Below are 72,089 nucleotides of genomic sequence, written 5' to 3' on the forward strand. Positions count from 1 at the left end.
TGCCAACTGCCAAGAACAGAAGTGGGGAACTACCAGCTATTACATACTGCTCTTATACCACTTTGTCACGGGATGGGAGTTCTAGCCCCGTACGGTGCCTAGTGTAAGAGGGACAGCCCGTTACCCCGTGAGGATTGGCCAAACCTAGCCAAGCCGTAGGCCTATGAAATGGTGTAAGGGCACAATTGAGAAGAATGAGAAGTTTGGCGGACACATTTATAAATATGGAGAAGTGCAGGGGGGTGTGACCACTGAGACATACTGATGTCTCCTCCTGCCAGAGGTCACTATGTTCCTAATGCTCTTTAGGGGGGTGTGACTAGTTGGCCACTGGTGAGCACGGACGGGCCCAACTAGTTGCCGAAGTTGGTGTCAAGCTCTCCACCATCCCGGTCACTGGCACAAGACCGTGACTCTAATTGAGCTCTCTACATATTAATTGTACTAGGCGGCGGGCATTGTGATCTCGAGAGATAGGAGCTCGGTGTCTCCATGAAGAAGGAGCTTCATGGACACTACAAGGCTGAGGAGCTTGTAGTACGTGTCTCTCCTAGGCCTGAGATTTCCATATAAGGCCGACGATGCTGCTCGGTATAAGGGCCAATGATGCTGCTCAGTATAGGGGAACAAATATTATAGATTGGCTTTGGGTTTAGCCATACTGTCGGATGTTGCTTATTGCCTTGCTTTCGGATGATGCTTGCGGATGTACACGATGAAGGGCGACATCGTGCTACAAGGAATATCAATGCTCAATTACTGGGCTAGATACGTGAAAGACCCTCGATAAGAACATTTGAGATCCTCTATAAAGGGAAAGACCCTTGAATACGAGTAGGCTGGCCTAGATTGGGTGGAAGTCTAGGCGCCGCACGGGACTACTGTCCGAGCTAGGAAGTGGCCCCGTGACAGTTGGTATCAGAGCAAGGTCAGTGCTCGTGATGGATAATAATCCATACCTCCCTTGAGAAACCTTCGATTGTGTGATGCACACGAGATACAAAAATAATGAGAAACGATGGAAAGCGATGGAAGCTAACCGTGTGTTCACCTTGAGAAAGGGTGAGCGGAGTATACAACCCCGAAATGGGGGAAGGGCATGATGTCCTTATTAGAAACATATTGTGGCATGCACAACGTATAAGTGATATGTTGGGCAAATGAGTATTCTTGATGTTGTTGAGTCCTTAAGAGGTGGTATGCGAGTGCAGTACACCAATTGGGGATCATCAATACAAAGGATGCTAACGTGGGCAAAATGGGGTGCGAAATTGGCAAATGACATTTGCCAAGCAAGTAACATCATTTGAGACTTTGGTCGGACAAAAATGAGACGATCGATATTGAGAAAACATTAGAAAATATGGGGCAAATGGTAGCCCTAAAGCCATTGAGATGGTGAATGACCCTTGTCGGGTGATGAGATATAATACTCGGGATTGCTTAAAAGACTGTGAAAGTCTTCGAGATGTGTGGGGACGAGTAAGCCCCAAGGATTGATAAGACGATTGCGAAGTGTTAATAGACTGTGGAAGTCTTTCGAGATATGGGGTGTGCTATCCCCAAGAGATTAAGAAACCGATGGCTTATCTCTCCGAGATGGTGTCGTACCCTAGTTGGGTAAAGAGATGGGAAATTCGAGATAGCTTCATGGTTATGAGAACCTTCGGAATTATGGGTTGGTATACCTTTAATTGATATTGAGACGGTTGTTTTCTCCCCTGGAGAATAACCATTGAGGTTGGCTGCTATAACCTTCAAATGAAGGATGAGAAATATATTGAGTCCCTTGAAATAAGAATGTTGCTATTCTATGGATAACATAGAAAGTGGAATTGTTGCTAGAGTGCAACTTGAGACGAGACTGTCGTTGCATGCCATTGATGGCAAGTTCGGATTATGCATGGATTCTATTGAATCCCATTTAACTACGAGGTGATAGATGCTAAGAGCTGTTGAAGTAAAATCAGCTACAACATAAATTTGAAAAAGGGACAGGTGGATCCCAAATCATGTTGCGTAGAAATTGATATGGCTTACGATAAGCTTAGAAAGGATATAGAACCCAAGATCCAATTTCAGAGGTAACGAGTTGGCTTGTGGTAACACGAGAAAGGGCGAACGCCCAATTGTGCGTGTAAGCACTATAAAGTTGCATTGGCAAACGGTAGCCCGAATATTCATATAAAACTCAAAGTTTCGGATGCCTAGTACTGGTAACTAGGTCATAATGCGGATGTGGTAGCTTATATGAGAAAAAGCTTGTCAAAACAATCTTAAAATATGAGATGGTGGTGATGAGAGCCACATTAAGATAAAAGTGCTGATACCACGTGTGGGAGGGCTGCACGCCTTATTAGATATAATCTTTTGAGGAGAGGGTAATGACTCCACGATGAATTGGGTGTGCCAATAGAGCTTGAGGCCACCTTGAATACCTATGAAGTGAGAATACATAGAGATGATGAAACACTTGTCAAGTGACATTGAGTTATGGGCAAACGAATGATCTTGGGATCACAATTGTGAGGATAGTGGTGTCACTTAGAGTTCTAAGACATTTGTGGGAAATCTAAGCAATTGTGATGGCCAAGCATTTAGATTGCGATAACGAAATGAGCTTGACGACTGTGACAGTCGTGCATGGAGATCACCACCACCCACTTCAATTTTCTTGATGAAATTCGAAGAGTACAGAATCAACCCAAATCGCATTGGAAAGTTGTTCTCATACAATGATATAATCCTTTTGATGGACTGCAGGCTTACAAGAACAAAAATTATAAAAATTTTGACAGAAGTAACATGGTCGAGTGGTAGTTATTGATGGCAGGGAATGGAAGGGGGAAGGGAGTGAAAGAAAATCACTTGCCTCAAGACCATAACTGGTGGCTGGATCAACAACATAAACTGCATGGAACAAGTTCTTGCGGATGTAGCGTAGTTGCCCAGGGAAGACAGGCATCAAAATCTGTACAAAGAATTACAGGAGGCAAATTTTCAAGGAATTTGGACTAACTAAACCACCAGCCTCAAGGGGGCAAATTTTGCGGAGAAAAGAAACCTACCTCATTTATATTGCTCCACCATTGCTTATACATAGCATCCTCCTCCAAGTTATTGAGATAGTGAACATGAAGTGATCGAAAATCAACAGGGAACATATCTGACTCAAGAGGAGACACCGTTGACAAAAGTTTCCTAATTGCACTATGAGGAACCTAAAAGATTAGCAGCACAGCACCAAATCTTCAATATAATTCAGGACAATATTGAAGTTAACTATAAGAAACCAAAGTCCATTTTGACATATTAATCCATCCTAGAATATTACAAGGTAAGCATCAATAATTATTTGCTTGAAGTCTTCAGCTTCTTTTTTTTCACATAAATGAGTACAATGAGTAAGATTTGGTTGTTTCATTAGATGTCATCATCTACAGTTTCCATGCCAAACAACCCCAGCACTTGATGCAAAAGTTGGAGACTTTTTTGGCCATCATTATTTGGAAGGATAAGTAATTAAGTAGAAGCATACAGCATCCTCACACTTAATGCTTTACTTATTTTTGCAGCAATTTGAAGGACATTATGTGAGATATTTTATTGACACAAAAAATTTAGGCCAATTTCAAGCACAATTACATTGCTAAACTTCTTTTCCAACTATCTCGTTTCTTTTTTCCCCTTCTTGTACAGAATTGTTCCTATATAGTACAACATGTGTGTATATATACATATAAAATAAATAAATTTATATTTCATCTAGGTGCTCATTATCTCACATTTTAATTATTGGATTAAGATTTCTTATTTTGGGAAACTAGATATGTTTGGAGATTTCCTAGTTAATTAAGATGCCATATTAATCAACATATTTGGCAGAAGATGACAAGGGCTAGACCTTGAATGATGTGAAGTGGAATAATGAATAAGAATTATGCAGCATTAGACCTTTCTAAAGATGGAAGAAAAAGGTCCATAAAGCAGATTCAAATTAAATTGGGACTAGGGCTTAATTGACTTAAATTTAGTATCATTGGCAAAATAATTTTTACTAATTAGGAGGTTTCATATTCCAATTATACATTTTCTTTCCCTATTTTGTAATGGGCTGGTGCTGAGATAAGGTTATCCTAGTATGTTACTGAGGAGACTGAATTTGAATTGAGATTTGATGGACTTTGTGTTTTCTTTTTCCTTTTTTCCTCCTACTCCAACAGTTGTCATTGCCTTCTTTACTCACTCTATATAACTGCTCCAACTAACAAGAGATTTAGTAACGTTCACCTTCAGTTTTGAAAACTGATTGGCCAATAACAGCTCCTGCTGGACTATGTCTATCAACCTAAAAAGGAATAACATGAAAGCAAATAGTTACAAAGTACTGAAGTAATGTTGCTGAAGAAATCCAAATGACAGAACAAAGAAGTGTTAATGCCAGACAATAAAATGGTGGTTGAATTTATATACAAGTGAAACAGAACATCTGGCACATAGAAAGGGCAAAGTGCAAACAGCCCTTAGGATCATTTATGTTGCCCTTATCTATTAACCATATGGTATATCTATATAACAATTAACAACTGATGATACATAGCAAACTAAGCATGAGGATCGAGGATGCACTTTTAGGGGCCAAGAAATTCAACTCAGTAAAGTTGACATGAATCTCTAAGCCAACTGAGCTAAAGATTTTGTCTCTCAGAATTCATCTTTCTAAACTTTTGAAACGGGTTTAAGCTAGTTATCAACCTCTGCTCCGGGTTGAAAGACGAAACTCTTACAGTGATACATATTAAATCTGAATAATTGCTAAAACAAAAACAAAAGATAGTGATGATGACTAATCAACTAAAAGTATGGAATCAATCAATTAACTTGAAATTCCTAAGTCATGTCAGCCTCAATTTTTAATAAAAGAGTGCCAGAAAAATACTATTCAGCAGCATTACTTAGAAATGGCATTTATTTCTTATTTCACTTTCTCCCTTCCCTTGCAGTTATGAAAAGTAATCACACAAAAACGAAATTACCCTACATCATGGATAGTGAAGTGCAGCACATACACAAACAACTATTTTGTTGAAAATTACAGATGCATATTTGTCAAGGAACCACTCAGCCTAAAAGCTTAAGCTTGTAGGTGAGGACTCCGAGAATAGTTTTATATCTCTATCACACCCCCCGCACACGAAAGCCTACTTGGCTTGAAGCGTAAACAAGCACAGGCCTATTTTTACCTTATGCTGAAATATCAGCTAATAAATAGGGGTGACCAAGATTCAAATTCTAAACTTTTTGGTTTGAGAGGCTTTGATACCATGTCAAGGAACCATTCAACCTAAAAGCTTAAGCTTGTAGGTGATGGCTCCAAGAATAGTTTTATATCTCCATCAATATTAAACTATCGACTAAGAAAAACAATCAGATATCAAAAGCATGAGCCTTAAGGCTAGAGAAGAGTATGCTATTAATTGGCATTAAACAAGAATAAAGCATACTCACTAACTGTGTAACTAATATTATAGAATCTGATTTAGAGAGGTGAAGAAAACAGAGAGGGAAAATAAAATCAAATAGCTCATGTTTCATTAACATAAGAAGCCAAGTCCTCAAGTTTGAAAGTTGCAGTAGTTCAAAAGTATTCAAGTTTGATATTGAGCAATAGCTGTCAGAACTTAAGATTTAGATGGAAAAAAGATAAAGAATTCAAGAATTCATAATGGCAAGATCTTCATGAAAAAAGGAGGGCAACTCTAATACGGGCTGAAGCATTACAGATAAAGGTCAATATCCTCAATATTGATTAAAGCACCATTCAGAGCCATTAAGGACTTTCCAGGAGGAATCATTCACTGGTTTGCTGTTATTTCATCTTTAACCGAATCGCTGAGCTGCAAAAAGTCAATATTCAAGCAGTTTCATCAGAACAACCAAAAGTAATTTTCTTTAAAGTATAAATTCAATATTATCAACGGTTATTTTATATTTATTAAAAGCAAGTCCATGCAAAATGATATATACCTTCATGCGAGACAAAGAAGAAACTACACTAGGAAAATTCTGATTGATTTCCTGCATTGACTGCAAAGGATCAGAGGCATGTACTATTCTTTGTGCCATTTGATGTCCTAAATCTGTTCAAAAGGAAAACATTTGAGACATGCATTTGTTTACCTTTTAGTTGCCAAACATCAAGCGTATCAGATATTGTTGACGAAAGTAAATAGTCTCGGAAAGCCATTATCTCAGAGGTAAGCTCAGGTTTACGTTCCTGCATGTGGGTCATTGAATATGAAACATTAGCCACTTTGACAAAGAGCTTTCACAAGTAACAACATATCTTTAGGCATAAACACAGCATTGATTTTTGACCAAAAGAAAAATAATATATATATATATATTTTAAGAAGGATAATAGAGGAACTTTTTAGGAAAAATATAGTCTTCTTGCAAAGTAACTCATGTCAAACTCACTCTAATATCTAATTTTAAGATAAGCAAAACAAAAATAAAACAAAATAAGAGATCATATGGATAAAGACATGGCAGTCATGGTGACCTAGTGCAACAAACCACAAACTAAGGGAATAAGTCCATGAAAAACATCATCTCACTCACTCTTCTAACAAACATTTTAAAAGAATTCCCCAATACGTAAAATCATCTCATGTTTTTTATTCCATAATAACATTTTCATTATTATAAAAAGTCCCCACAGTTTGGTCCCCTCAAATCACAAATTTTCCCTTTTCTGTGGCTAAAAGTTTCAAGTAAACTTGCAGGGAAAATAATCACCTAATATTGAGCAATAAATAAATAAATGAGCTATATACTCCAAAGCACAAAGGAATTTCACACAAAAATGAGCAACCGGCCTTTTCAAAACCAATTAAAAGACCAAGAATATCAACAATAATAATTTTTAATAACTTTTTTATGCTACATTCAATCTCAAATACTTCTATAATTTCCATTAAATGACTAACTACAAATAAAAAAAAAAAGGTACCTTCAAAATGAAATGTGGGACCAAATTGTTGCATTTGCTTTTGGTATCCATATTTCACTAATACTATCCTGTTCCTTTTTGCCCCTTTTTTGGGAAAGTTCACCTAGAATTTGGCAAAACCTCACACCAAGATTTCAAAGAACAGTAAATATTTTGAATACCTCGACACCATTATAGCCTATGTACAATAGGCAGAAACTTTTGCATGGGTAATGACCATTACCAATATCAAAGGGGCCCTTGTTAAGGCTTCCCTTTCCAGCTTTCTTTTTCTACAACCCCTACTTCTCCAGTCACCATTCTCATGTTTTTTTAGTATTCTTCAACTCTAATCCCTCAAAACTTTACCACATAGAAGGGCTCAGTTTTCTTAGCTTGATTTCAACTTAAATTTCATGTTGTGTGCTAGTTATTTAAGTTAATTCATAGTGACAAATGTAAACTATGATTCAATGTCTTTATTTGATTTATTTATGCTTATGTTAGTTGAATTTTTAAATTTTAGTCAACTTCTTGAACATCTATTCCTTTATTTCATTTTGCAAACTTACAATTAATAAATAAAAATTGCATGGTATTAGTAACTTTTAACAAATGAGTTTGCAAACTTACAATAAATATCTATTCTGCAAAGCTGCAAGACTTGTAACAAATGAGTAAAAAAACATATAAAACATGGTACAAGCAACTTTTAAGGATAACAAACCAGTATTTTGGAAAAAATGAACCCTCTAACTTCTTGGCCAAGATCTTCAGTCCATGGATCTTCCAAAGTGACACCTGCAAGTCAAACCTGATTTTTAAGAAAACTATCTTTCAATAACAGAGTGCTAAAACACGAAAACCAAGTAGAATGTTTGTACCAAAAACGCAAAGGGCAATGAAAACTTTAATAATATTCAACCATACCAGAATGAATAGCTGATGAATATGCCACAAAGGTAAGCTATCCATCATCACCAACTCAGGTACTTGGATTTATAAATTAAAATGGAAATAGCCAGAGGCATCCATCTAACATCAGCAAACTTGGAAAATGCAAATTCAGAATATTTAATTAGGTTAGATAAGTGGCCACTTGAAGGTGTCCAGCAGAAAATGAAAGTTTTTGAAAGGTAATGAGTGTAGAAAAAGGTAAATGGATGGAAGGTCTTAGTCAACGTCTGGAGAAGCAATGTGCCACTTCATAGACAGGTGTGTGGAGTAGGTATCGTGTAGGAACACTCTATAGCAATGTGCCTTAAAAGATAGGCAATGAAGTGAAATTTATTATAGAAAGAAAAATTAAGAAAGATTTCCATACTCGCACTTAATAGTAACCAACAGTGGTACTGTGGCAACTATAGAACTGCCAATCAAAGAATAAGCTAGAAGTTGAAAAAAATATTCACCACTAACTTTTTTAGAACATTTTGATGAGAGAATTTTTTTGTCACAGTTAATGGTGCTCAAATTTAACTCCAAGGAAGCTCTGCTTCTCTGAAAAGCTGCTTCCAGATAGGCGTCTCAGTTCTCACAAATGACACTTGATGAATAAGAACTCTTCTATGTTAGTATTTTATTTGTTAAAATATCATTTTCTTTATATGGATAGATGTTAAAGAATTCTTTATTGCAGCTACAAACTTAGAAAAAAGAAGAATAAATTGTGGTTAGTATGTATTTATGTGCAAACAGGAAGCAGACATTTATGGATCATTTACTGTACAATTGCTGTAACCATGAAATGCAATCTCTTTTTTGTTGTCCACTGTCTTGTGTAACAGTTTTTCCCTGTTTATAGTTGATCTTCTATCTAGCACTAGCAGGAACTTAGTTACAGATTTACGGACCAGTAGGTAGTCTAGGGAGCAGTCTATGCATGTTTAGTGAAAGCATGCAACAAATATTGTCATGGCAGAACTTTACAGAAATTCAAGGAGAAAAAATGTACTGCAACAGATCAATTAAAATTTTTTATGATGATTTCTTAGCTTTTGCCATCTTCAGTCTTTCTCTTTCTTAGGACTAAGTTTGATGCACGCTCTTTTTTGTTGTTCCTGTTTACATATAGGAAATTGTTGTGCCCTTTCTCTTACCTACTTTACTTTTAAATACACTCACACACCAATAGAATAGTGACAATAATAGTTACAGACAGATATTGCAAAATTGCTGTTACCAATGAAATCAATGAAGAAAGCTAACAAGGTTTTTATGATGAAATGCTTACTAGGGTGCAACCCAAGCACGCATCACGCCTAAAAGGAGATAACAACAATATTGGCTTGGCTTGAAAAGAATGACACTTCTATTCCAGAGTTGGACCAGGATACAAATTACAGTACACACAATATAAGTCGGTATTCTTACCTTTCTTAATTGAGCTGTCATCCATAGCCTTATATTCCATATTCTTCAATGCAAGTTCAACACCATAACCGCCCAAATTTAAGGAGTCTTTGGCACCAATAGCACCACAATTGCCAGCTTTTTCTTCACAGCCAGAGGGTAAAGCAGGTCTAACTACATATTTTACCCTCCCCTGGAAATTTTGATAGAAATTATCAGCAAATAATAAAAGAAAAACAGATGCACACGTCGTGAAAAATGGCAGGAGATAAATGCCATAAATATGGAGACAAGCTGCACAAAATAGTATTTATCATGATGTTCATGATTTTTCAGAATAAAATTTCAACTACTAGCAGCATTTTATATTTCAGAAGCTCAAAACTTCAGAGTTAACCGTTGATTGCATTAGAAATATTAAGGATTTTAGCTAAAAACTGTAGGAAGAACAGATGCTCAAAGCCTCAAAACCCAAAAATACCAGAAACTACAACAGATATTGATAAGTAACTTGTCAATAATTTAAGCAGAGAGAAAGGTAAAGTAAATATGCTCCTAACCATTTCAGAGAAACTGTGAGCTACTAAGCACAAGCAAGCTATTTGCAGGAAGAATATGCACCCTGCAAAGCAAACCTATCTTTTACTGTTCTCTGCAACTATGCCCAGACTTTATGTATTCCAAATTTTAAGGAATTATACATTGATCAACAACACGAGCCATGATTTTCCATGCAAAACTAAATATTAATGAAAACACAGCAACATGATTATTTATAGCATTCAAAGAAAAATAATTTATGAGTAATCATGGGATTGCAAAATAAATAATTCACTGAAAGCAGAAACTGCCAAATCTTTTTTGTAGCACTCATGCACAAGGGCAGTCCTGGATATTTGACGCAGTGTAAAGTTCAAATAGAAACACACTCCATGCACAAGAGTGAAAAATAGAGAAAATTCTTTGTAGTATTTTTATTGATACTTGAAAATATTTGGGAAAATTTGCCCATGGATTTTGTGTTGGGATTGCCAAGAACACAAAGGGAAGAGGATTCGGTGTTTGTGGTTGTTGATAGATTTTTCAAGATGGCACATTTTATTCCTTATAAAAAGACTTTCGATGCAATTCATGTTGCTAAGTTGTTCTTCAAGGAAGTGGTTCGTTTGTATGGGTGCCTAAGTCAATCACTTCAGATCGAGATAGTAAGTTCTTGAGACACTTTTGGAGGACCTTGTGGAAACTTTTTAATTCATTTTTTAATTTCAATAGTACACCACATCCTCAAAGTAATGGCCAAACTGAAGTGGTCAATCGCACATTGGAAAATCTAATTCGAAGCATTTGTGGAGATAAACCCAAGCGATAGGATGTGGCTTTGTCCCAAGCTGAATTTTCCTACAATAGTGCCATTCGTAGCGCTATTTGAAGGTCTCCATTTTTAGTGGTATACACAAAAGTGCCTCAACATGCTCTTGATTTGGTCAAATTGCCTAAAGAAGATGGAAAGTGTAGCACCAAGCACATGGCGGAACAAGTAGTTGAGGTGCACAAAGAGATAAAATTGAAGCTGGAAGAGGCTAACAAGAAGTACAAAGAAGCTGTTGATAAACACAAGCAAAAGCAAGTGTTTGAGGTGGGTGACAAGGCGATGGTGTTCCTAAGGCATGAAAGGTTTCCCGTGGATTCTTATAGCAAGCTCCAACCGAAGAAATATGGACCTTATGAAATTGTCAAACGAATTAATGATAATGCATATGTTGTTGATTAACGGGATAGCTTGGGAATTTTGCTAACTTTCAATGTAGTTAATTTGTATCCATACCACTCCATGGATGAGCCTTTGTATCCTCCTAATGATTCAACCTCGAGGTCGAGTTTTTCCCAAGTGGAGGAGACAGATGGTTATCAATAAAAATACTACAGAGAATTTTCTCTATTTTTCACTCTTGTGCTTGGAATGTGTTTCTATTTGAGCTTTACACTGCGTCAATATTCCCCCCAGTTTAATGGCAAAAGTTCAATGTTGGCTCACAAATGGCTAACATAATATTTGCTTTATAAAATTTTATATGGACTATATTTGTTGCATTTCAAATTGTGAAAGATTACGCCATTAGATAAATGGGAAATAGTCCACTGAGATTTGAGAGCGTCCAAGTTCTCCAGTAATCGGTAATACAAACCCTTCCCACATCACTCTCCTCCAAATCAAAGGACCAACACTATTCTCTTTTGTAGTGAAATCACGTACAAAGAAATCATTCCAATTATATAAGTATCAATTTAACAGCATCAGATCAGTTATAACCAAGCCCAATGAAAATGGAATATGTAAATATAAAAAGATATTAGAGATATTCTATAACACAGGTAATACAAAAAGATATTAAAAATATTCTATAACAGAGGCAATAGACCTGTCTGGCAGCTTCAACCAGTGTGACATGAAATTTTCTAAAACAATCAGAGCTCCATACAGTATAGCAACTGGGCTTCTAGTATGAGAATCAAAATGGATGTGATCAAAATCAAATAGTTCTGGCTGATGAAATGAGTCTCCTGCACTGCCAACCAAGAAATAAATAAATATAATCAAGAGAACTTGAGACTACAGTAAGTATTATCAAATTCAAAAAAGATGGTTAAAGCCTGGAAAAAGATGACAGAGTAATACTTACAGTTTAGGAGGGTTGTGAAGCCACAATAGCAACTCTGCAACATCAAAGAACAATGCTCCACCAGTATCCACCCAGCAACATTTTCCACCAGGGCTCTTAGGATTTACACCAACAAGCAAAGGATCTGACCTTTTACTTTCATTTTTCTCAGTTATTTCTGCAATTCCTCCACTACCATTGTTTGAAATACTATCATCAGAAAGTGGGAAAGAAGAAAGAGACTCCTCTGCTAATCGTCGGTAAAGCACCAATCTTGGGGATGCTGATCTCAGAATAAGAAAGAACTCAAATAGTGAGGCCAATGGATCACTTAAAAGTGACCTTCCATGTTTAATGATTCTTTTGAGGCAATCTCTTGCTGTATGAGAGTCAGATTCATCCTCCTCTGACCGGAGCCAGACCTCAATGAACTCCCAATAAAGGTCTTTCCATTCCTTTGATAGTAATTCACTGTACCGAGAGATAAAATAAAATAATATTAGGGCGTGGGAAGAGCACTCTACAAACTTTGGGTAGAGAAGATTTCTTTATTGGAAAATTAACAGTATTAGCAAACAGTATATAGAAGTTAATAGTAATCGACTACACCAAGAAATTAGATAAATTTTAATGTATGAGAAGAACAGTTTACAAATTTAGCAAAATGGATTTAATAGAATTAAAAAGTTAACTAAAATAAACTTTAAAACAAAATTGAAAGGCTCAAGAACACACGATATATTCAAGCAACCCTACCACTTATCAGATAAAGAATCTAAAATGTCAGAGAAATTACCTTGGACAAGATAATTATTCTAAATTAAAGGAAAACAATGCTCCTCATAATTCAGATATAACTAGAGACTCAGGTACTTCATGCCAATCAAACTACTCATTGAATCATGTGAGCTAAAAGGAGTCAAAGAACTTGAACCTTGCAGTACAGATTCAACAGCTAAAGTTGATTCCTTTCCGTTGCGTTCAATCATAAAGAAAATTCATGGTGTTGAAATCCTATAGTTCTATTATTTATTTTCATTTTAACCATTCTTCTTATAAGGCAAACAACAGCTCATTCATTCCACTTCTGCCTCAATGAAATGAAGCTACTACAAACGTAGATTTTACAACTTGTAAAGAATAAAACAAGGAAAATTGGGATTGCAAATTCCTACACAACACATTAAATGAAATACTCACGAAAACAACCAATTCAACACTAAAATAGCCAACAGACAACAACCCAATTCCAAATTCATCAAATACTGACAGATATCAACTCAACTCAACTCAACTCAACTAAGCCTTTATTCCAAAAATTTAGGGTCGGCTATATGGATTCGCTTTTTCCACTCTGAACGATTTTGGGTTAAATCCTCAGAAATGTGTAATGCTTCTAAGTCATGTTGTACTACTCTCCTCCATGTTAATTTAGGTCTACCCCTTTTTTTCTTTCTATCCTCTAACCTAATGTGCTCTACTTGTCTAACTGGAGCCTCCGTATGTCTACGCTTCACATGACCAAACCACCTCAATCTCCCTTCTCTCAACTTATCTCCTACCTTTTCTCTGATACTCTCATTACGGACTTTATCTAGTCTAGTATGGCCACTCATCCACCTTAACATTCTCATCTCTGCAACTCTTATCTTAGATGCATCAACTCTTTCAAACTCTCAACATGTTACCATATTGAACTGTATGGTGTGCATGCAGTAAAATTTTCCTTTTAATTTATTGGGAATCTTACGATCACATAAAACTCGTTTGCATCTCCACTTCAACCATCCCGCTTTAATCCTATGACTAACATCCTCCTCCACATCCCCATGAAAGAGTGAAGATCGAAAAGATATTTAAAGTATTTAGACCACCCATTCAAACTAACTCCTTCCCTATCACCGCCAGGTTCACCGAACTTTACAATGCACGTATTGCACGTTCTACTTAACTTAAAACTCTTTACTTAAAAGTTCTACTCAAGAAAACTCCAGTCTTCCTTCTATATTCCTATTCTCCCTCATCTATCAGAACAATATCATCCGCAAACACCATGCACCAAGGAATACTCCAATAACAAATTATCCAGAAGAATAAAAAATAAGTCAAAAACCATAAATAAACATAAGGGCTACCTAAGACTTTTATAAAAACAATGGAGCATACCCAGCTTCCAATAGAACAGAAGTACTCTCCCACTTAGCACGAACAGCAACCTGCACGTTTTTGGGTCTTCTACTCTCTCCACAAACGGAAACAATCCCAGAAAAGCACACACAAAGCAGAATGATCAAAACACAAGAACAGGATCTAAAACGGGCCCCCATTGGTTAGATAGGAACGGGTAAAATATCTTCAAGATCCAGCATTGATACAAAAGATTATCGGGAGGCAAATTGGCAATTGAAGGAGGAGTTATTTGAGCTAGTGAGTGAAAGAGAGATCAGTGGAGGAGGAGACTTCAAGCGAGAGGGAAGACTAACTAATAAAGGCTTTTTGGTCTTTTTGTTGGAAGATTAGGGCATTTTAGTAAATTGAGTTCTGTAGTCCCGCGGCCACTTAATGGAGAAGGTTTTAACGTAAGAAAAAATTTTGACCCGGCCATGGGCGGATCAGAATAGAAACTGAATCATTTTTAAATCAGATTGAAATTGGTTAAATTGGTATTTAATTTAAATCATAAATGAATTAGAGCGAAATTATATTGAAACTATTCGGTTTGATTGTATGTAAAATCAGTTTTTTCATTTAAAATTAAAAGAAAAACCGAACCATTGAATTTAAACCAAATTGAATTGAATCAAAATCAAAATTAAACCCTTGAGATTTAAGGGCCAATTCAGCTTTAACCTTTTGATTGACGCTAACCCAGCGATTCCAAGCTAACTGTGGTTGGTTGAGTCTAAGAGTCTATGCACATTCTGGCATTTTGTAAAATTCTAGTATTCGGGTAATTATTTATATCGAGTATATAAATTTTCATAAATCTTGAAAAATTAATTTAATATTTATGTAAATGAATAAATATTAATTTAATAAGCCAGCCAAATTCAAATAATTTTTCATTACAATTAAAACATTAAAACCTTATCCAGCCCATCATACTGAATGGTACAAAGCTTTTCATTATTGTCAAGTCTTATTGTTCCTATTTTGATAAATTGAAGAATCAAATTTCAAATAGGTTTTCTATGTATAAATCCATTATATTTTATTATTTTATATTTTATTCCAAAATGATAATTTTATTTGTGGGATTTTATTAAGCTTTAAAATTTAACGTAAATAAATGAAAAAAATTGGTAAAATTTTTTTATTGATTTTTAATTATTTATTTGTGTTTTTTATAATTATATGTGTGTGGAATTGTAAATTTACAAAATTTGTAATGAAATTCTATACCCTTAACTTAAATTTATGATTAATTTTTATGGAAATATAGTTTTAATTAATATTTCAAAAATATAAAAAAAAAATCTATGAAGGCCTACAATATTTATAAACCCATTATAGTTCTAAATAATTGGAAAATTTGTGTATATAAAGTTTATGATTTTTTTTTAATCATTAAACCTTAATTATATCTAGCAAACATAATTTCTTGTGATGCCATGATTCCATTAAAAAAAAAATCATGTTGACTCATTTTATAAACAATATTCATAACATTATTAACTTAATTTTATTTTTTTAATTTAAATTTATGCAATGAATAAGCATATATCAGCTTAATTATTAAACACAAAATACCTACAAAAAATAATAAATTAATCATAATAAATTTATGCAGTGAAAAAGTATATATCGGCTTAAAACAACATGATGTATATTTTAAGGGATAAATTTTTTTTCAGGAAAAAAATATTAGTTTAAATATTGTTAGAAAAAATAATTTGAAAAAAAAATATTTTGTTATTTTAATATTTTTAGAAGGTGTTTTGTTTGACCATTTATTTTTAACTTTTAATTTAAAATGTATTTTATAATTTATAATTTAATTTAAAAATAAGTAATTAATTATTTTATAAAATTATTTAAAATTAACTTTTAAACAGTTTAACTCTTTAATTAAAAGATGGTTAAAAGTAATTTAATTTATCAAAATGATTAAAAAGAATACATGTTATGATTATTAAAATGAGAATAGTATTGATATTTTAAAAATTATTAAGATAATATAATTTTTTACCTGATCAAAATATAATTTTGAGATAAACAAATAAGTTATAAATAAAGATATTTTATTTATAATTTTTTTATTTTTTAAAATATTTTTTAATTTATAAATTAAATTAAATATTTATTTATCTATAATTTTTTTTTTATAAATAAAGTTTATCAATTTATAAGTTAAACCAAAGCATAAGGGCACAATAGGAAAAATATTGTTTCTAAAAACTACATAAAGTTGATCTTGCAACGCTTGGTGAAGCAAAAATATACTCAAATTTTATAGTATTTAATGAAAGATCTTTAAGAATTGTAGAGAGTAAAAAGAAGGAATTTTTTTTTTCAGCAACCATAAATTTATTATAAAATATCGATAATCATGATTTTATAATAATAATTTATATATTATTATTATAAATATATAAAAATAAATTTTATATAATTAACAGTAAAAATCATTACGGTTAAATTTAATATTTTTTATTTTGTATATTATGGAGTTGAAATATTATTAAATTAAAGAAATAAATCAAGTCTAAAGAAAATTTTTCATTAAGGAAAATATTATTCACAAACTCATTAAAGCTGATGATGCAAATCATTTATACTTGGTAAAACAAAAATCTACTCAAATCTCAAGGCTTTTTTCAAAAAGGGGATTTGGAAAACTAAAAGAAATTTATAAAAATTTATTGGGGTAATTTTATGAAAATAAAAATTATATACGAAAATTTTATATGAAAAAGTGAGGGTGATAAAATTTCTTAAAATAAAAAATTATTCAAAATTTACAAAGAAAGCATAGGGCCAATGAGGGCAATTACCTCACTGTCCCACTCTTAAAATTATTGGTCCTGTCCTTATATACAATCAAAACTTCATACAACCTGACCACAACTATTTGGGCGGGGGGCTCGTGAGATACAGAGATTCTCTGACGTGCGCAGCTTTACACAGACAAGCCACGCCATGCAGAGCCTTGTATATTTTTTTCTTCAGAAATTGTAAAGAGTAAAAGAAGGCAAAGAAATAAAATGGCAAAACATAAGGCATAATCTCATAGTGTTTAATACATATACACATTGAGATTCACCTATTTAATTTGAATCTCTCGTATTTATATCAACCGCAAATACCTCAAGCTCTTCACAATCACCCTCATCTTCTATACTAAAAAGCAAAATTAAAAATTTTCAATACTAAAATGAAGAAAGCTCAGCTGGTGTTCATCCCCTGTCCCGACATTGGCCACCTTGTCTCAGAGGTGGAGGTAGCAAAGCTTCTTCTTACCCACCATCAACAGCTCTCCATCACGGTACTTATCCTCAACCATTCTTCTGTCAACCCCAAAGTTCATAATTACATCCAATCGCAGCAAGCTTCCTTGTCTACTATTACTAAACCTACAAGAAAGGAAGTAGGTTATTTTGAAAAGGAATTCCTCCTGTAGCCTTGGAAAATAGGGTGAACAAGAGTGAGCATTTGACTCATAGAGTAAGATATTGATTTTATATACAATTTATATAATTATCTAAGTCTAGTGCATCCCTAAAAATAAAATGCAACATCTTCACATAATTTAAACAAGTCAAGTCATAATCACGAAATGCAATCAAGAGCACTCACACACCCGTGTGTTAAATCCATACTCACATATATATGTATATGGGAGCTGATCCCCTATACAGCTCTCTTAGTTCTAACCTCTGCCAGCAAGATCAACTCGAAACCAAACTTTCTCTTAATATCAAAATACGGGGGCTAGCGAAATCAACTCGAGCCGTGCCTACCCCAACTTATCTATAATAAATATCGGGTCTCAGCGAGTTAAACTCCAGCCGCGTTTACCCATCCTATCTATATCCATATACACACACCAAATTCACGCACACAACTCTAAATTGCCATAAAATAACATATACAACAAGTCATCAATTACATATGCAACACAAGATGTGCATAATAATTAACTATGTGTATATATTTATAAGTGATATATGAGCATGCCTTGAGTATATAATAATATTAAAATTATAAATAAAATCAATATCTACTCACAGTACTCTAAAAGTTACTGTGGTGGCTGGGTAGATTAGGAAGGTTAACCTGACTCACCTGGCTCACTTAAATAATTATATTACAACTTCATCAGTATTAGATTTAAAACAAAGCTTTAAAGAGATAAAAGATGCCCTAATTTATGTCAGAAATCTAGTAGGATTTTCCTTGTATTTAGGACCTACTTAACCTGCAAAGGAGTTCAAATAACACTTCTAAGACCACACATCATCTCAACAATAACACATGGCCTCTCTTGAGTTCTCTAAACCAGACTAAACTCACACAATCAGACAATTTGATTATAAAGCTTAAAACTGATATTTTCCAAAAATATCTAAACTAGCTTTAAAAATTCTATAAACTCACTCTACGGTCCTTAACAATATTATAAAGCCATTGCAAAAGGAATCACAATTTTCTGATTACCCACGAATATTTAATAAATTTTATTCTAAACTCGGTATTAGGCAAAAATTGAACAACTTGGAGTTCGAGTTTACCTATGCCAAATTTGACACCTGGGACATGTCCATAACATCTAAAAACACTAGGATCAACCACGTTCTGGGATTGGCCGCGGGGCAGCCAATCTAGCTGAAAACGCGGTCTCAAGCGCCAGTGAACTATCATCCATCCGATCGTACCTAAATAAAGCCCAAAAATTATTAATAATTATCATAAAATTATTTTTAATTTTTAGGAATTGAAATAGTCCGAAAATCTCACCAAGCTATCTAGACCATTTGATGATTGCCTTTTTTAAACACTATCCAATCGGAGTGGGGTCTGTCCCATCTCAAAGGTTTTATCACCCTATGTCTATCGGTGGTCTCAGATTTCTAATTCAACAGTCGGATCGTTGAAAAAGTGGTCAAAAAGCCTGAAACCCATGTGTTTTTCTTCTAACTTTTCCTCGCTAGTTCTCCTTCCTCCGACCACCAAACGGAGTGCTATTGGTCCCATCTGAAAGTTGGTCATCCCAGGAATTAGTGGTACTTGGAACCACCGGAAATGGTCGGAATGGTGTAGGGAATTTGAGTCCCCGAGTCGCACGATCGCTCTCTCTCTCCTCTTTCTTCTTGCGCTACATGTTGTTGATCTACACCATCCTGCCGCCATGTGCCTGTTAGTAGTATGCCCTAGAGCATATCATTTAGTATGTATCTTGTATATATTTTATTAATAAAAGGCAAATATATATATTTGAAACATTTTTATTTATAATAAATCTAATTTATTATTTTAATTACTGTATTGTAATCATTTACTCGAATGTTTTAATTTTTTTTTAATTTTTTCATTTTATTACTACAAATAAATACTTTCTGATATATTTTAAATTTTTTTAACATATTATACTACTTTTTTCTTCTTTTCAGTTATATATATATATATATATACAATTAATTTTACCATCAATTTTAAAAATAAATTTAATATTAAAGTTAAAAATTAAATTTTGAAACATAAAAATTTGTATTTATTTATTTTATAAATCTAATTTTGAAACATAAAAATTTATATTTATTTATTTTATTCTTATAGAGTCAAAATTTTAATTTTTTTATTATATTAATTATAAAATATTTTTTTGAAGCACTAATTAATGGCTATTCCGATGGCAAGCCTTAACCATTACTTTTTCTTCCCTAATTGTCATAAGTATGGCGTGTCATCTAAGGGAAGGGTCTGTTTGGTATTGTTATCGAAACTATTATCTAAAAAATAATTTTTTTAAATATATTATTTAGTGATTTTATATACAATTTATATAATTATCTAAGTATAGTGCATCCCTAAAAATAAAATGCAACATCTTCACATAATTCAAACAAGTTAAGTCATAATCACGAAATGCAATCGAGAGTATTCACACACCCGTGTGTCAAATCCATACTCACATATATATGTATATGGGAGCTGATCCCCTATACAGCTCTCTTAGTTCTAACCTCTGCCAGCAAGATCAACTCGAAATCGAACTTTCTCTTAATATCAAAATATGGGGGCTAGCGAAATCAACTCGAGCCGTGTCTACCCCAACTTATCTATAATAAATATCGGGTCTTAGCGAGTTAAACTCTAGCCGCGTTAACCCATCCTACCTATATCCATATACACACACCAAACTCACGCACACAACTCTAAATTGCCATAAAATAACATATACAATAAGTCATCAATTACATATGCAACACAAGACGTGCATAATAATTAACTATGTGTATATATTTATAAGTGATGTATGAGCATGTCTTGAGTATATAATAATATTAAAATTATAAATAAAATTAATATCTACTCACAGTACTCTAAAAGTTACTGTGGTGGCTGGGTAGATTAGGAAGGTTAACCTGGCTCACTTGAATAATTATATTACAACTTCATCAGTATTAGATTTAAAACAAAGCTTTAAAGAGATAAAAGATGCCCTAATTTATGTCAGAAATTTGGCAAGATTTTCCTTGTATTTAGGACCTACTTAACCTGCAAAGGAGTTTAAATAACACTTCTAAAACCACACATCATCTCAACAATAACACATGGCCCCTCTTGAGCCCTCTAAACCAGACTAAACTCACACAATCAGACAATTTAATTATAAGGCTTAAAACTGATATTTTCCAAAAACATCTAAACTAGCTTTAAAAATTCTATAAACTCACTCTACGGTCCTTAACAATATTATAAAGCTATTGCAAAAGGAATCACAATTTTCTGATTACCCACGAATATTTAATAAATTTTATTCTAAACTCGGTATTAGGCAAAAATTGAGCAACTTGGAGTTCGAGTTTACCTATGCCAAATTTGACACCTGGGACATGTCCATAACATCTAAAAACACTAGGATCAACCACGTTCTGGGATTGGCCGCGAGGCGGCCAATCTGGCTGAAAACGCGGTCTCAAGCGCCAGTGAACTATCATCCATCCGATCGTACCTAAATAAAGCCCAAAAATTATTAATAATTATCATAAAATTATTTTTAATTTTTAGGAATTGAAATAGTCTGAAAATCTCACCAAGCTATCTAGACCATTTGATAATTGCCTTTTTCAAACACTATCCAATCGGAGTGGGGTCTGTCCCATCTCGAAGGTTTTTATCACCCTATGTCCATCAGTGGTCTCAGATTTCTAATCCAACAGTCGAATCGTTGAAAAAGTGGTCAAAAAGCCTGAAACCCATGTGTTTTTCTTCTAACTTTTCCTCGCTAGTTCTCCTTCCTCCAACCACCAAACGGAGTGCTATTGGTCCCATCTGAAAGTTGGTCATCCCAGGAATTAGTGGCACTTGGAACCACCGGAAATGGTCGGAATGGTGTAGGGAATTCGAGTCCCCGAGTCGCACGATCGCTCTCTCTCTCCTCTTTCTTCTTGCGCTACATGTTGTTGATCTACACCATCCTGCCGCCATGTGCTCATAGTAGTATGCCTGCAAAGATATCATTTAGTATGTATCTTGTATATATTTTATTAATAAAAGGTAAATATATATATTTGAAACATTTTTATTTATAATAAATCTAATTCATTATTTTAATTACTGTATTGTAATCATTTACTCGAATGTTTTAATTTTTTTTTAATTTTTTCATTTTATTACTACAAATAAATACTTTCTGATATATTTTAAATTTTTTTAACATATTATACTACTTTTTTCTTCTTTTCAGTTATATGTATATATTTACAATTAATTTTACCATCAATTTTAAAAATAAATTTAATATTAAAGTTAAAAATTCAATTTTGAAACATAAAAATTTGTATTTATTTATTTTATAAATCTAATTTTGAAACATAAAAATTTATATTTATTTATTTTATTCTTATAGAGTCAAAATTTTAATTTTTTTATTATATTAATTATAAAATATTTTTTTGAAGCACTAATTAATGGCTATTCCGATGGCAAGCCTTGACCATTACTTTTACTTTCCTAATTGTCATAAGTATGGCGTGTCATCTAAGGAAGAGTCTGTTTGGTATTGTTATCGAAACTATTATTTAAAAAATAAGTTTTTTAAATATATTATTTAGTGAAGTGTTAAAAAATAATTAATAATTAAATTTGATTAATTTTATTTTTTTTTTTTCCTTTTGACTTGAAAAAAAAGGCAAATTAATTTTTTTATTGAATAGGAAAAGTGTGCTCTAAAATCACATTCAACATTCATGATTGATTAGATATTTTTAAAGATAATTTTAATAATATTCAATTAAAATTCATATCATGTCGGTGAATAAATAATGTTTCAATAAATAAATGTTTTTGATGCATAGAGACATGACCACCCAGCAAAGCCATGACGTCACTTTTATTATTGGCTTCCATGATTCTCTTTCCATACAGCGACTTCCAGCACTAAGCACAAGTAGCTAGTGCAGCTACAAATGTTATCTTATATCCTCGGCAGCAAAACGACACAATAACTTTCGCAAAATGGAGAAAGCACAGTTGTTTTTTTTTTTTTTTTCTATTTATGCAATTTCTCTTTTTTTTAACTCACCAAAGATTGAGTGATGTAAATTTGAATATTTTTATGGGTTTTATGGGTACAAATACTGTATTTTTTGTGAAGCAAAAACCACTCAAATCTCACAGTATTTTATGCATATTTTTCAAAGATAGGATAGAATAAAAAAAATAAATTATATAGTTAAATTTATTTATTAAATATATAAATTTTATATATTTATATTTTAAAATTATAATAAATCAAGTCTAAAAAAAATTTTTCGTTAATGAAAATATTGTTAACAAACTCATTAAAGACTGTGTGATGCAAAAATCTTCTAAATCTCAAGGCTTTTTTCAAAAAGGGGGTTAGGAAAACTAAAAAAATTTATGAAATTTTATTGGGGTAATTTATAAAGAAGGCATAGGGCCAATGAGACCAATTACCTCACTGTCCCACTCTTAAAATTATTGTTTCTGTCCATATATACAATCAAAACTTCATACGACCAGACCACAATTATTTCAGCGTGGGGCTCGCCAGCTACAGAGATTCTCTGACTTGCGCAGCTTTACACAGACAAGCCCCGCCATGCAGAGCCTTGCATATTTTTTTCTTCAGAAATTGTAAAGAGTCAAAGAAGGCTAAGAAATAAAATGGCAAAACATGAGGCATAATCTCATAGTATTTAATACGTATATACATAGAGATTCACCTATTTAATGTGAATATCACGTATTTATATCAACCGCAAATACCTCAAGCTCATCACAATCACCCTCATCTTCTCTACTTGGCCGCAAAATTAAAAATTTTCAATACTAAAATGAAGAAAGCTCAGCTTGTGTTCATCCCCTGGCCCGACATTGGCCACCTTGTCTCAGAGGTGGAGGCAGCAAAGCTTCTTCTTACCCACCATCAACAGCTCTCCATCACAGTACTTATCCTCAACCATTCTTCTGTCAACCCCAAAGTTCATAACTACATCGAATCGCAGCAAGCTTCCTTGTCTACTATATCCAATCGTCTCCGAATCATTGATCTACCCAAAGGCGAGACTGACTTTTCTTTCGTTGAGAGACAGAAACCTCATGTCAAAGAAGCTGTGTTGAAGATTACTCAGTCTGAGTCAAACATCGAATCGCCCCAGTTGGCGGGTTTTGTTGTCGATATGTTATGCACGCCCATAATAGATGTGGCCAATGAATTTGGTGTTCCATCTTACATTTTCTTTCCTTCAAGTGCAGCTTCTCTTGGTTTATTGCTTTATGTTCAGAAGATTCATGATGAAGAGAAATTTGACCCCAATGAGTTTAAAGACTCAGATGCTACGTTACCGGTGCCGAGTTTGGTAAACCCATTTCCTGCTAAGGTTATGCCTTTTGCGATATTAAGCAGAGAGTTTCCTTTTCTACTTAACAATGCGAGGAGGTTCAGAGAAACAAAGGGTATTATGGTAAATACATTTTTGGAGCTCGAATACCATGCGATCGAGTCTTTCAAAATGCTTCCCGTTTACCCTGTGGGACCTATTTTGCATTTGGGGTCGGATGGAACCAACGCTCACCAAGAAATCATGCAGTGGCTAGATGATCAGCCTCCATCATCAGTAGTGTTCTTGTGCTTCGGGAGCATGGGAAGTTTTGGTGAGGATCAAGTGAAAGAGATTGCATGTGCGTTAGAGCATAGTGGTCATCGATTCTTGTGGTCCTTACGGCGGTCACCATGTCCAGGTATCGTAGCATCTACTTGTGACTATGAGGATCCACAGGAAGTCTTGCCGGAAGGATTCTTGGATCGAATGGCTGGAGTTGGAAAGGTAACGGGATGGTCTCCACAAGCGGCTGTCTTGGCCCATCCAGCTATAGGAGGATTTGTTTCACATTGTGGATGGAATTCTGTGCTTGAAAGCATATGGTTTGGTGTCCCAATTGCTGCGTGGCCAATGTATGGAGAGCAACAATTTAATGCCTTTGAAATGGTAATGGAGTTGGGATTGGCAGTGGAAATTAAAATGGATTATAGGAATGACAGTGGAATAATTGTGAATTGTGATGAAATAGAGAGAGGAATAAGGGGTTTAATGGAGCATGATAGTGAGAAAAGAAAGAAAGTAAAGGAGATGAGTGAGAAGAGTAGAATGGCCTTAGTGGATGGTGGATCTTCATACTTTTGTTTAGATGGTCTCATAAAAGAAGTGATAGATAATTTAACATAAAATAATTGTATTAAAGTTTTTATTTTTATATATAGTTAGATAGTATTTCCATCAACTTATATGTATCTCATCGTTTAAATGAATTTATAATTATATTTTGAAGTTTTATTTATGTTGTATTAAAAAATTAGTATTGAGTTTTAAACTATGCAAATTAAAAATGAGCGTAAAATGTAAATATATAAAATTAATTTATTATTTGATATATATATATAATGTCGTAAATACATATTGAAGTAAATTTAAATAAGAAAAATATGTGAATCAAATTATATTATGACTATAGGTGGCAAAAAATTTTGTGGTAAAATATACAAAAATCATCAATAAAATCTAAAAAAAAGCAACAAATATGGGTTTGTTTTTTCATCGTTAAAAATCTATTAAATGCAATGAAAAATATTTTGGTCCTCTTAAAATTAATACTTAAATATTATCTTTTAATTTCTGCCGTTAAATATTTGCAAATTCATTTTTTAAATGTTATCTTTCAATTAAAATTCATATCATGTTGGTGAATAAATAATGTTTTAATAAATAAATGTTTTTGATGCATGGAGATAAGACCACCCAGCGAAGCCATGACGTCACTTTTATTATTGGCTTCCATGATTCTCTTTCCTTGCAGCGACTTCCAGCACGAAGCACAAGTAGCTAGTGCAGCTACAAAGACAAGTACCACAAGTTCAATCTTTCTTCGATCCTTGGCAGCAAAACGATACAATAACTTTAGTAAAATGGAGAAAGCACAGCTGGTGTTCGTCCCCTGGCCTGGTATGGGCCATCTTGTATCCGCAGTGGAGCTAGCAAAGCATATTCTCACCCGCGACCACCGACTCTCCGTCACTGTCCTTATCCTCCAGCTATCTTTCATCAACTCCAAGCAGGTTCATAACTACATTGAATCGCTTCAAGCTTCCTCCTCCACTATATCCAATTCTCTCCGATTCATTGTTTTGCCGAAAGATGAGCCTGAATTATTTAATTTCACTTCTTTTATCGAGAGACAGAAACCCCATGTTAAAGAAGCTGTGTTAAAGATCATTCAATCAGAGTCGACCACTGACTCGCCTTCACCTCGACTGGGAGGTTTTGTTTTAGATCTGTTTTGCGCGCCGATGATTGATGTGGCTAACGACTTTGATGTTCCGTCTTACATTTACTTTACTTCAAGTGCAGCTTTTCTTGGTCTGATGCTTTATTTACAGAAGATTCATGATGAAGAGAAATTTGACCCCATTGAGTTCAAGAACTCGGATGCTGAGTTACCAGTACCGAGCTTAGTAAACCCATTTCCTGCAAGGGTTATGCCTTATGCGATGTTAAGAAGAGAGTTGCTTTCTCCTACATTAGAGAATGCAAGAAGATATAGAGAAGTTAAGGGTATCATCGTAAATACATTTTTGGAGTTCGAATCCTATGCGATTCAGTCTTTAAAAATGCCTCCTGTGTATCCTGTGGGACCCATTTTGGATATTGGGTCGGTCGGAAGCAACGCACCCCAGGAAATAATGCAATGGCTTGACAACCAACCTCTTTCATCAGTAGTGTTCTTGTGTTTTGGAAGCATGGGAAGTTTTAGCGAGGATCAAGTAAAAGAGATTGCATGTGCGCTAGAACACAGTGGGTATCGATTCTTGTGGGCCCTCCGCCGACCACCACTTCCGGGAAAACTAGCATCTCCGAGTAACTATGAGGATCCACAAGAGGTTTTGCCTGAAGGATTCTTGGATCGAACAGCTGGAATTGGAAAGGTGATAGGGTGGGCTCCACAAGTTGCCATCTTGGCCCATCAAGCTGTGGGAGGTTTTGTATCGCATTGCGGGTGGAATTCTGTGCTGGAGAGCATATGGTTTGGGGTTCCAATCGCCGCGTGGCCAATATATTCAGAGCAACAACTTAATGCATTCGAGATGGTGTTTGAGTTAGGATTAGCAGTGGAGATTAAAATAGATTATAGTAAGGACAGTGAAATAATTGTGAAGTGTGATGAAATAGAGAGAGGGATAAGGTGTTTGATGGAGCACGATACTGAAAAAAGGAAGAAAGTTAAGGAAATAAGTGAAAAAAGTAGAAAGGCCTTAATGGAGGGTGGATCTTCACACTTTTGGTTAGGTCATTTCATAAGAAATGTTATGGGTAATTAAGAGTTAGCATTTGGTTCAAATCGAATCAAATTGAATCGAATTGAATTAAATCGTGAAAATTGAATTATAAATTTTAGAAATCGAATCGAACTGAAATGAATGAAAAATTGAATCGAATCGAATTATTTTATTTCGGTTTGGTTCAGTTCAAAGTGATCGATTTTAATTTTTGATTATTTTTTAATGTAAATTTGATTTTTGTGTTATTTGGTCTGATTTTGATATTGTTTTGAACCTAATAATCATTAATCAATAAAATTAAACAATTTACATATATAAAATTACATATAATTCATAAATATCTCATAAAAATAAATAAATTCAAAAATCAATAAAAACTATTCAGTTTGGTTATGTTTAATTGATTTTTTTTCTCTTTAAAATGAAATCGAACTAAAATAATTAAAATTTTTATAATATAAAATCAAATCAAATTTAATCGAATTATCTTAAAAATTAAATTGAATTATAAAATTAAAATGATTCAATTCAGTTTAAATCGAATAATACTCATTCATTTTGACAATTTGGCATAAAATAATAAAAAAAAATTGCAATGAAAATTTTATTTTAAAATTTATATCATTTTAATTTTTATTGATATATTTAATTTTTGTAAAAAAAAGATATTAATTATCTATATGGGTGAATAAAAAATATAATATTTTAATAAATAAATATTTATCTATAAAAGCCAGACTACAATTAAAGTGTATTGAGTTATATAAAAATAAGAGTCTTATTGAACTTACCATAATTTTAATAATGATCTCTTTCTGCAAAGACTACCCAGCGAAGCCATGACGTCATTTTTATATTATTGGCTTCCATGATTAAGATTACACGTTCACGGCTCTTTACTTATAGCGACGTCCAACACTGAACGCAATTAGCTAGTGCGCTGCTACACATAATACCACAAACTCATTCTTATCTTCTGCACTTCGGCAGCAAAACAATACAGTGTCTTTTGTAAAATGGAGAAAGCACAGCTGGTGTTCATTCCCTTGCCTGTTATGGGCCATATTGTATCCTCAGTTGAGGTTGCAAAGCTACTTCTGACCCGCGATCACCGACTCTCCATCACGGTCCTTATCCTCAACCTCTCTTTTGTCAACTCCAACCAGGTTCATAACTACATTGAATCGTTTGAAGCTTCCTCTTCCACTATATCTAATCGTCTCCAATTCATTGTTCTACCTGAAGAAGAGACTGAATTGTTTAATTTCACTTCTTCTATTGAGATACAGAAACCCCATGTTAAAGAAGCTGTGTTGAAGATCACCCAGTCAAAGTTAATCGCCGACTCACCGTCACCTCGACTAGCAGGTTTTGTTATAGATATGTTTTGCACAACGATGATTGATGTGGCCAATGACTTTGGTGTTCCATCATACATTTTTTTTACTTCAGGTGCCTCTGTTCTTGGTCTCCTGCTTTATGTGCAGAAGATTCATGATGAAGAGAAAGTTGACCCTATTGAGTTCAAGAACTCAGATGCTGAGTTATCAGTACCAAGTTTAGTAAACCCATTTCCTGCTAAGGCTATGCCTTCTTCGTTGTTGAGTAGACAGTGGCTTCCTGTTTTACTTGACAATGCTAGAAGGTTCGGAGAAGCTAGGGGTATTATAGTAAATACATTCGTGGAGCTGGAATCCTATGCGGTTGAGTCTTTGAAAATGAGTATTTACCCTGTGGGACCCATTTTGAATGTGGGGTTGGATGGAAGAAACACTCACCAAGAAATCATGCAATGGCTTGACGATCAGCCGCCATCATCGGTAGTATTCTTGTGCTTTGGGAGCCAAGGAAGCTTTGGTGAGGATCAAGTGAAAGAGATTGCCTATGCGCTAGAGCGCAGTAGGTATCGATTCTTATGGTCCCTGCGACGACCATCCCCTCCGGGTCTCTTACCATCTCCAAGTGACTATGAGGATCCACAGGAGGTCTTGCCTGAAGGATTCTTAAATCGAGTGACAGGACTTGGAAAGGTGATAGGATGGGCTCCACAAGTGACCATCTTGGCCCATCCAGCCGTAGGAGGATTTGTTTCACATTGTGGATGGAATTCTGTGCTTGAAAGCATATGGTTTGGTGTCCCAATTGCGACATGGCCAATGTATGCAGAGCAACAATTTAATGCCTTTGAAATGGTGACAGAGTTGGAATTAGCAGTGGAAATTAAAATGGATTATAGGAATGACAGTGGAGTAATTGTGAATTGTAATGAAATAGAGAGAGGAATAAGAAGTTTGATGGAACATGATAGTAAGAAAATGAAGAAAGTAAAGGAGATGAGTGAGAAGAGCAGAAGGGCCTTAATGGATGGTGGATCTTCATACTGTTGTTTAGGTCGTTTAATAAAAAATTTTATGGACGATTTAACTTAAAATATTAGATTTGGAACTTTCTCTTTGCTTCATAATAACAAAAATAAAATTCCTTGATTGCTTATCCAAAAATTATAAATGTATTACTTTTAATTTTTAATATGCATAACCACATAGTTTATCCATTATTATTCCATCCACTAAAATTTTTATTAAATAAAAAATAATATATAAATTGCTGATACATGCCATTCTGTCACCGCTCAATTATAAAAATATATTGATTTATCATAAATCTAAGATATAATACATATAATATGATTCACCTATTAAATATATATGAGACATAGAGACTAGAGAGAGAAGAGCAAAGATAGATTTATTGGAGTTATGAAAAGGCACAAGGATAAATTTGATAGAGATTAAAATCTCAATATATATAAGGCTATACAATATAATAAATAGCAAAAAGTATATTATATAATAAATTGCATATTAACCATTAACTTTAAAGTAATTAATAAATTTTAATTAATAATTTAAGTGTAATTTTTATATAATAATTACATTAAATTATTTTTAAAATTAAAATTAAAATCCAAATCAAAGTATGTGATCATTTATTTTTTGAGAGAATTTTTATAAAATTATGATCATTAAGTGAGTGTTATGGTAATATAGAATTATTGTTATAAAATTTGGACTAATTCGATGGTTGATCCCGTGAACAACACAAAAAATCGAGTTGGTTCTCTCATTGAACTAGATAAGGAATTGATAAGAAAAAAACAATTAATTCAGTGGTTGAACTGGTTATCCGTTGACCCAATGACTCGTTAAGCTGATTGATTTAAAAATTTTAAAATTAAAAATCTTAAAAATATCAATGATATGATATTTTAATATTTAAATTTATATTTAGTCAATGAATAAGATATTATTTAGCTAATATATTTTTATTATAGTAATACAAGAAATTTTATAAAATGATATTTATTTTTTATATTTATTTATTTCGTTTCATTCCAAGTGCTTTTTAAGTTTTTTCATAAGGAAAAAAGAAATAACAAATAAATAACCTTATTTTTATATAAAAAATAATTGATTAAAGTATCCTTATATTTAATTAAGACAGAAAAATGTAATAAGGAAGAGATAAATATATTGGAATGGCAACTGTAAAGGATAAAATTAAAAAAAAAATAATTAATATTTACTTTTTTTTAAAAAAGTAAATAAAGTAGTATAAATTTTTTTTTAAACATCACTTAAGATGGGATGGAAAGAGTAATATATAATTAATATTTTATAAAAAAATATTTTTATTTAATATATTAATTAAAAATTTTGAGAATAAAAAATATTTAAATTCTAAATATTTTAATATTTTCTTATAAAATTTAAAAATATTATTGAGATATATGTAAATATGACTTAATAATTTGTGAAATATTAATTTTAAAAATAAAATTTAATTGATTAAATTTATTTAGATATTAATAAGTGTAATATTTATAGTTAATATATATTTAATTAATTTGTAAAAATTTATTAGTTGAAACAGTGATCTTTTAACTCATTCTTCACGTAAGTTCTGAATCGAATTTAATATCCATAGAAAAATGTAATGCAATGTTAAGTAATCGTTGATGTATATTGCGAAATTAAAAAAATATCACTGAATATATTCTCTTTTCATGGGCTCAATCAGGTTTCGGAAGGTGGCGTAAAGGATAAGGTAGCCTAAAACGACAGAAACTCGCACAGAAGGACTCCGACCAGCAAAGCCAAGACGTCACTTGCATTATTGGCTCTAATAAATATATATTAATTAAAAATTAATTTTAAAATTAAATTTAATATATTTTTCAATAATTTTTTCCCCAACAAATAGCCACCCTCAGGTACTACTGCAGTCACATTTACCTCAGCCTTATCGCGATCGCCCTTATTCCTCATCTTCTACACTCTGCAGCAAAACTAAGAATACTCTATCAGTAAAAAATGGAGAAAGCCCAGCTTGTTTTCGTCCCCGCCCCTGGTATGGGCCATATTGTATCGGCGGTGGAAGTAGCAAAGCTTCTCCTTACCCGCTGCCATCAGCTCTCCGTCACTGTCCTTATCCTCAATCATTCTTCTATCAACTCCAAAGTTCATAGCTACATTGAATCTCAGCGAGCTTCCTCCTCTATTGTATCTACTCGTCTCCGATTCATTGATCTGCCCAAAGATGAGACTGAATTATTTAGTTTCTTTTCTTTCGTTAACAGTCAGAAATCCCATGTCAAAGAAGCTGTTTTGAAGATCACTCAGTCTGACTTTGTGTCAAGCGTTGACTCGCCTCAGCTGGTAGGTTTTGTTGTTGATACATTCTGCGCGTTGATGATAGATGTGGCTAATGAATTTGGGGTTCCGACTTACATTTTCTTTACGTCGGGTGCAGCTTTTCTTGGCTTCATGCTTTATGTGCAAAAGATTTATGATGAAGAGAAATTTGACCCCACTGAGCTCAAGGACTCAGATGCTGAGTTGCAAGTGTTAAGTTTGATAAACCCATTTCCTGGTAGGGTTATGCCTTCTGCAATGTTGATCAAAGATTGGTTTCCTTCTATACTTGACAACACAAGAAGGTTCAGAGAAGCTAAGGGTATTATAGTGAATAGGGGTGAGCAATCGGTTCAAATCGAATCGAACCGAACCGAATTAAATTATCAAAATCGAACCGTTAATTTTAGAAACTGAACCAAATTAAAATTAGTGAAAAACCGAATCAAACCGAACCGTTTTAATTCGGTTCGGTTCGATTTAAATCGATCAGTTTGATTTTTGATTGATTTTTTAATTTAGACTTGATTTTCAAGTTATTTGGTCTAATTTTAACTTTGGTTTGAACCTAATAACCATTAATCAATGAAATTAAATAATTAATATATATAAAATTAAATATAATTCATAAATTTTTCATAAAAATAAATTAATTCAAAAATCAATTCGGTTCGATTTAATTTGATTTGACTATATAAATTACTATTCAGTTCGGTTCGGTTTTTTCTCTTTAAAACCGAACCGAACCGAAATAATCGAAATTTTTATAAATTAAAACCGAACCGAACCGATTAACTTTTAAAACCGAATCGATTGAATCGAATTGAATCGGTTCGGTTCGATTTTTCGGTTTGAACCGTATCATGCTCAGCCCTAATAGTGAATACATTCTTGGATTTGGAATCCTATGCGATTGAGTCTTTAAAAATGCCTCCTGTTTACCCTGTGGGACCTATTTTAGATATGGGGTCAGATGAAAGAAACACTCGTAAGGAAATCATGCGATGGCTTGATGATCAGCCTCCATCGACAGTAGTATTCCTGTGCTTTGGGAGCAAGGGAAGTTTTAGTCAGAATCAAGTGAAAGAGATTGCTTGTGCCCTAGAGCATAGTGGTCATCGATTCTTGTGGTCACTACGCCGACCGGCACGTCCGGGTCTCCTAGCATCTCCTAGTGATTATGAGGATCCACAAGAAGTCTTGCCCGAAGGATTCTTGGATCGAACAACTGGGATTGGAAAGGTCATAGGATGGGCTCCACAAGTGGCTGTATTGGCCCATCCAGCAGTAAGAGGATTTGTTTCACATTGTGGATGGAATTCTATACTGGAAAGCATATGGTTTGTTGTCACAATTGCCACTTGGCCACTGTTTGCAGAGCAACAATTTAATGCATTTGAAATGGTGGTAGTAGAGTTGGGATTGGCGGTAGAAATTAAAATGGATTATAGGAATGACAGTGGAGTAATTGTAAACTGTGATGAGATAGAGAGAGGAATTAGGTGTTTGATGAAGCATGATAGCGAGAAAAGGAGGAAGGTGAAGGAGATTAGTGAGAAAAGTAGAAGGGCCTTAATGGAAGGTGGATCGTCGTACTCTTGTTTAGGCAGTCTAATAAAAGATGTAATGGATAATTTATCATAAAATAATTATAATAAAGTTTAATTTTTATTTATAGTTAAATATTATTCATCAACTTATAAATTATATATATCAAAATTTTTATTTTTAAAAAATATTTCATTTAAAAATTACTATCAAGTATTTAATTATGAGAATCGAAATTTCAATAATAAATTATAGATTACCTACGCCTAGAGATTGAAGGAGCGGAAGTATGGTGATTGGTTCATTAGAGCATTGAATTTCAAAAATTTTCTTATAGGATTTCATGCATCATGCCATATCTCTTATGTGCTTAATTAATTTCAATTCTTAATTGCATATTAAAATACTTTTAATATGTATTAGGATCTATGTTTGCCATTCAAGACTGTGAATTAGCAAATTAATTCATTTAAACCCTAGTTTAAAAGAGGAATTTGAGCACTAACCTCTTTAATGCACTATGGATGCAATTGACACATTTAGGAAGCATCTAGGACCCTAAGTGTTGTCCCTCTAACTTGTCCACACCAAAATCACCAATGGACAGCATAAGGGTAATTTGGTGATCTTATTGGTGTGGACAAGCTAGAGGGACAACACTTGGTGATCTTGGTGTAGACAAGCTAGATGGACAACATTTGGGGTCCTAAATGCTTTCTAAAGGTGCCAATTACATCCATAGTGCATCAAATAGGTTAGTGCTCTAACTCCTCTTTTAAACTAGGGTTTAAATGAATTAATTTTGTTAATTCACAATCTTGAATGGCAAATATAGATCTTAATACATATTAAAAATGTTTTAATATGCAATTGAGCATTGAAATTAATTAGGAACATAAGAGATGTGGCATTATGTATGTAACCCTAGAAAAAAAATTTTTGAAATTCAATGCTCTAATGAACTAATCAACATGCTTCTGCTCCTTCAGTGCCGTCATCGTCTAGTCAAAGGGGAAGCCTCTAGAAACCTCATCGGCCGTGGGGGTTGATGGGTCACTACAGAAAATGGAGGAGAGGGAGGGAAAGAGAGCGACGGAAGAGAGATGAAGGGGGGAGGCCAGTTTTTTTTTTAATCTTTTAATTACCGTATTGGTCCCTAAACTTTTTAAATATTGCAATTGGGTCCAAATTTTTTTTTATATTTAAATTCATTTAAACTTTAGTAATAATAGAAATAAATATACTCCAAATAAATTTTATTAGTATTACTTTAATTTAATAAATTGACTTTAATTTATCATTTTTTTTTGATAAAGGCAATATTACAAATAACCAAATTAAAAATAATAGTAACCATAATACATGTAAAAATAACATCCAATTAAAATATCATATTAAAATAATATTTTGAATTTAAAAAAATAGAATTTAAGAAAAATCAGGCTGGTATAATTATTTTTCTGTGAAATTAATTTTACTCAATTTACACATGTCAAAAACACATATGGTATTTTTTCACGTGTCAACTGGATTGCGAGTGTGCTAAGGACACGTATGATCCCAATGTAAAATAAATATGCATCGGTCTGACTTCTGAACATAATGATTGGCAAAAAAGAAAGGACCTAATCTTCTCTTGGGTTTCCTAACTTGACTAGGATGTGCTTCGTTAGAATCTCTACTCGTTTAACTATTGAGAGAATGAAAGAGAACTTGATAGCTTGAGAAAACTTGAAATGAGGCTTATGCATTGAAAAGTAAAAGTGTGCTTGAAAAGTAAATTAATCATTGCGAAAACATAAAGGTTGTATTGAAAAAGTAAATTGAACGCTTGACTAAAAATTAAATCTATGCTTTTGAAAAGTAAATTGATCACTTTGCAGGAAAAGTAAATCTATGTATTGAAGACGTAAATCGATTGCTTCGCAGAAAAGTAAATTGATCACTTAAAAAAGTAAATTTGTGCATGAAAAGTAAATGATCGCTTGGCAAAAAATTAAATCATTGCTTGAAAAGTAAATTGAATATTAAAAATTAAATGAACTGATTGCTTAAAAAGAAATATAAACAAGAAAGTTGTAATTTACATTAAAAATGAAAAGATCGCTTACATGAATTGAAATATATGCAGAGAAACTGTAAATTGATTGCTTGAATTAAAAATAAAAGGCTAATTACTTAGCTAAAAAAATAAAACACTACTTGAAAATATAAAGATTGTTGAACTAAAGAAATTTGAGTTAAGATATTGTGTTTGTCAGGTGTTGATTGATCAGCTGTATGTGTCTTACTTCTTCTTAACACATCAATTTATAAAAAAAGACTTGCTTGGTGTCCAAGTTAGGTGGCTACCACCTCCTCCACCACTTCCACCTTTCTCTCCTCGCCAACCCACTTTGACCACTTCTATTAACCACCCGTAGCCACCCACAACTAGGGGGGAGCATTTGGTTCGAATCGAACCGAATCGAACCGAATTAAATTATAAATACAAAATTTTAAATTTTAGAAATTGAATCAAATCAAAATAGGTAAAAAATTGAATCGAATCGAACCACTCTATTTCGATTCAGTTCGGTTTAAATCTATCAATTTTAATTTTTAATTGATTTTTAATTTAGACTTGATTTTCAAGTTATTTGGTCTAATTTTGACTTTGGTTTGAAACTAATAACCATTAATCAATGAAATTAAATAATTAATATATATATATATATATATATATATATAATTAAATATAATTCATAAATTTCCCATAAAAATAAATCAATTCAAAAATCGATTCGGTTGGATTTGATTCGATTTGAATATATAAATTACTATTTGATTCGGTTCGATTTAACTGATTTTTTTCTCTTCAAAACCGAATCGAAATAACCGAAATTTTTATAATGTAAAACTGAACCAAACCGATTGAATTTTAAAACCGAACCGATTGAATCGAATTGACTCGGTTATGTTCGATTTTTCGGTTTGAATCGAATTCTGCTCAGCCCTACCCACAACTCCTATAACCACCTATTGCACAACTTTTTTCACTTGCCTACTTGCCCACTTTCATAGCTATTTTCAGTAGATATTTTTAGATATTGAATAAATAATAGTTATCTTAAGTAATTATTTAATTGATCTGGCTCCATACAATTAATAGTATTGACTATTAGTCTTCTGTCGAATTTGATCACATTAAATTAATAATTTAATTTGATATTTCGCACCATTAATTAACGATATTTAAAAATATTAAAATTAAATTATGGTATAAATAAATTATTATAAAATAAAATAAAAGTATTGTAAATTACATAAATAATTATTTGTTACTTAAAAGAACTACTCTAAATAGATATTATGAAAAAAGTTTATAGATAATATTTCCTTAATATTTTTAGGTATTATTATTATTATTATTATTATTATTATTATTATTATTATTATTATTAATAATAAAAAAGAATAATAATGTCAATCAAAAGTTTACTCTTTTTAAAGTAGTATTTATAGAAAACACAAAAATAAAAAATTTTTAAAAAATATTATTAAAATAGTTCAATAATTTGTTATTTATTATTCTTCTCTTGTAATGAGATAAAAATCTGATATTTATTAACATAATGTTATTGTATGAAATAAAATTTATTTGATCATATATAAGGTCATCTTAAATTTCGTTTAACAATGATACTAATAGTTAATGTAAATTTAATAATTAAATAGTTAAATAATTTAAAACCAATTAAAATGATACTAACAGAAAAACAAATAATACAAAAATAATAGTAAAAAAATAATTTGAATTTCCATACAACTTTTGATGGGAACTCAAGCATTACTTTTAGTTTAGAAGATTTAACTAACTTAAAAGAAAAAAAAAGGTAGTGTAATATGTTAAAAAAATTTAAAATATATCAAAAAGTATTTATTTGTAGTAATAAAATGAAAAAATTTTAAAAAAATTAAAACATTCGAGTAAAATGATTACGATACAGTAATTAATATAATAAATTATATTTTATTATAAATAAAATTTTTTCAAATATATATATATATATATATATATATATATATATATATATATATATATATATATATATAACTGAAAAGAAAAAAAAAGTAGTATAATATGTTAATAATTTAAAATATATCAAAAAGTATTTATTTGTAGTAATAAAATGAAAAAATTTAAAAAAAATTAAAACATTCGAGTAAAATGATTACAATACAACAATTAAAATAACAAATTATATTTTATTATAAATAAATATGTTTTAAATATATATATATATATATATATATATATATATATATATATATATATATATATATATATATATATATATATAAAAAAAAAAAAAAATAGTATAATATGTTAAAAAATTTTAAAATATATCAGAAAGTATTTATTTACAGTAATAAAATGAAAAAACTTAAAAAAAAAATTAAAACATCTGAGTAAAATTATTACAATACAGTAATTAAAATAATAAATTATATTTTATTATAAATAAAAATGTTTCAAATATATATATATTAAATAAAAATATTTCAAATATATATATTTGAAACATTTTTATTTATAATAAATATAATTTATTATTTTAATAACTGTATTGTAATCATTTACTCGAATGTTTTAATTTTTTTTTAATTTTTTCATTTTATTACTACAAATAAATACTTTCTGATATATTTTAAATTTTTTTAACATATTATACTACTTTTTTCTTCTTTTCAGTTATATATATATTTACAATTAATTTTACCATCAATTTTAAAAATAAATTTAATATTAAAGTTAAAAATTCAATTTTGAAACATAAAAATTTGTATTTATTTATTTTATTTTTATAGAGTCAAAATTTTAATTTTTTTATTATATTAATTATAAAATATTTTTTTAAAGCACTAATTAATGGCTATTCCGATGGCAAGCCTTAGCCATTGCTTTTACTTCCCTAATTGCCATAAGTATGGCGTGTCGTCTAAGTGTAAGATTTGTTTGTCATTGCTATTGAAGCTATTGGTAAAAAAATAATTTTTTTAAATATATTAATTAATGAATATTAAAAAATAATTAATAATTAAATTTAATTAATTTTAATTATAAAATATTAAAATAATAAAATAATTTTTTTAAACAAATATTATCTATTTAAAAAAATAATTTTAAATTCTGAAATTCAATATTAAATAGAAATGAAGAGTACTTGTTGCTTTTACAGGATGGTATTGAGCTTAAACTCATTGAAGAATGGGATTAACGTAAAATATCTCAACACACATTTAAGCTTTTAAAGCTTAAATTTATTATTTTTTTTTATGATATTTTAACTCTTTAATAAAGCTTCATTAAAAAGTTGACATTTCAATATTGTGTTTCACTCAATTTCTTGAAAAATAAGTTTAAGGATTATATAATAGAATTGATTGTCCATATTTTAGTTTCACATTCAAAATAAATGCATGCATCATCTAAAATTGATTTTTAAATATTGACCATTTCTTTTTTTTTATCTGACTATCAAATATTTTTTTACTCACTTTTTTTCAAATAATTCCTCTCATCTTTATGACATACTCTTATATATATATATAGAAATTAAAATAACAAGGGAAAAAAGAGAGCAGAGATGAAAATGTAACTTTATTGTTTAATTTTTTAAATTTAGTGATTTAATTTTATATTTTCAAAATTAGCCATTAATATTTTAATTCATTTATTCACTTTTAATATTTTCTAAGCCAAATAAAAAAAAAGTTGAAATTTTAAAAGTTTTACCAATATTATCTATCAATAAAAATATATTTTTTAATATTCAACGAAAGAAAATTTTTAAATAATTTTTTAATTTTGCTTTTTTTTTCTATAAAAACATTTCATGGAAAAATTCATTTATTTATTTAAATAAATAAAATTTAGTCTTCTAAATATGCGTGTCAATAGCGAAGAGAATACGCTAAAAGAAAAGAGTTTTCTAGCCAACTGAAATAAGAAGATGACTTAGAAAAAAAAAAAAAGGCAAATTAATTTTTTTACTGTTCTTATAAATAGGAAAAGTGTGCTCTAAAATCACATTCAACATTCATGATTGATTAGATATTTTTAAAGATAATTTTAATAATATTCAATTAAAATTCATATCATGTCGGTGAATAAATAATGTTTCAATAAATAAATGTTTTTGATGCATTGAGACAAGACCACCCAGCAAAGCCATGACGTCACTTTTATTATTGGCTTCCCTGATTCTTAAGGCTTTTTTCAAAAAGGGGATTAGGAAAACTAAAAAAATTTATGAAATTTTATTGGGGTAATTTATAAAGTAGGCATAGGGCCAATGAGGCCAATTACCTCACTGTCCCACTCTTAAAATTATTGGTTCTGTCCATATATACAATCAAAACTTCATACGAACAGACCACAATTATTTCAGCGTGGGGCTCGCCAGCTACAGAGATTCTCTGACTTGCGCAGCTTTACACAGACAAGCCCCGCCATGCAGAGCCTTGCATATTTTTTTCTTCAGAAATTGTAAAGAGTCAAAGAAGGCTAAGAAATAAAATGGCAAAACATAAGGCATAATCTCATAGTATTTAATACGTATATACATAGAGATTCACCTATTTAATGTGAATATCACGTATTTATATCAACCCCAAATACCTCAAGCTCATCACAATCACCCTCATCTTCTCTACTTGGCCGCAAAATTAAAAATTTTCAATACTAAAATGAAGAAAGCTCAGCTTGTGTTCATCCCCTGGCCCGACATTGGCCACCTTGTCTCAGAGGTGGAGGCAGCAAAGCTACTTCTTACCCACCATCAACAGCTCTCCATCACAGTCCTTATCCTCAACCATTCTTCTGTCAACCCCAAAGTTCATAACTACATCGAATCGCAGCAAGCTTCCTTGTCTACTATATCCAATCGTCTCCGAATCATTGATCTACCCAAAGGCGAGACTGACTTTTCTTTCGTTGAGAGACAGAAACCCCATGTCAAAGAAGCTGTGTTGAAGATTACTCAGTCTGAGTCAAACATCGAATCGCCCCAGTTGGCTGGTTTTGTTGTCGATATGTTGTGCACGCCCATAATAGATGTGGCCAATGAATTTGGTGTTCCATCTTACATTTTCTTTCCTTCAAGTGCAGCTTCTCTTGGTTTATTGCTTTATGTTCAGAAGATTCATGATGAAGAGAAATTTGACCCCAACGAGTTTAAAGACTCAGATGCTACGTTACCGGTGCCGAGTTTGGTAAACCCATTTCCTGCTAAGGTTATGCCTTTTGCGATATTAAGCAGAGAGTTTCCTTTTCTACTTAACAATGCGAGGAGGTTCAGAGAAACAAAGGGTATTATGGTAAATACATTTTTGGAGCTCGAATACCATGCGATCGAGTCTTTCAAAATGCTTCCCGTTTACCCTGTGGGACCTATTTTGCATTTGGGGTCGGATGGAACCAACGCTCACCAAGAAATCATGCAGTGGCTAGATGATCAGCCTCCATCATCAGTAGTGTTCTTGTGCTTCGGGAGCATGGGAAGTTTTGGTGAGGATCAAGTGAAAGAGATTGCATGTGCGTTAGAGCATAGTGGTCATCGATTCTTGTGGTCCTTACGGCGGTCACCATGTCCAGGTATCGTAGCATCTACTTGTGACTATGAGGATCCACAGGAAGTCTTGCCGGAAGGATTCTTGGATCGAATGGCTGGAGTTGGAAAGGTAACGGGATGGTCTCCACAAGCGGCTGTCTTGGCCCATCCAGCTATAGGAGGATTTGTTTCACATTGTGGATGGAATTCTGTGCTTGAAAGCATATGGTTTGGTGTCCCAATTGCTGCGTGGCCAATGTATGGAGAGCAACAATTTAATGCCTTTGAAATGGTAATGGAGTTGGGATTGGCAGTGGAAATTAAAATGGATTATAGGAATGACAGTGGAATAATTGTGAATTGTGATGAAATAGAGAGAGGAATAAGGGGTTTAATGGAGCATGATAGTGAGAAAAGAAAGAAAGTAAAGGAGATGAGTGAGAAGAGTAGAATGGCCTTAGTGGATGGTGGATCTTCATACTTTTGTTTAGATGGTCTCATAAAAGAAGTGATAGATAATTTAACATAAAATAATTGTATTAAAGTTTTTATTTTTATATATAGTTAGATAGTATTTCCATCAACTTATATGTATCTCATCGTTTAAATGAATTTATAATTATATTTTGAAGTTTTATTTATGTTGTATTAAAAAATTAGTATTGAGTTTTAAACTATGCAAATTAAAAATGAGCGTAAAATGTAAATATATAAAATTAATTTATTATTTGATATATATATATAATGTCGTAAATACATATTGAAGTAAATTTAAATAAGAAAAATATGTGAATCAAATTATATTATGACTATAGGTGGCAAAAAATTTTGTGGTAAAATATACAAAATCATCAATAAAATCTAAAAAAGCAACAAATATGGGTTTGTTTTTCATCGTTAAAAATCTATTAAATGCAATGAAAAATATTTTGGTCCTCTTAAAATTAATACTTAAATATTATCTTTTAATTTCTGCCGTTAAATATTTGCAAATTCATTTTTTAAATGTTATCTTTCAATTAAAATTCATATCATGTTGGTGAATAAATAATGTTTTAATAAATAAATGTTTTTGATGCATGGAGATAAGACCACCCAGCGAAGCCATGACGTCACTTTTATTATTGGCTTCCATGATTCTCTTTCCTTGCAGCGACTTCCAGCACGAAGCACAAGTAGCTAGTGCAGCTACAAAGACAAGTACCACAAGTTCAATCTTTCTTCGATCCTTGGCAGCAAAACGATACAATAACTTTAGTAAAATGGAGAAAGCACAGCTGGTGTTCGTCCCCTGGCCTGGTATGGGCCATCTTGTATCCGCAGTGGAGCTAGCAAAGCATATTCTCACCCGCGACCACCGACTCTCCGTCACTGTCCTTATCCTCCAGCTATCTTTCATCAACTCCAAGCAGGTTCATAACTACATTGAATAGCTTCAAGCTTCCTCCTCCACTATATCCAATTCTCTCCGATTCATTGTTTTGCCGAAAGATGAGCCTGAATTATTTAATTTCACTTCTTTTATCGAGAGACAGAAACCCCATGTTAAAGAAGCTGTGTTAAAGATCATTCAATCAGAGTCGACCACTGACTCGCCTTCACCTCGACTGGGAGGTTTTGTTTTAGATCTGTTTTGCGCGCCGATGATTGATGTGGCTAACGACTTTGATGTTCCGTCTTACATTTACTTTACTTCAAGTGCAGCTTTTCTTGGTCTGATGCTTTATTTACAGAAGATTCATGATGAAGAGAAATTTGACCCCATTGAGTTCAAGAACTCGGATGCTGAGTTACCAGTACCGAGCTTAGTAAACCCATTTCCTGCAAGGGTTATGCCTTATGCGATGTTAAGAAGAGAGTTGCTTTCTCCTACATTAGAGAATGCAAGAAGATATAGAGAAGTTAAGGGTATCATCGTAAATACATTTTTGGAGTTCGAATCCTATGCGATTCAGTCTTTAAAAATGCCTCCTGTGTATCCTGTGGGACCCATTTTGGATATTGGGTCGGTCGGAAGCAACGCACCCCAGGAAATAATGCAATGGCTTGACAACCAACCTCTTTCATCAGTAGTGTTCTTGTGTTTTGGAAGCATGGGAAGTTTTAGCGAGGATCAAGTAAAAGAGATTGCATGTGCGCTAGAACACAGTGGGTATCGATTCTTGTGGGCCCTCCGCCGACCACCACTTCCGGGAAAACTAGCATCTCCGAGTGACTATGAGGATCCACAAGAGGTTTTGCCTGAAGGATTCTTGGATCGAACAGCTGGAATTGGAAAGGTGATAGGGTGGGCTCCACAAGTTGCCATCTTGGCCCATCAAGCTGTGGAGGTTTTGTATCGCATTGCGGGTGGAATTCTGTGCTGGAGAGCATATGGTTTGGGGTTCCAATCGCCGCGTGGCCAATATATTCAGAGCAACAACTTAATGCATTCGAGATGGTGTTTGAGTTAGGATTAGCAGTGGAGATTAAAATAGATTATAGTAAGGACAGTGAAATAATTGTGCAGTGTGATGAAATAGAGAGAGGGATAAGGTGTTTGATGGAGCACGATACTGAAAAAAGGAAGAAAGTTAAGGAAATGAGTGAAAAAAGTAGAAAGGCTTTAATGGAGGGTGGATCTTCATACTTTTGGTTAGGTCATTTCATAAGAAATGTTATGGATAATTAAGGGTTAGCACTTGATTTAAATTGAATCAGATTGAATCGAATTAAATTAAATGATGAAAATTGAATTATAAATTTTAAAAATCAAATCGACTGAAATGGATGAAAAATTGAATCGAATCAAATTGTTTTATTTTGATTTGGTTCAGTTCAAAGTGATCGGTTTTAATTTTTAATTATTTTTTAATATAAATTTGATTTTTAAGTTATTTGATTTGATTTTGATATTGATTTAAACCTAATAATCATTAATCAATAAAATTAAATAATTTACATATATAAAATTACATATAATTCATAAATATCTCATAAAAATAAATTAATTAAAAAAATAATAAAATTGTTCAGTTTGATTCTGTTTAATTGATTTTTTTTTTCTCTTTAAAATTGAATCGAGCTAAAATAATTAAAATTTTTATAATATAAAATAAAATCAAATTTAATAAAATTATCTTAAAAATTACATTAAATTATCAAATTAAAGTGATTCGATTCGGTTTAAACTGAATAATACTCATTCATATTGACAATTTGACATAAAATAATAATAAAAAAATTGCAATGAAAATTTTATTTTAAAATTTATATCACTTTAATTTTTATCGATATATATAATTTTTGTAAAAAAAAAACTATTAATTATCTATATGGGTGAATAAATAATATAATATTTTAATAAATAAATATTTATCTATAAAAGCCAGACTACCATTATTGAGTTATATAAAAATAAGAGTCTCGTTGAACTTATCATAATTTTAATAATGATCCCTTTCAGTAAAGGCTACTTAGCGAAGCCATGACGTCATTTTTATATTATTATACGTTCACGGCTCTTTCCTTATGGCGACGTCCAACACTGAACGCAATTAGCTAGTGCGCTGCTACACATAATACCACAAACTCATTCTTATCTTCTACACTTCGGCAGCAAAACAATACAGTGTCTTTTGTAAAATGGAGAAAGCACAGCTGGTGTTCATTCCCTTGCCTGTTATGGGCCATATTGTATCCGCAGTTGAGGTCGCAAAGCTACTTCTGACCCGCGATCACCGACTCTCCATCACGGTCCTTATCCTCAACCTCTCTTTTGTCAACTCCAACCAGGTTCATAACTACATTGAATCGTTTGAAGCTTCCTCTTCCACTATATCTAATCGTCTCCAATTCATTGTTCTACCTGAAGACGAGACTGAATTGTTTAATTTCACTTCTTCTATTGAGATACAGAAACCCCATGTTAAAGAAGCTGTGTTGAAGATCACCCAGTCAAAGTTAATTGCCGACTCACCGGCACCTCGACTAGCAGGTTTTGTTATAGATATGTTTTGCACAACGATGATTGATGTGGCCAATGACTTTGGTGTTCCATCATACATTTTTTTTACTTCAGGTGCCGCTGTTCTTGGTCTCCTGCTTTATGTGCAGAAGATTCATGATGAAGAGAAAGTTGACCCTATTGAGTTCAAGAACTCAGATGCTGAGTTATCAGTACCAAGTTTAGTAAACCCATTTCCTGCTAAGGCTATGCCTTCTTCGTTGTTGAGTAGACAGTGGCTTCCTGTTTTACTTGACAACGCTAGAAGGTTCGGAGAAGCTAGGGGTATTATAGTAAATACATTCGTGGAGCTGGAATCCTATGCGGTTGAGTCTTTGAAAATGGGTGTTTACCCTGTGGGACCCATTTTAAATGTGGGGTTGGATGGAAGAAACACTCACCAAGAAATCATGCAATGGCTTGACGATCAGCCGCCATCATCGGTGGTATTCTTGTGCTTTGGGAGCCAAGGAAGCTTTGGTGAGGATCAAGTGAAAGAGATTGCCTATGCGCTAGAGCGCAGTAGGTATCGATTCTTATGGTCCCTGCGACGACCATCCCCTCCGGGTCTCTTACCATCTCCAAGTGACTATGAGGATCCACAGGAGGTCTTGCCTGAAGGATTCTTAAATCGAGTGACAGGACTTGGAAAGGTGATAGGATGGGCTCCACAAGTGACCATCTTGGCCCATCCAGCCGTAGGAGGATTTGTTTCACATTGTGGATGGAATTCTGTGCTTGAAAGCATATGGTTTGGTGTCCCAATTGCGACATGGCCAATGTATGCAGAGCAACAATTTAATGCCTTTGAAATGGTGACAGAGTTGGAATTAGCAGTGGAAATTAAAATGGATTATAGGAATGACAGTGGAGTAATTGTGAATTGTAATGAAATAGAGAGAGGAATAAGAAGTTTGATGGAACATGATAGTAAGAAAATGAAGAAAGTAAAGGAGATGAGTGAGAAGAGCAGAAGGGCCTTAATGGATGGTGGATCTTCATACTGTTGTTTAGGTCGTCTCATAAAAAATTTTATGGACGATTTAACTTAAAATATTAGATTTGGAACTTTCTCTTTGCTTCATAATAACAAAAGTAAAATTCCTTGATTGCTTATCAAAAAATTATAAATGTATTACTTTTTATTTTTAATATGCATACACACATAGTTTATCTATTATTATTCCATCCTCTAAAATTTTTATTAAATAAAAAAAATATATAAATTATTGATACATGCCATTCTGCTCAAGTATAAAAATATGAATTTTTTTTGTTTAAATTCGATTGATCATAAATCTAAGATATAATATATATAATATGAATCACCTATTAAATATATATGAGACATAGAGACTAGAGAGAGAAGAGCAAAAATAGATTTATTGGAGTTATGATAAAGGCACAAGGATAAATTTGATAGAAATTAAAATCTCAATATGTATAAGGCTATACAATATAATAAATAGCTAAAAGTATATTATATAATAAATTGCATATTAACCATTAACTTTAAAGTAATTAATAATTTAAGTGTAATTTTTAAATAGTAATTACATTAAATTATTTTAAAAATTAAAATTAAAATCCAAATCAATGTATGTGATCATTTATTTTTTGAGAGAATTTTTATAAAATTATGATCATTAACCGAGTGTTATGGTAATATAGAGTTATTGTTATAAAATTTGGACTAATTCATGGTTGATCCCGTGAACAACACAAAAAATTGAGTTGGTTCTCTCATTGAACTAGATAAGAAATTGACAGGAAAAAAATCAATTGATTCAGTGGTTGAACTGGTTATTCATTGACCCAATCACTCGTTGAGCTGATCGATTTAAAAATTTTAAAATTAAAAATCTTAAAAATATCAATGATATGATATTTTAATATTTAAATTTATATTTAGTCAATGAATAAGATATTATTTAGCTAATATATTTTTATTATAGTAATACAAGAAATTTTATAAAATGATATTTATTTTTTATATTTATTTATTTCGTTTCATTCCAAGTGCTTTTTAAGTTTTTTCATAAGGAAAAAAGAAATAACAAATAAACAACCTTATTTTTATATAAAAAAATTATTGGTTAAAGTATCTTCATATTTAATTAAGATCAAAAAAATATAATAAAAAAGAGATAAATATATTGGAATGGCAACAGCAAAGGATAAAATTAAAAAAAAATCAATTAATATTTACTTTTTTAAAAAAGTAAGTGAAATGGTATAAAATTTTTTTTAAATATCACTTAAAATGAAACGAAAAGAGTAATATATACTTAATATTTTATAAAAAAATATTTTTATTTTATATATTAATTATAAATATTGAGAATAAAAAACTTAAAATTTTAATATTTTAATATTTTCAATATAAAATTTAAAAATATTATTGAGATATATGTAAATATAACTTGATAAATATTAAAATATTTATTTTAAAAATAAAATTTAGTTGATTAAACTATTCTAATTATATTAATAAGTGTAATATTTATAGTTAATATATATTTAATTAATTTGTAAAACTTTATTAGTTGAACCAGTGAACTTTTAACTCATTCTTCACGTAAGTTCTGAATCGAATTTAATATCCATAGAAAAATGTAATACAATGTTAAGTAATCGTTGATGTATATTGCGAAATTAAAAAAATATCACTGAATATATTCTCTTTTCATGGGCTCAATCACGTTTCGGAAGGTGGCGTAAAGGATAAGGTAGCCTAAAACGACAGAAACTCGCACAGAAGGACTCCGACCAGCAAAGCCAAGACGTCACATGCATTATTGGCTCTAATAAATATATATTAATTAAAAATTAATTTTAAAATTAAATTTAATATATTTTTCAATAATTTTTTCCCCAACAAATAGCCACCCTCAAGTACTACTTCAGCCACAAATACCTCAGCCTTATCGCGATCGTCCTCATTACTTATCTTCTACACTTTGCAGCAAAACTAAGAATACTCTATCAGTATAAAATGGAGAAAGCCCAGCTTGTTTTCGTCCCCGCCCCTGGTATGGGCCATATTGTATCGGCGGTGGAAGTAGCAAAGGTTCTTCTTACCCGCTGCCATCAGCTCTCCGTCACTGTCCTTATCCTCAATCATTCTTCTATCAACTCCAAAGTTCATAGCTACATTGAATCTCAGCGAGCTTCCTCCTCTATTGTATCTACTCGTCTCCGATTCATTGATCTGCCCAAAGATGAGACTGAATTATTGAGTTTCTTTTCTTTCGTCAACAGTCAGAAATCCCATGTCAAAGAAGCTGTGTTGAAGATCACTCAGTCTGACTTTGTGTCAAGCGTTGACTCGCCTCAGCTGGTAGGTTTTGTTGTTGATACATTATGCGCGTCGATGATAGATGTGGCTAATGAATTTGGGGTTCCGTCTTACATTTTCTTTTCGTCGGGTGCAGCTTTTCTTGGCTTCATGCTTTATGTGCAAAAGATTTATGATGAAGAGAAATTTGACCCCACTGAGCTCAAGGACTCAGATGCTGAGTTGCAAGTGTTAAGTTTGATAAACCCATTTCCTGGTAGGGTCATGCCTTCTGCAATGTTGAGCAAAGATTGGTTTCCTTCTATACTTGACAACATAAGAAGGTTCAGAGAAGCTAATGGTATTATAGTGAATACATTCTTGGAGTTGGAATCCTATGCGATTGAGTCTTTAAAAATGCCTCCTGTTTACCCTGTGGGACCTATTTTAGATATGGGGTCAGATGGAAGAAACACTCATAAGGAAATCATGCGATGGCTTGATGATCAGCCTCCATCGACAGTAGTATTCCTGTGCTTTGGGAGCAAGGGAACTTTTAGTCAGAATCAAGTGACAGAGATTGCTTGCGCCTTAGAGCATAGTGGTCATCGATTCTTGTGGTCACTGCGCCGACCGGCACCTCCGGGTCTCCTAGCATCTCCTAGTGATTATGAGGATCCACAAGAAGTCTTGCCCGAAGGATTCTTGGATCGAACTACTGGGATTGGAAAGGTCATAGGATGGGCTCCACAAGTGGCTGTATTGGGCCATCCAGCAGTAGGAGGATTTGTTTCACATTGTGGATGGAATTCTATACTGGAAAGCATATGGTTTGGTGTCCCAATTGCCACTTGGCCACTGTTTGCAGAGCAACAATTTAATGCATTTGAAATGGTGGTAGAGTTGGGATTGGCGGTAGAAATTAAAATGGATTATAGGAATGACAGTGGAGTAATTGTAAACTGTGATGAGATAGAGAGAGGAATTAGGTGTTTGATGAAGCATGATGGTGAGAAAAGGAGGAAGGTGAAGGAGATTAGTGAGAAAAGTAGAAGGGCTTTAATGGAAGGTGGATCTTCGTACTCTTATTTAGGCAGTCTAATAAAAGATGTAATGGATAATTTATCATAAAATAATTGTAATAAAGTTTAATTTTTATTTATAGTTAAATATTATTCATCAACTTATAAATTATATATATCAAAATTATTTTATTTTTAAAAAAATATTTCATTTAAAAATTACTATCAAGTATTTAATTATGAGAGTCGAAATTTCAATAATAAATTATAGATTACCTACGCCTAGAGATTAAAGGAGCGGAAGCATGGTGATTGGTTCATTAAAACATTAAATTTCAAAAATTTTCTTATAGGATTTCATGCATCGTGCCATATCTCTTATGTGCCTAATTAATTTCAATGGTTAATTGCATATTAAAACACTTTTAATATGTATTAGGATCTATGTTTGTCATTCAAGACTGTGAATTAATAAATTAATTCATTTAAACCCTAGTTTAAAAGAGGAATTTAAAGAGGAATTTGAGCACTAACCTCTTTGATGCACTATGGATGCAATTGGCACCATTAGGAAGCATCTAGGACCCCAAGTGTTGTCCCTCTAGCTTGTTCACATCAAGATCACCAATGGACAGCCCCCAAATAAGCTTTTCAAGCCTTGTTAACCAATTATAATTTGGGTTTTTGCCTTTAGAGAGATTGTATGTGTATATAGGACACTAGAAATAATTTCTAGCAATTTTAATTCAAAAGAATTTGGGTTATTCTCTTTGAATTGATGAGAAAGCAAGAAGAGGAGAGGGAGAGAAAATTGTGCCGCTACCTTGAGGAAGAGAGAATGTTTTGTTTTGTTCTTCTTTCTTTTCCGTTTTATAATTAGGTCATTAAGTCACTTAAACCTTTTGCTATATGTCACCACCACATTGCATCTTATTTTTAATTAACTTAATCTCATAAAGCCAAATGTCAAAACTAGACTTAATCTTGACTTTGATCACCTTGCATGATAGGAAGACAAATGGCAAACTTATATGATGCCATGTGTCACCATTTCATGGTGCCACATGTAACCATGTGAAATGACCAAATTATCCTTATGTTGTAATTTTGAGTTCTCAATCAAAAATCATTATTTCTCCTCTTCTAATCAATTTATATCAAATATAAATTAATTAATTAATCTCCATTAATTAATTTCTCACAATTAAATTCATATTTGAACACTTTAAATATAAATTTAACTTATACTACACATCCAATAACCTAGATTTGGTTTCAAGCCATGCTAGGGACTTTGCAATCTTATTACAAACTAAATTTATTTAATTAATCAATTAAACTCTTTAATTAATCAATTAAATCATATTTTACTTGGTGATTAACTTGTGTATGTGTGTGACTCACTAGGCTCATCACTAATTGGCAATGAGATATGATATCAACTCTTAATATCATCATAACTCTTTCTTACTATGAATGATTTCTCTAAATCATTTTAGGTATCTCATAGATCATGGTTGACACCTAGCATAGCGTGACATGGCCACCCAATCTGTAACACCCCTATATTAAATAGTCTATGCATTCTATTATTCTGGTGACTGGTGTCAGACCGGATAATTAAGAAGATTAGAACCATGTTTAAGTCCCCTAGATAAGCCCTAAATGAAAAATTAATACTAATTACCAGAAGGTAAAATATAAATAAGAAAAACAGAGCATAAAAAGTTAAATGAGCCGAGAGTTACAGCGATGGGTGACCTTACCTGGAAGTGACTGTGAGGTCAGTCCTAACTCTAATTTTGAATGGGAGATTGTGACACCGCAGTCCTAAGGACTATGGCGAACCTAGTGGAAAAGAGAAAATCACAGAAAAGAGTTGATAAGTAGGTCAAATAATTAGGTCAGAACTTTAGAAGAAATACCAGATTATTTGCAAATCGGATCAATCTGGCGAGGGACAAATTGGTCAATTCACTCCTAAAGTTGACTCCTGACCTAACTGTCCAATAAAATCGGAGAAATGAAAATTTTGAAATAGAGAATTAAATTAAAGAAACAAGGAAAAATAAAAGAAAAAGAAAAAGAATAAAAAATTGAATTATTACATCACTTTAGTGACATCACATATGATGTCAAAATATAATTTTAATTACTCAAATTTTTGACAAAGTCAAATTTAACTTAATTACACATAAAATAACAAAATTGGGAAAAAAATAAAAAATTGTCATCTTCTTCTCTCACCCTTGCCATCCCACTCTCTTCCCTCTCTCTCAAAATCCTCCATTGAAGCTTGCAACCAAGCTTCATAAGCCCTATCATCTCCCATAAATTTCCAACTAAGTTATGATAAATCTTGTTATTTCAACGTGAGAAGGAGATTGAAGAAGAAAAGAAAGGAAGAAAAGAGAAGAAAGTGAAGAAGTGAAAATTAAAGAAAGGTTAGTGATCTAAACTTATAAATTCTAGTTTAATTCTTATGTTTTTAGTTAAATTAACTTAGAATTGAAGATAAATCCAAACAAAACAATCATGGGGGACTAATTGTGAATTTCGGCTAGCCTATGGGGGGAGTAGAAATTGCATGATTTTGATGAAATTAAAGTGGTAGAGAAGTTGAATTAAGTATATAGATTAAGATTATGCACTTTTAATTTCATTAGTTGCATGAATTACACAATTAGGGTTCTTGAGATCTTAAAGTTAGAGGAAAAATTGGAAGAAATTGTCAATTGATGCAAATGACCTTAATTGAGGTTTGAAATGGTCATTTGGAGTCATTTGGAATGTTTTTAAATGGTTGGAATGGGATTGAAATGGTGAATGTGATGCTGCCTCAATTTAGCAGTTTGACCTTAGTCAGCTCAGATGGTCATAACTGAAAATTGGTTGCTCCAATTGGTGTGAGGCCAAGTGGAAATGAAAATTAAGACCCAAAGCTACAATTTTGGTGAAGAAACCTTGCCCTAAAACCAAACACAAATTGATGAAAAGTTAGGTCAAGTTTTACACTACTAAATTTTTATTACTCCCATGAATGTAAATATTAATTTTATTATCTTAATGAGATGTTTCAATATTTGATTTAATTTAAACTGTGTATTGAGTTGTTTGTGCTGATTTGTGAAATGAAATTGAATAATGGAGTTGTGGTTGAGAAAATATATTGGGAGTGTCTTTCTTTTCAGGTTTTGAAGAACTATTTTCTCAAATTACAGACGGCACTCTGCTGAAATTTTTATAAAAATTGTGGATATTTTAAATATCTAAAAATTTGATTTATGTTTGGACTTCAAATAAAGGTTTTAATATCTAAACAAAAATACCCACTAATTTAAAAATAAAAGGAAATTGTTTTAAAATCCCTTGTAGTATATTTAATGGGTTACCGGTAGGCGAAGTTTGGTAGTTCATTAGGTGTACTACGGGATCATGTTATGTCTTATGGAGGGGTAAGGTGTGATATGTTTTATTGGTATCAGAGCAAGTTTTAATGTAAATTTTAAATTGTGAATTTGAAATATTTTTCGATAAGTACGACTGCTCAAATGTTTGATACATATAGTACATTTACATCATAAATATAAACTAACGAGGAGAAATCTCATTGTGTTGGTTGTTCAGAAAATAGAAAATCCTGTGATACAGCTGACGTACAAGGAGAGGCCCCAGTTCCGCAGAGCGTTGGAGGTCCAGCTGCACCAGTCCCTCCTATACAAATTACTGCACAAATGGCCCAGCAGATGGCCATGTTCTTTCAACAAATGGCTGATAATCTGTCAGCCCAGGCCCAAGTACAAACCCAACCCCCTCAAGGGCAATATGAAATTGAGAAGAGTGAGAAACCTATGGGTCAGAGTTCGAGTAGTAATTTGGGAAAGAGAAAAGATTTTGAGAGACTCCGAGCTCCTAAGTATGATAGAAGCAGATCTTCAAGACAGAAGTGTAACACCCCATTTGTATAGCCTGGTATATTTTATTATTCCGGTGACCGGTGTTGGTTCGGACAATTAAGGGGATTAGAACCATACTTAAGACAACTGGAGAAGCCATAAACACAAATAATTAGTAATGTCCAATTAGTTAAGTATAAACAAGAAAAATAGAACATAAGAAGTTAAACGAGCTGAGAGTCACAGCGATGGGTGACCTTTTCGCGAACGACTGCGAAGTCATTTTAAACTCAAATTTCGAACCTTAAAATGTGACGCCGCGGTCCTTAGGACCCTTATAAACACAGTGGACAAGAGAAAATCACGAAAAAGAACTGTTAAGCCAGTCAAATAATTAGGTTAGGGAGCCGGAAGAAATATTGGATTATTTGCAAATCGGGAAGAACCGGCGAGGGGCAATTTGATCAATTGACCCCGAGAGCTGACTTCTGACCTAACTGTCATATAAAATCGGAGAAAAGAAAATTTCGGAATCGAGAATTAAATTAAAGAACAAATAAAAAAAATAAATAGAAAAAAAAATAAAATAGAAAAGTTAAAAGGTGATGATATCATGCATGATGCCATAAAAACAATACTTAATATATTTATTTAATTGAGATTTTTGGGTCTTCCATAAGGATAAAAACAAAAAAAAAAGAAAAGAAAAATAAAAATCAAAGTCTTCTTCCACTAAGCTTGTCGCCCTCACACTCTCTCTCTCCCTCACCATTGCAAACTCCATTAAAGCTTGTCTTCAAGCTTTGAAACCCTCACTAAACCTCAACTTCTCCCATACTTGCTTCACAAAAACTTGTTCTAGTCACTTGGGAAGGAGCTTGACAACAAAAAGAAAAAGAAAGGAAGAAGTTTTGAAGAAAAAGAAATTCTACATAAAAGGTTAGTAATCAAATTTGATAATTTGAGTTTGATTCTTACATTTCTAACTTATTAAGCTTGTAAATAAACTTAAAATGGAAAGAAAATTTGTTGAGGGATTATATAGAATTTTGGACAGCTAGGGTTTGGTTGGACAAAGTATAAATTTGTTTGAGCTAAACATGTTAGGAAGCTTAATTGAGTTAAGGGAGCATGTTTATAAGTGTTTAATTAGCTAAATGCAACAAATGACATGAATTAGGGTTTTGAACATTAGGGTTTAGAGACCAAAAATGTGAAAAAGTGCTAAATGATGTCTTTGACATAGTTTAAGGTGAGAAATGATCATTTGTGACCTAATTAAGTGTGTTAGAAGTATTTGAATCAAAGCCAAATTCGGATTGGGTATGCACCATGACCAAAAGTCAACTTTGAGGGACCAAATATGGAATTTTACAAGTCCAATGGATATGGAACCAATTGGAGATGAAAATAGGCACTAAATGACACAATTTTCATTCAGGAAGCCTGCCCAAAAAGTGACTAAAACCTAGTGAACAAAGTGGCCGAAGTCGGAAAATCGTAGGCTGCCTCTGCACTTCATTTGGTCATAACTCGAGCTAGGCAAGTCAAAATGACCTGAAATTTTACCAGTGGTTAGATGAGATATAGACCTAAAACTTTCATGAAGAACACAAACTCAAATTATGCCATTAACCCAATCAAATTACTGAACAAAGTTGAACCACTGAATCTGCAGAACTGCAGATTTGCCATATGAACAGTAAAGTTTCAATGGCTATAACTCTCTCTAGAAAACTCCGATTTAGGCGATTCTTGAACCAATGGAAACCTAAGACATAGTAGAACATTTCATATGAAGAAAATTAGACCAAATTATGGACCTAACTTGATCAAATTGCTGAACGAAGTTGGAATCAATAATCTGCCAGAATAAAATTCTGCAGCATGAACAGTAAACATAATTTACTTATAACTTGAGCTACAAAACTCCAATTGGGGTGATTCAAAAAGAAGAATAAACTTAAGACAATAAGAAACATTTTCTATGAAGAAAGTTTTGCCAAATTCCAACAGTAAACTGACCAATGAAACAGTACAATTAGGGACACAAAAATTGAAAATTTGGCAATTTTGCCTAAAAGGCCTAAGTTTTGAGAAAATGACCAAAACCAACAAGTTTAGTGACCAAAATGTGGTATGTGGGTGAAGTTGGAATTCTCATACCTATTAAGCCTTAGAAAGTCAATAATTTGACTTAAATAGTACAGTGAATAGTAACCCAAAACACAAAATTTCAAGAACGTCGAATTTAGCACGTTAGAGCTAGGTAAAAGTGAAGTTAAATTTATTATTAGATTTATGCTAAGTTATGGTACTGAAACACTGTGAAATTGTGTGTTTTAGTGGAAAAGAATATTGGGACAGAACCCGAGGAGTCGAGTCAAGGCCAACAAGCGACTCGTTTGAGGTTTGTGCACAACGTATACTTTTTATAATCATCTTTTGCATACTGTTTTGAATAATGTGAAATATTGAATTATGGCATTCTTATGATGTTTTGATTTAAATTGTTGAAAGTTATTATGTATATTGAAATGACAATGTTTAGCAAATTGTAAGATAAGTTTTGAAACCACAGTGTCATGACCATATATTTGAACACCTCACTAGCACGACTAGTGGAGGTAATTAGTTTCGAATTTTGATTCCTTCTCTGGAGAAGTGTTGAGGTGTGCCAGTAGAAGAGGATGTGAATGGATATCCATATATTTGAGCTAGCTAGCCTTGTGATGTGATTTCTCTATAGCCTCTGGCTATTGAGATTCTATTTGTTTCGAATGGCATGATCTAACTGTGGGTTTTATGAAACATGTTTTGATACTTTGAAATGAACTTGGTTTGCATTAAAATTTTATAATTCATGTTTTGTATTTAATGCTCATGTTTAGTCAAATTTTGAATAAATGTGATTTATATTCTGCATAAAGATTATTTTAGTATGCTGTGCACCACTGAGTCCTAGTACTCAGCGATAGCTTTTATTGCTGTTGCAGATTTAGAGACTAAAGGAGCAGCAGACTGAGCTACTAAAGATTGATGATCATTCAGCTTGAAGTCTTCGGGTATAATTTATACCCTAACTGTAAATATTTCTTTTGATGTATGTATTGCACATAAATGTATGGACATGTAAAAATGGTTCTTGAGCAGCTTGTACAAAGTTTGTATAAAATTTGTAATAAATTTTAGTTTGGATTTTCTGAATGTAAATTGTAGTATGATGTATATACAAATTGTTTATCTTTAAGGAAATATGAATGAATGATATTGATTGACAGTATTTTGAGAATTGTTGAATTTTGAAATGGAGAAAATGGTTGAGATTGATTGTGAATTTGAAGAAGTAGTTGAAAAATTATTGGAAGTGTTTTTTTTCCAGGTATTTGAAGAACTGTTTTCTCAAAATACAGATAGAACTCTGACAAAATTTTTATAAAATTTGCGGAAAAATAAAATGGACCAAAAATATTAACTAGTTTTAATTTTAATTAAATGTGTTAAATACCTATTAGAAAATGCTCACCACTGAACAAAAGTAAGAAAATTATTTTAAAAACCATTGTAGGGTACTTAATGAGTTATTGGCAGGTGAAGTTCTGTAGTTTATTAGGTATTCTACGGGATCATATTATGCCTTACAGAGGAGTAAGGTGTGACATGTTTTAGTGGTATCAGAGCAAGTTTTTGAAATATGTTTTAACTTGAAAATTTGTGTCTTTCCTTGTTAAGTACAACTGCTCAATGTCCATATTTGTTACATACAGTGCATTACATAATAAATATGAACTAACGGAGGAAAATCTCCTTGTGTTATTTGTTCAGGACATACCCTAACTTCAGCCTGAAATGGAAGAAAGGGATCGCTCAGTCAAGCAATTTGTTGAAGCTGAGGCCTGAGGAAGCCCACTTCTGAGAATGTCAGTGGATCTGTAGCACCGGCCCCACAAATACCGCAGTTTCCTGCACAGTTTGCACAGCAGATGGCTGCGACGTTTCAACAAATGTCTGGGGGTATGCTTGCTCAAGCTCCACCCCAGACATCTGTGGCACAACCACTGCCTCCAGCCAGACAGTATGATAAGTTATTGAAGTATGGGGCTACAGAATTTAAGGGTACAGTTGACCCTTTAGAGGCAGAACAATGACTTAAAAGGATGGATAGAGTATTTAAGAAGCTGCACTGCCAAGATGAACTGAAGTTTGAATATTCTGTGTCTCTACTGCAAGGGGATGCGTATGATTGGTGGAAGACCATTCCCCACAGCTTAGCTGAACCACCAGTATTGACCTGGGATGACTTTATCAGAGAATTCAAACAGAAATACATCCCAGATGCATATGTTGATCAGAAATTACAAAAAATTTTGAGTTTGAAACAAGGGAACCGATCAGTGGCAGAGTATGAGAGGGAGTTCTCCCGCTTAAGTCATTATGTTGGGAGTCTCCTCTCTACCAGCAAGACAAGATGCAAGAGATTTGAGACGGGTTTGAAGCCCAACATAAGGATACAAGTTGTGGGATTTCGACATAGCAACTTCTCAGAGCTTATGTCTCAAGCACTTGAACTGGAGAGAATTGAATCAGAAGCAACCCCAGTGAAAGAAAAATCAGAAAAAGCTGAGAAATCAGAAAAAGACAAGGGGGAAAAATCAGTTGAACAGAGTTCTGGTGCTACCTGTGGAAATAGAAAGAAGTTTAGTGAACCCAGCAGGGGTCGAGGTGGAAGATTTGGTAGGGGCTGATTCTCCGAACAGAGACCCCCTAGGTCTGGTCAGCAGTCGAGCAGGGGTTCACATTCTGCCCGCCCCTGTGAGACTTGTGGCAAGATTCATGGGGGAGAGTGTTATTGGGCCACTGGAGCCTGCTTTAACTGTGGAGGCAAGGGTCATTTAGCAAGAGACTGCACTAGTGCTCCGTCTCCGAGATATGGTCCAGCTCCTACTACTGCCGAGGGATCTATTTAGAGTCCTGCTCCCAGAGGCTCACAGTCTATTGGCAGAGGAAGAGGCAGAGGTAGAGGCACTACTTGACGATCGAGCACGATTGGTCAATCAAAGACAAGGGAGTGCTTCAGTCAGGGTTTATTCAATGAGACAGCGAGAAGAGACTGAGACTTCTGATGTTGTAGCCGGTACATTCTCTATCTCTGAGCAAGAAGTATTTGTATTGTTTGATCCGGGTTCAACCCATTCATATGTTAAGCATAGTCAGTTCACTTGCTGTTCCATGTGTGCAAATGGGTTTTGAAGTGCTAGTAACTAGTCCGTTAGGACAAGAGGTTCAGCCAATGTAATTTATAGAGCGTCCTTTGGTGATCCAAGGACATGTTTTCTGTCGGACTTGATTGAAATGCCCTTGAGAGTATGATATCATCTTAGGCATGAATCGTTAGCGGGCATCACGCCATGATTATTTGTGGCGAAGATAGTCACTTTTGGTCTCCCTGCATGCGGTGATGTGGTAATACACAGGGAGAGGCATTTACTGCCATCAAACATCATTTCGGCTACACTAGCCAGAAGGATGATCAGAAAGGGGTGTGAAGCATACTTGGCACATGTGATAGACACCCAAGTGGGGAGTCCAACACTAAGAGACATCCCTACTGTATGTGATTTTCGGGATGTGTTTCCTAATGAATTGCCAGGATTACCTCCAAAAAGAGAGGTGCATCTTGAGATTGATGTTATGCCTGGTGTGGACCCAATCTCCATAACGCCATACAGAATGGCACAAGCAGAACTAAAAGAATTGAAAGTACAGTTACAAGAGTTGATTGACAAGGGCTTTATCCGCCCTAGTGTGTCACCTTGGGGAGCGCTAGTGTTGTTTGTAAAGAAGAAAGATGGCACTCTCCGCTTGTGTATTGATTATCGGCAGTTGAATAAGGTAACAATAAAGAACAGATATCCATTGTCCCGCATTGATGACTTGTTTGATCAGTTGAGGGGTGCAGCTGTGTTCTCCAAAATTGACCTGAGATCAGGTTATTATCAGCTGAAAGTATAAGAGCAGAGTATTCTTAAAACTGCCTTTAGAACCCGCTATGTCCATTATGAGTTTTTGGTTATGCCATTCGGGTTAACTAATGCTCCGGCTGCTTTTATGGATCTGATGAACACTATTTTCAGACCATACCTCGACCAGTTTATTGTAGTATTTATAGATGATATATTGGTCTATTCGAGGAATGTAGAAGAGCATGATAGACATCTGCAGATTGTACTGCAGACTTTAAGGGAGAAACAGCTATATGCCAAGTTGTCGAAGTGTGAATTTTGGCTGAAGAAAATATCTTTTTTGGGGCATGTAGTATCAGAAGAGGGTATCAAGGTAGATCCTAGTAAAATTGAAGCTGTCCTTAATTGGAGGCCACCCAGAAATGTCAAAGAGATTCGCAGTTTTCTGGGTTTAGCTAGATACTACCGTCGATTTGTGAAGGGATTTTCCATGTTGGCATCTCCATTGACCAAGCTGCTTAGAAAAGATGTGAAATTTCAGTGGACGGACAAATGCCAGCAGAGTTTTGATGAATTAAAAGAGATGTTTGACTGAAGCTCCAGTCCTGACTTTACCTACCCCGGGTAAAGAATACACAGTTTACAGTGATGCTTCTTACAATGGGTTAGGCTGTGTATTGATGCAAGATCGAAATGTCATTGCCTATGCATCACGCCAGCTAAAATCGTATGAGAGGAATTATCCAACACATGATTTGGAGCTTGCAGCTATTGTGTTTGCTCTTAAGATCTGGAGGCACTATTTGTATGGGGAAAAGTGTTACATCTACACAGATCATAAGAGTTTAAAGTATTTGGGCACCCAGAAAGAGCTGAATTTGAGACAGAGGAGATGGTTAGAGTTGATAAAAGACTATGATTGTCTGATAGACTATCAGCCAGGGAAAGCTAATGTTGTGGCTGACGCCTTAAGTCGCAAGACCATGGCAAGTCTACGGGTTACTCCTTTGTTTTTGGTACATGAGTTAAGATCATTGCATGCTAGCTTAGAGATTAATGATGATGGGCAGACAGCAGTTGCATGGCATGTACAGCCAGTGTTGATTGATCAGATTAGAATGGCTGCTCAGAATGATCAGAAGTATCAGAAGCTGTTGGAAGAAGTCCGGCAGGGCAAGAAACCAGAATTCTCAATCAGAGATGATGGTCTACTGCTACACCAGGGCAGAATATGTGTTCCTAATGATGTTGAATTGAGGAAGATCATTTTGAAGGAAGCACATGAGTCTCCTTTTGCCATGCACCCTGTTGGCACAAAAATGTATAGAGGGCTAAAGGAGCATTACTGGTGGATGGGTATGAAAAGGAATGTGGTAGAGTTTGTATCCAAATGCCTAACTTGTCAGCAAGTAAAGGTAGAGCATCAAGTACCCGCTGGGTTGTTACATCCACTACCAGTACCAGAATGAAAATGGGAGAGAATAACGATGGATTTTGTGATGAGACTTCCGAGGACACAGAAGAGTCATGATGCAGTATGGGTCATTGTTGATAGACTAACCAAATCTGCTCATTTTCTGCTAGTTCGAATGGACTACAGTTTAGAAAGATTGGCCAAGTTGTATATAGACGAGATTGTGAGACTGCATGGAGTGCCAATATCCATTGTATCAGACAGAGATCCTAGGTTCACTCTAGATTCTGGGGTTGTCTTTAGAGAGCCCTAGGAACTAGATTGAACTTCAGTACGGCATTCCACCCACAGACAGATGGCCAGTCTGAGAGGGTAATTCAGATCTTGGACGATATGCTACGGGCTTGTGTGATTGAGTTTGAGGGCAGTTGGGATACACACTTGCATTTGATTGAGTTTGCTTACAACAACAGCTACCAATCAAGCATTGGGATGCCTCCATATGAAGCTTTGTATGGCAGAAAATGTAGAACCCCGTTGTGTTGGGATGACGTGGGTGAAATAAAGATGATTGGACCCGAAATTGTTCAGCAAACTGAGGAAAAGATCAGAGTAATCAGAGATCGACTTAATATTGCATCAGACCGTCAGAAGTCCTACATTGATTTGAAGAGAAGGGATATTGAGTATGCAGTGAGTGAGAAAGTTTTCCTCAAAGTTTCTCCTTGAAAGAGAATTATGAGATTCGGCAAAAAGGAGAAACTGAGTCCTCGTTTTATCAGGCCATATGCGGTTTTAGAAAGAATGGATCCTTTGGCATATCGTTTGGCGCTACCTCCAGAGTTGGAGAAGATACATAATGTCTTCCATGTGTCTATGTTGAGGAGGTTGTTAGTAGTATGCCCTAGAGCATATCATTTAGTATGTATCTTGTATATATTTTTATTAATAAAAGGCATTTCCACTTTTCCGTTTACATAATATATTTATGTGTAATAGAAAAGGTCCATTGATATTTTGTTAGAAATATTATTCTTAAGTTGTTAAGAATATGAGTGACAATATTTCTAGCACAAAGTATCATAAATAGGTTCACAATCGAGGATACTTCATAATAAGGACATGACTTATCCAGAAAGATTGTATTCATGTTTGTTCCCAAGTTATTTATATGAGATATAAATAAGATGGAATGGTGAGTCTCATGCCATATGACAAACATGATAGGCACTTATAAATGATAAGTAGGCCGAACCAGTGACACTTATGACAAGCACATGAAGTTTACTCTTGTCAATGTTTTGTCATAAATCATATTAGTGCATATAATCTTTAGACCTGAGATATACAGTTATCTTGTATATAGGTAGTTTGAGTTTGATCGCTTTCATACTTGTGCGTGTATGGGTATATGGGCATCTGTTGGCTCCTACTAGTTATATATGGAGGTAGATGTTGATCAAGATGGAATCTGTTCCTCTAAGTAAATAGAGATAAAATCCTATGTTCATTTAATTGTTCTTGATGTTTCAAGTTCTGGCCGGAGACAGATAGATTTATTGAAAAGAGTTTACGATGAGAAAATCTTTTAATCAAGAACTGGAATTAAAAGAGAACATAATATTCATAGCAAATGGAGTTTGACATAAACCATGACTCCAGCTTGAGTTGGGATTTTGTAACAGAGAGATTCTAGTGCATGGTAACATATGATTATAGGTTCATTTAAGGTAAACCTTATTACTAATTGGGTGGCCATGGCATGCTATGCTAGGTGTTAACCATGGTCTATGAGGTTCATAAAATGATTTAGAGAAATCATTTATGGTAAGAAAGAGTTCTGATGATATTAAGAGTTGATATCATGTCTCATTGCCAATTAGTGATGAGCCTAGTAAGTCACACACATACACAAGTTATCACCTATTTAAATATGATTTAATTAATTAATTAATTAAAGAGTTTAATTGATTAATTAAATAGGTTTGGTTTGCAATTAAATTGCAAAGTCCCTAGCATGACTTGAAACCAAATCTAGATTATTGGATCGGTAGTATAAAGTAAATTTATATTTAAAGTGTTTAAATATGAATTTAATTAATGAGATATTAATTAATATAGATTAATTAATTAATTTTTATTTGATAGAAATTAATTAGAAGAAGAAAATAATTATTTTGGGTTAAGAACTCAAAATTAAGACACAGGGACATTTTGGTCATTTTGCAGTGTGACACATGACATCATGAGATGGTGACACATGGGATTACACATAAGCTTGCCAAATGTTTTTTAATCATGTAAGATGATTAAAATCAAGATTAAATATAGGTTTGACACTTGGCACAATGTGATTGGGTCACTTAAACCTAGAGCTAATCAAAGGGTGACATGTGGCAAGGGTTTAATGTGTTAACCTAGCTATTTAAGTGTTGTTATGAGAAAATAAAACACAACCAGCAGCCACACTCCTTTGTCACGCCACTTTGAGGGTTTTCATCTCTTCTTCTTCATCTCTTATCAATTCAAAGAGATTAGCCATCAATCTCTTGAATTAAGAACACTAGAAATTGTTTCTAGTGTCCTGTTTACATCTCTAATATCTTAAAAGGCAGAACTTGAATTTCTAATTAATAGAAAAAGCTTTAGAAGCTGTTCAAGGGCTGCCATAGGTGTTCTTGGTGTGGACAAGCTAGAGGGACAACATCGGTGTCACGAAGACGAATCTCAAAGGCGCGGACACTGCGATTGCATCAAGAGGTTAGTGTAATCGTTCTTGATTTAATCTAGGGTTCTAAAATTAATCTGATTAATTTTAAAATCTTAAATGGCAAATACAGATCCAAAAATATATTAAAAGAGTTTTAATATATTGTTTATCATTGAAATCAAATAGATAAAAATAATCTTGCATGATGCATGTGACCCTATGTGAAAATTTTTGAATTCAATGGTATAAACTTGTGTTTTTCACGCTTCCGTTCCTTCAATTGGTATCAGAGCCACTATATTTGCCATTTAGATTGATGTTTATATGATTTAATTGTGTGTTTGATCATGAGATCAAAAGTTTATTGCTGGTTGCAAAGTCAAGGTGGCGGCACAAATGATGAACACCATGGTGTGCATGGTTGATGCATCACAATGGTGTGCAAAGGTAAATGGATGGTGAATGTGCAATTGTTGTATGATCTAAGATCCATTTTATGTCTAATTAAATTGTTTAATTAGAATTTTTATCACACAATTAAATTATGATTCAAATCAGAATTTTAAAAATTGTTTGAATGTGATTCAAATCTGAATTTTAAAAGTTGTTTGAATGTGATTCAAATCTGAATTTTTAAAGTTGTTTGAATCATATTTAAATCTGATTTTTTAAAATTGATTGAATAAAATTCAGATCTGATTTTTTAAAAAATATTTGAATGTGATTCAAATCTGATTTTTTAAAAAATGTTTGAATGTGATTCAAATCTGAATTTTTAAAGTTGTTTGAATGTGATTCAAATCTGAATTTTTAAATTTATTTGAATCATATTCAAATCTGAATTTTTAAATTTATTTGAATCATATTCAAATCTGGATTTTTAAGTTGAATATGAGATATTCAATTTAATTTAAGTATGTATGTTTTATTTAATTGTTAAATAGTGATATGCATGATGGATGATCATGGACTATAAAAGACCAATGTGATTGGATTTATTTCTTTTATGTTTCTTTGGGATTGTAAATTAATTAATTTATTTTAATTATTTTGGGCATGTATTATTAAGTTTGTAATAATTTTTGGGTTGTAATTTCATTTATTTAAGTTCTTGTAAATTCGCCTTGGTATGTCAAGGATTACTATGTAATATTGGATTGCAAGAAGTTCAAGGAGGTCAAGAGCATTGGTGGGACCAGTGGGAGGAATTCAAGATCAAGTGTTGATTATGTACTCCTTCAGCAACTCTTGTAAAATGAATGAATGAATGAAATGCACCTAGGAATGCCCTGATTCAATTCTTGGTGGCTCAGAATTGAATCCCTTAGAAAGTCCATGATCATACCATATTTACTGCTTATCCATGAATGCATGAGATGTATGGAAATGTATGCAATTATATGATATATGCATGCTAAATGGATAATGTGCAAAGTGAGACCTTAATAGTAATTAGAATGACCATAAAATCTTCTAAACAAATGATTATGTTGGAAATGCTATAATTAAAGTAATTATAACATAGGCCCTCCATTGGGGCAATTATTTTAAGAAATTTTAAATAGTTGCATGAGATGCAATTAATTTAAGAGATTTTCTTAAGAATAATTGTTAAGCATGAGATGTTGTAAATATGTAAATGGTTTAGTGGCCAATATTGGATGTACCTGAGGACATTAAAATTATTTGCATAATTCTCGCTCAATGGGATCAACTTAACTAATGCAAGATAAGTCAATAATGGATGTACCTGAGATTTTGAGCATTAGGGGCTAGGTAAAGGATTGAACCTCACATGAGATGTGATGGGCAAAGAGTTGCTCACTTATAGTTTATTGTAATTCCAATAATGGATGTACGAGGATGATCAATAGAATTATAAGAATTCAATCACCTAGAAATCCATCCAACTAGGATTTAGTTTTCTACTTTGGAAGTGTAGGATTCGCTAAGTTAGTGGGAGGACCAATTTGATTAAAAGACCATAATCATTTTGGTTAATTACATGATATATTTACTAATTAATCTGGTTATTTTCTGCGATTAATTTTCGATAAAAATGAGCACAAAACAACCACCACCATCCAATATCCTTGCAAGCATACTTGATCACATGAGGTTGACAGGACCTAATCATGCGATTGGCTAAGAAATTTGAAACTTGTCCTGAACCTTGAACATATAGGATATGTTCTAGATTCAAATGTTCCTGGTCCCTTACCTCCAAAGGCCACACAAGAGGAACATGAAACTTTGGACAAGTGAAAGGAGCATGATATGAGAGCTAAGTGTTACATGCTTGCTACCATGAGTAATGAATTCTGAAGCAACATGAGAACATGCAGTGCGAGTGAGATCCTCCTTCACCTACAAGAGTTGTATGGTGAGCACAGCGAGAATGCTAGGTATGAGATATCTAGGCAAATATTCCATATGAGGATGTCGAGGGACGAATGTTGGGGATCATGTCCACAAGATGATTAATTGGTGATTGAGCGGTTGGAACATCTTGACTTCAACATGGATTTCCAACTACAGACGGATTTGATCCTTGATCCTTCCTGGTCTTTTGGGAAATTTTGTGACAAATTTCCATATGACTCAACAGGAATGCACCTTAGCTGGTTTACTCAACATGCTGGTTATTGCCCAAAAGAATATGCTAGGCAATAAAGGAAAAGAGGTAGCTTTGGTTGCATCTTTTTCTGCTGGAAAGTCCAACAAGAAGAAGGGCAATAAGAAAAAGAAACGTCAGATTCCTGGTCCTTCCAAGAAAATAGCTAAACAGAAAAGGAAGACTAAAGCTGATGGTGGCAAAGGAAAGTGTTTCCACTGCTAATAGGAAAGTGTTTCCATTGGCAACAGGAAAGTGTTTCTATTGCCAGTAAGAAAGTGTTTCCACTGGCCAGAGTGTAACAATCTAAATGAATGCAATGCCATGGTGAAAACCAACTCAAGTTCAAAATATTTTTGGCACTTAAGGTTATGTCATGTTGCAGAAGATAGGATTGCAAAACTGGAGAAAATAGGGATTCTATCCTCATTGGGCTCTGAGCTTACTCCAACTTGTGAATCTTGCCTTCAGGGCAAAATGACTAGATCACCCTTTGTTAGACAGGGGCTAAGAGCTGAAAATATTTTGGAGCTAATACATAGTGATGTATGTGGTCCATTTAAAGAAATGACTGGAGGGGGTTTTCATTATTTTATTACCTTTACTGATGATAAATCAAGGTTTGGGTATTTGTATTTGATGAAATACAAATATGAATCTTTTGAAAAGTTCAAAGAATTTAAATCTGAAGTAGAAAATCAAACAGGAAAGAATATTAAAGCTCTTCGATCAGATCGTGGAGGTGAATATTTGAGTACTGAATTTGATGAATACTTGAGAGAGCATGGCATTGTTTCTCAGCTGACTCCTCCAGGAACGCCACAGCTGAATGGTGTATCTGAAAGGAGAAATCGTACCCTATTGGATATGGTACGTAGTATGATGAACTATACTGATATACCAATCTTCTTTTGGGGATTTGCATTAGAATCGGCTTTGTATATTCTGATTAGGATTCCATCAAAATCAGTTTCTTCCACACCTTATGAGATATGGCATGGAAGAAAACCAAGTCTTAAGCATGTTAAGATTTGGGGTTGTCCAGCTTATATCAAAAAGCTGAACACTAATAAATTGGAGACCAGATCAGAAAAAGGTCGATTTGTTGGATATCCAAAAGATAGTTTTGGATATTATTTTATTTGCCTACTTCACAAAAGGTTATTATAAGTAGAGATGCCACATTTCTTGAACAACAGTTTGTTCAAGAAGGAGGCAAAGGAAGGCAAATGGAGTTAGAATTGGAGAATTCTGACCAACCAACACATCAGATGGATATAGATCCATCTAGTCAACCTATACCCGTTGATGAAACATCTACAAATTGTTCCTCGTAGAACAACGGTATCTCACCCACCAGTGAGATATGGTTTTCTTCATGAAGAAGAACAAGAGTTGTCTACTCATGAAGAAGTAGATCATGGAGATGATCCACTTACCTATGAAGAAGCTATATCAGATATAGACTCTTCAAAATGGATTGATGCTATGAAATCCGAGATTGATTCCATGTATAAGAATCAAGTTTGGGATCTTGTTGACCCACCTGAAGGTATTGTACCTATAGGGAACAAATGGGTTTTCAAGAAGAAAATTGGTTCTGATGGAAAGGTAGAGACCTATAAAGCAAGGCTAGTAGCGAAAGGGTTTCGCCAAAGGCAAGGAATCGACTATGAGGAGACTTTCTCACCTGTTGCCATGCTTAAATCAATTAGGATTTTATTAGCAATAGCTGCGTACTATGATTATGAGATTTGGCAGATGGATGTCAAAACAGTTTTCTCAATGGATACATTGAAGAAAACATTTTCATGGAACAGCCTAGGGGATTTGAATCCCAAGATGGTTCCAAGGTATGCAAGCTAAAGCGATCCATTTATGGGTTGAAACAAGCTTCGAGGAGTTGGAACATCCATTTTGATGAAGCCATTAAATCCTTTGGTTTTATCAAAAATGAGGATGAGCCATGTGTATATAAGAAGGTTAGTGACAAGTCTATCACTTTCCTTGTCTTATATGTGGATGACATCTTGTTGATGGGTAATGACACAGGTATGTTGATGACTATAAAGGTATGTTTGTCAAATACATTCTCCATGAAAGACTTAGGGGAGGCAACCTATATTCTTGGGATTCGCATCTATAGAGATAGAGCGAAACAAATAATTGGTTTATCCCAAAGTCTATACTTGGAAAAGGTGTTAAAGAGGTTTAACATGCTTGATTCCAAGAGAGGATTGTTACCAGTGAGACATGGTATCCATCTTTCTAAAGAGATGTCTCCAAAGACACCTGAAGAAAGAGATAAGATGGCCAGGATTCCATATGCTTCGGCTATTGGAAGTATAATGTATGCAATGTTGTGTACTAGGCCGGATATCGCATATCTTTGTTAGTTTGACTAGCGGTATCAATCCAATCGAGTTTGGAACAACTGGATAGTCACAAGAATATCCTTAAGTACTTGAGAAGAACTAAGGATTTATTCTTGATTTATGGAGGTGGAGACTTGCAATTGGATGGTTATACTGATTCTGATTTCCAATTAGATATTGATGATAGAAAGTCTACCTCTAGATATGTGTTCATTTGTAATGGAGGTGCAGTCAGTTGGAAGAGTTCCAAGCGAGCACGATTGCAGATTCCACTACGAGGTGAGTATATTCTTTGCATCGAGATCTTTGCAAAGGAAGGCTGTTTGGATAAAGAAGTTCGTGATGAGAACTTACAGTAGTTCCTTCCATTGAGTCGTGGTTCCACTACTGCGTGACAACAATGGAGCGATCCATCTGAGCTAAGGAACTAAGGTCTCACCCAAAATCCAAACACATAGAAAGGCACTACCACATTATCAGAGATATAGTTGGGCAAGGCGATATAGCCATGCAGAAAAAATAACATCAGCTGAAAAAATCCAGCTGATCCATTCACTAAGCCTATGTCACAAGCTCAGTTAGACTGACATCTTGAGAAGATGGGTCTAAGGTATTGTAATGAATGGCTCTAGTGCTAGTGGGAGATTGTTAGTAGTATGCCCTAGAGCATATCATTTAGTATGTATCTTGTATATATTTTTATTAATAAAAGGCATTTTCACTTTTCCGTTTACATAATATATTTACGTGTAATAGAAAAGGTCCATTGATATTTTGTTAGAAATATTATTCTTAAGTTATTAAGAATATGAGTGACAATATTTCTAGCACAAAGTATCATAAATAGGTTCACAATCGAGGATACTTCATAATAAGGACATGACTTATCCAGAAAGATTGTATTCATGTTTGTTCCCAAGTTATTTATATGAGATATAAATAAGATGGAATGGTGAGTCTCATGCCATATGACAAACATGATAGGCACTTATAAATGATAAGTAGGCCGAACCAGTGACACTTATGACAAGCACATGGAGTTTACTCTTATCAATGTTTTGTCATAAATCATATCAATGCATATAATCTTTAGACCTGAGATAGCACAGTTATCTTGTATATAGGTAGTTTGAGTTTGATACTGCTTTCATACTTGTACTGTGTATGGGTATATGGGCATGTGTTGGCTCCTACTAGTTATATATGGAGGTAGATGTTGATCAAGATGGATCTGTTCCTCTAAGTAAATAGAGATAAAATCCTATGTTCATTTAATTGTTCTTGATGTTTCAAGTTCCTGGCCAGGACAGATAGATTTATTCAGAAAAGAGTTTCTGATGAGAAAATCTTTTAATCAAGAACTGGAATTAAAAGAGAACATAATATTCATAGCAAATGGAGTTTGACATAAACTATGACTCCAGCTTGAGTTGGGATTTTGTAACAGAGAGATTCTAGTGCATGGTAACATATGATTATAGGTTCATTTAAGGTAAACCTTATTACTAATTGGGTGGCCATGGCATGCTATGCTAGGTGTTAACCATGGTCTATGAGGTTCATAAAATGATTTAGAGAAATCATTTATGGTAAGAAAGAGTTCTAATGATATTAAGAGTTGATATCATGTCTCATTGCCAATTAGTGATGAGCCTAGTAAGTCACACACATACACAAGTTATCACCTATTTAAATATGATTTAATTAATTAATTAAAGAGTTTAATTGATTAATTAAATAGGTTTGGTTTGCAATTAAATTGCAAAGTCCCTAGCATGACTTGAAATCAAATCTAGATTATTGGATGTGTAGTATAAATTAAATTTATATTTAAAGTGTTTAAATATGAATTTAATTAATGAGAAATTAATTAATAGAGATTAATTAATTAATTTATATTTGATATAAATTAATTAGAAGAAGAAAATAATTATTTTGAGTTAAGAACTCAAAATTAAGACACAGGGGCATTTTGATCATTTTGCAGTGTGACACGTGGCACCATGAGATGGTGACACATGGGATTACACATAAGCTTGCCAAATGTTTTTTAATCATGTAAGATGATTAAAATTAAGATTAAATATAGGTTTGACACTTGGCACAATGTGATTGGGTCACTTAAACCTAGAGCTAATCAAAGGGTGACATGTGGCAAGGGTTTAATGTGTTAACCTAGCTATTTAAGTGTTGTTATGAGAAAATAAAACACAACCAGCAGCCACACTCCTTTGTCACGCCACTTTGAGGGTTTTCATCTCTTCTTCTTCATCTCTTATCAATTCAAAGAGATTAGCCATCAATCTCTTGAATTAAGAACACTAGAAATTGTTTCTAGTGTCCTGTTTACATCTCTAATCTCTTAAAAGGCAGAACTTGAATTTCTAATTAATAGAAAAAGCTTTAGAAGCTGTTCAAGGGCTGCCATAGGTGTTCTTGGTGTGGACAAGCTAGAGGGACAACATCTGGTGTCCTGAAGACGAATCTCAAAGGCGCAGACACGCTCTAGTGCATCAAGAGGTTAGTGTAATCGTTCTTGATTTAATCTAGGGTTCTAAAATTAATCTGATTAATTTTAAAATCTTAAATGGCAAATACAGATCCAAAAACATATTAAAAGAGTTTTAATATGTTGTTTATCATTGAAATCAAATAGATAAAAATAAATCTTGCATGATGCATGTGACCCTAGGTGAAAATTTTTGAATTCAATGGTATAAACTTGTGTTTTTCACGCTTCCGTTCCTTCAGAGGTATCGACCAGACCCATTTCATGTACTACCAGTGGAAGAAATTGAAGTGAATCCAGACCTCACATATGAGGAAGAACCCATAGTGATTCTGGCTTAATAGGTGAAGCAGCTACGGAACAAGCAGATACCTTTGGTAAAAGTGTTGTGGAACCATCATTCGGGCCAGGAGGCTACTTGGGAATGAGAGGAGGACATGAGGAGACAGCACCCACAGCTGTTCAGAGATTGATACCAGGTAAAATTTCGAGACGAAATTTATTTTAAGTGGGAGAGAATTGTAACACCCCATTTGTATAGCCTGGTATATTTCATTATTCCGGTGACCGGTGTTGGTCCGGACAATTAAGGGGATTAGAACCATACTTAAGACAACTGGAGAAGCTATAAACACAAATAATTAGTAATGTCCAATTAGTTAAGTATAAACAAGAAAAATAGAAAGAAGTTAAACGAGCCGAGAGTCACAGCGATGGGTGACCTTATCGGGAACGACTGCGAAGTCGTTTTAAACTCAAATTTCGAACCTTAAAATGTGACGCCGCTGTCCTTAGGACCCTTATAAACACAGTGGACAAGAGAAAATCACGAAAAAGAACTATTAAGCCAGTCAAATAATTAGGTTAGGGAGCCGGAAGAAATATTGGATTATTTGCAAATCGAGAAGAACCGGCGAGGGGCAATTTGATCAATTGACCACGAGAGTGACTCGACCTAATCACATATAAAATCGGAGAAAAGAAAATTTTGGAATCGAGAATTAAATTAAAGAACTAATAAAAAAAATAAATAGAAAAAAAAAGAAAATAGAAAAGTTAAAAGGTGATGACATCATGCATGACTTCATGCATGATGCCATAAAAACAATACTTAATATATTTATTTAATTGAGATTTTTGGGTCTTCCATAAGGATAAAAACAAAACAAAAGAAAAGAAAAATAAAAATCAAAGTCTTCTTCCACCAAGCTTGCCGCCCTCACACACTCTCTCTCTCCCTCACCGTTGCAAACTCCATTAAAGCTTGTCTTCAAGCTTTGAAACCCTCACTAAACCTCAACTTCTCCCATACTTGCTTCACAAAAACTTGTTCTAGTCACTTGGGAAGGAGCTTGAAAACAAAAAGAAAAAGAAAGAAATTCTTATTAAGCTTGATTCTTACATTTCTACATAAAAGGTTAGTAATCAAATTTGATAATTTGAGTTTGATTCTTACATT

General features: G+C 33.3%; 7 protein-coding genes and 2 pseudogenes across 10 annotated transcripts; 8 read left to right on the forward strand and 1 right to left on the reverse strand.

Moving 5' to 3' along the window:
- Positions 1-2,576: 2,576 nt before the first annotated feature.
- LOC110658734 (UDP-glucose:glycoprotein glucosyltransferase-like) lies at positions 2,577-14,511 on the reverse strand (annotated as a pseudogene).
- An 8,716-nt stretch (positions 14,512-23,227) lies between these two features.
- LOC131169610 (anthocyanidin 3-O-glucosyltransferase 2-like) lies at positions 23,228-25,032 on the forward strand. The gene has a single exon (XM_058128790.1). The coding sequence runs from the start codon at positions 23,529-23,531 to the stop codon at positions 24,918-24,920; it is 1,392 nt and encodes a 463-aa protein (XP_057984773.1). The 5' UTR covers positions 23,228-23,528; the 3' UTR covers positions 24,921-25,032.
- A 599-nt stretch (positions 25,033-25,631) lies between these two features.
- On the forward strand, positions 25,632-27,210 carry LOC131169611 (anthocyanidin 3-O-glucosyltransferase 2-like). Its single transcript, XM_058128791.1, has one exon. It carries the CDS (start codon positions 25,658-25,660, stop codon positions 27,065-27,067), a length of 1,410 nt encoding a protein of 469 aa, XP_057984774.1. The 5' UTR covers positions 25,632-25,657; the 3' UTR covers positions 27,068-27,210.
- Positions 27,211-27,947: 737 nt separating this feature from the next.
- Positions 27,948-29,514, forward strand: LOC131169612 (anthocyanidin 3-O-glucosyltransferase 2-like). The gene is made up of 2 exons (XM_058128792.1): positions 27,948-28,194; positions 28,318-29,514. The coding sequence occupies exons 1-2, from the start codon at positions 28,045-28,047 to the stop codon at positions 29,455-29,457; spliced, it is 1,290 nt and encodes a 429-aa protein (XP_057984775.1). The 5' UTR covers positions 27,948-28,044; the 3' UTR covers positions 29,458-29,514.
- Positions 29,515-31,301: 1,787 nt separating this feature from the next.
- LOC131169613 (anthocyanidin 3-O-glucosyltransferase 1-like) lies at positions 31,302-33,405 on the forward strand. Its single transcript, XM_058128793.1, has 2 exons — positions 31,302-32,044; positions 32,594-33,405. The coding sequence occupies exons 1-2, from the start codon at positions 31,402-31,404 to the stop codon at positions 33,364-33,366; spliced, it is 1,416 nt and encodes a 471-aa protein (XP_057984776.1). The 5' UTR covers positions 31,302-31,401; the 3' UTR covers positions 33,367-33,405.
- A 6,303-nt stretch (positions 33,406-39,708) lies between these two features.
- On the forward strand, positions 39,709-41,506 carry LOC131169614 (anthocyanidin 3-O-glucosyltransferase 2-like). The gene has a single exon (XM_058128794.1). It carries the CDS (start codon positions 40,003-40,005, stop codon positions 41,392-41,394), a length of 1,392 nt encoding a protein of 463 aa, XP_057984777.1. The 5' UTR covers positions 39,709-40,002; the 3' UTR covers positions 41,395-41,506.
- A 595-nt stretch (positions 41,507-42,101) lies between these two features.
- Positions 42,102-43,556, forward strand: LOC131169615 (anthocyanidin 3-O-glucosyltransferase 2-like; annotated as a pseudogene).
- An 872-nt stretch (positions 43,557-44,428) lies between these two features.
- Positions 44,429-45,918, forward strand: LOC110658731 (anthocyanidin 3-O-glucosyltransferase 2). Of its 4 annotated transcripts, XM_021816463.2 has the most exons (3): positions 44,429-44,639; positions 44,763-44,841; positions 44,926-45,918. In XM_021816463.2, the coding sequence occupies exons 1-3, from the start codon at positions 44,490-44,492 to the stop codon at positions 45,900-45,902; spliced, it is 1,206 nt and encodes a 401-aa protein (XP_021672155.2). In that variant the 5' UTR covers positions 44,429-44,489; the 3' UTR covers positions 45,903-45,918. The 4 variants fall into 4 exon arrangements, with proteins under 4 accessions (XP_021672155.2, XP_021672153.2, XP_021672154.2 ...); XM_021816461.2 differs by having other exon boundaries at positions 44,429-44,841; XM_021816462.2 differs by having other exon boundaries at positions 44,430-44,639; positions 44,763-45,918.
- A 1,885-nt stretch (positions 45,919-47,803) lies between these two features.
- On the forward strand, positions 47,804-49,297 carry LOC110655632 (anthocyanidin 3-O-glucosyltransferase 1-like). The gene has a single exon (XM_058128795.1). It carries the CDS (start codon positions 47,846-47,848, stop codon positions 49,256-49,258), a length of 1,413 nt encoding a protein of 470 aa, XP_057984778.1. The 5' UTR covers positions 47,804-47,845; the 3' UTR covers positions 49,259-49,297.
- Positions 49,298-72,089: the final 22,792 nt, after the last annotated feature.

This window comes from Hevea brasiliensis, chromosome 10 (genome assembly GCF_030052815.1).
Source record: "Hevea brasiliensis isolate MT/VB/25A 57/8 chromosome 10, ASM3005281v1, whole genome shotgun sequence".
Lineage (NCBI taxonomy): Eukaryota > Viridiplantae > Streptophyta > Magnoliopsida > Malpighiales > Euphorbiaceae > Hevea > Hevea brasiliensis.

Coding starts and splice junctions, on each gene's coding strand:
- LOC131169614 (XM_058128794.1), top strand. CDS start 40,003: ATGAAGAAAGCTCAGCTTGTGTTCATCCCCTGGCCCGACATTGGCCAC.
- LOC131169613 (XM_058128793.1), top strand. CDS start 31,402: ATGGAGAAAGCCCAGCTTGTTTTCGTCCCCGCCCCTGGTATGGGCCAT. Junction 32,045..32,593: donor AAGGTTCAGAGAAGCTAAGG/GTATTATAGTGA, acceptor TATCATGCTCAG/CCCTAATAGTGAATACATTC.
- LOC110655632 (XM_058128795.1), top strand. CDS start 47,846: ATGGAGAAAGCCCAGCTTGTTTTCGTCCCCGCCCCTGGTATGGGCCAT.
- LOC131169612 (XM_058128792.1), top strand. CDS start 28,045: ATGGAGAAAGCACAGCTGGTGTTCATTCCCTTGCCTGTTATGGGCCAT. Junction 28,195..28,317: donor CTTTTGTCAACTCCAACCAG/GTTCATAACTAC, acceptor ATTGAGATACAG/AAACCCCATGTTAAAGAAGC.
- LOC110658731 (XM_021816460.2), top strand. CDS start 44,490: ATGGAGAAAGCACAGCTGGTGTTCATTCCCTTGCCTGTTATGGGCCAT.
- LOC131169611 (XM_058128791.1), top strand. CDS start 25,658: ATGGAGAAAGCACAGCTGGTGTTCGTCCCCTGGCCTGGTATGGGCCAT.
- LOC131169610 (XM_058128790.1), top strand. CDS start 23,529: ATGAAGAAAGCTCAGCTTGTGTTCATCCCCTGGCCCGACATTGGCCAC.